Below are 72089 nucleotides of genomic sequence, written 5' to 3' on the forward strand. Positions count from 1 at the left end.
AAAATAATCTTGACGCCCATTGACTTCAATGCGTTTCGCGAATTTCCCGCAAATTTTTCGGACAAACGGGACACATTTGCCCATTACTAGTGATTGAGAAGCCAGAAATTACTGATCGGTACATGTATGTCCACAAGTGCAGTGAGTAAAGTACATTTTCAAGCTCAAACTCCATATTTTTTTGCTATAGCGCAGTCATTTTTCACAGAATTCTGGCATCAGATTTGCCAAATTTGTCCACAGTTGTCAATGTCTGTCGGCACCTTTTCTGCTGTTCACTGGTATCATTTCTGGTGTTCGTCGGTGAGAAGATTTACTGGGAGGGAGAGTGATACTAAATAATGTTCTCTTCTCCCACAATGAGGCTTGAAAAGACATTACAAGAAGCCCATTCACCTGTTTGTACAGTAGAAGGTAGAACATTAAAGGTCGTCAGCATCACAATCAATCCCCAAATGAACTATTTTAACACTAGACCATCACCATATTTAATCCAAGCTCTGTATTTTGCACAAGAGACTTTAAAACAGAACAGACAACATGTTACAGTATAAAGTCACCAACAATCGACTGCCCGTTCTTTCAAATTGTTTTTCTGCCTCCTGAAGCATCATCAGCATCCCGGAACCCCATAAAAGTCTATTCGTCTCTGAAATCAGCTAAATGAAGCATTACCGTTTGCTGAAGGAAAGTTGCATTTGCACAACGAGAGATTTGCAATTAAGAACAGTTACGGAGCTAATCTTCTAAGCAAAGAGAGGGCTCGCGTGCTTTCCTGGAAAGATTTTCATTTCAACAAAGTGATAAAACATGATGGGCAATATGCCCTAATTATCTCTGCCAGGACCTTCATCAAATACTAAATCATTATCTCTTGGGAAATTATGAAAAGAGCCCAAAGTGAGATGTTTCTTGCAATAACATTTGCTTTCTTTTTTTTTTTCAAATGGAGATTTTGCAAGACAATGGGATGCAATGAGGCTAAATATTTATTAGCGCAATATAAAATCAAATAGATGCTAAACAGGAATGCTAATATCTTATGCTGACTTCATAAAAATATAATGAACCGCACTAAATTGACGACTCTTTAATACGCTCTGTTTTTTTTTATTATGGGGCCTCAGTCTATAAAGTTAAAATTGGAGCTGGTGGGGTGAATATTATTTAATCTATTTTATACAGAATAGATTTGTGCAAAACACCTACGAGGGCAATTATAGGTGCAATTGTAAGTTTGGTTGCACTAAAATGGATGGAAATAATCCCATTCATATGCCAATTATTATAGGGTGCTGGAGTTATCAGATTTTGGACTCCTTCCCCTGGTCTCCCTTTTTAGCTTTCCCGCAATTTTTTTTTTGATCTGCAAGCAAAATCCGATGTGCTCAGAAGCTTTCCGTGACATCATCAATTTGGAGCAATGTGAGTGTGGATTCTATAGATTCATGTGCGTGACGTAACTTCTGCTGGATGCACTTCTAGAACAGAAAATGTTTCTGTGTGCTGATTAAGGGGCCCATTTATTAAACCTCAAATTTTTCTGGTTGAGAGAAAAACTCTAATCTTTAGAGGGGGAAAAAACTAAATTTTTTAGAGATTTACTATAACCGAAAGCTGCTTAAACTCCGAATCCGAAACAAATTCATCTCAAACCTGTCGAGGTCATGTAGAAGTCAATGGCAGATGTCCCTTAAGTTGTTTCTTGACATTGTGATCTGCACTGGATGAAAAGCCAAATTTTCACAGTAAAAATTCGATAAAGTTGAGTTTTCGAGGAATCAATCAAGATTTTCCCACAACGTTTTGTCAATCTCGATTTTTTGGGAAAAATCATTGAATGAGTTCAGTTCGTAAGAGGGTGAACAAACTGATGTGACTGATTGATGTTCAAAAGTTAAGGTGCCCATACACTGAGAGATCCGCTCGTTTGGCGATGTCGTCAAACGAGCGGATCTCTCCCCGATATTCCCACCTTGAGGTGGGCAATATTGGGCTGATCCGATCGTGGACCGTAGGGCCCAACGATCGGATCCTAATGAATAGCAATGGGCGGTTGGATCGCGGTACCGCATCAACGAATAGATGTGGCCGCGATCCGACGGGATTTTTTGTCCCATCCGATCGAGATCTGGCCGACTTTCGGCCAGATCTCGATCGGTGAAGCCCATCGGGGGGCACCATACACGGGCCAATAAGCTGCCGACTCGGTCTGTCGGCAGCTTTTATCAGCCAATGTATGGCCACCTTTAGTTAAATGATGTGTGAATGTATGTGATGAAAGAATTGTGAGTGTAATGTGGTCAAATGGCCACCAGGTGGTGCACAAGGGTAGGAAAAGTAGAGATGTAATTTGTTCCCCCACCACTAGGGGTAATAGAGGGTATAAACGGGAGCCACACCCTAGGTTTTGGGTTTTTGACAGGTGGAAGCTGCCGGATGCAGTTGCCCTGCTAGGAGAAAAACCTGAAGGAAGAAGGAGAAAAGTAGTAATTAGTGTAGAAGTTTTAAGTATAGCAGGCACTAGGTGTATGAGGTAGGGTAGTTAGTACGGGTCATTTGTTGCCCCAACGAGGAAATCAGAGGGAACAGTTCCCGTGGACACCCCCTGAGATAAGTACCCAGAAGAAAGGGGTTAGGAAAGGTGGGGTTAAGGGTTTGAAGTCAGTGGGCTGACGGTAACCCGATCGGAATAACAAAGGGGTGCTGGACGAGCACCGGTTTGTTGAGACGGGAAGGCTTGGGAGGAATGATAAAGGGGTGTTAAGGTGAACCAAATTATCAAGTTAAGCAGAGGAAAACCAGAGCCATAAGTAGTAACCCTCCTAAATTTCTGGGTGAGACCCTTTTGTGATTACGGATAGGAACGTGTGTTAACCTGTGGGCAGTGAAAATGTGCTGGACGGCTGTACCCTAACCCTGTGGATGTGCTCGTGTGGAACCGTGTTTGTGAAATAAAACTTGAATGTTTTTATCGAAGTCCTGCACTGCATTTTTCTGTGTGAGGAGTTGGTGGCAGGTGGTAAATACCCTTACAAGTTTGTGGGTGGGGACTTTGTTTTCATAAAAAACTGATATTAATTAGAGTTTTATTAAATAGCCTCCTAAAAGTTGAACGCTCTGCAAGTATCTAAACACATTCCTTGCACACCGTGAACATCAAATTCAAATTCAAATTTTATTTGTCACATACACAACATACAAAGTACGACATGTAGCGAAATGCTTGTTGCTGTGCAAAGCAAAGTCCGACCATAATAATAAGAATTACAGTAGAAAAGAAGAAGGAAAGAGTTACATAGTAGATAAAAATTTCTGACATGTATTAGTGACGTATATTATTGTTAATATTAATGTTATTGTTATTAAAGTGCATGTGCATTGATGTGATATATGAGATATATATATAAGAGCGAGTCCAGTCCTATAGTCCTACTTTTGGTTCAGGGACCGAATAGCTTGAGGGAAGAAGCTCCTCCTCATTCTCTCTGTATTAGCCTTAAAGGAAAACTATACCCCCCAAACAATGTAGGTCTCTATTAAAAGATACTGAGTAAAACAGCTCATGTGTAAAACCCTGCTTCATGTAATAATATACTTTTTTAGTAGTATGTGCCATTGGGTAATCATAAATAGAAAATTGCCATTTTAAAAAATAAGGGCCGCCCCCTGAGATCGTAAGATTCACTGTGCACACATACAAACCACATGTAAGGTCACATGAGCCAATTAACAGACAGAGTTCTGCCTTTTGCTTCGTCACTTCTTCCTGTTACAGTTAGAGCTGCAGTATTTCTGGTCAGGTGATCTCTGAGGCAGCACAGATAGAGTCACGAAATGGTGGCTCAAGGCAAGAGATGTAAAAGGGAAATATTTATGTAAATATATATTCCAGTTTGGTAAGATTCTTTAATATGCCATTCAATTTGATATAAACTATCTGTTGCTTAAGTATTCATTTTGGGGGTATAGTTTTCCTTTAAGGGAGCGGAAGTGCTTTCCTGTCCTTATCAGTGAGAAGAGTCCATTATTGGGATGGTAGAGGTCTTTCATGATCTTCTTGGCTTTTGTTTTGCACTGCTTAGTGTAGATAAACAGCAAGTCAGGAAGCTCAGATCGAATGATGCATTCAGCCGAGCGCACCACTCTTGAAGAGCTCGTGTGTCCTGCTTAGTGCTGTTCCCATACCAGGTACAGATATTTCCCGTCAGGATGCTCTCGATGGTGCATGTATGTATGTATGTATGTATGTATGTATGTATGTAGGGTTGCCACCTTTGCTAATGGGTAAACCTGAACACGGGGGCGGGGCCATGATGTAATAGCAGGCATGATGACATCAGAGGTGGGCACAATGATGGTGGAGTTATGACACCAGGACGCGGCTATTGCATCACTTAGATGCAACTGGTTTGATTTCTATCCAGTTTTCAAAATGTTTTAAAGTGTTGATGCACAGTTCAAAGCCACACAGGTGACAACTATATCTGTAGCTATATTTTGCTTGATGAGTAAGCCCAATCCTTTAGTTACAGGTATGAGTTCTATTATACAGAAATCAGTTATCCAGAAAGCGCTGAAATACAGAAAAAAAACGTATTTTTGATTGATTTGCTTTTTTTTTTTGTATTTGTAATAATAAGAAAAACTGCACTTGATAGTAACTAAGCCACGTTGAGGTGAGTATCTTAGTATTTAAATGTTTTTCATGTATTGGCCATTATTGAGCGGGTTTCATAAGGCTGAAAACTGAACAGAAAGCTGAGCCCTGAACAGGCCTTACAAAAACCGAACTGTTCGGGTCAAAACCGAACAGGTGGCAACCCTATATGTATGTATGTATACAAACATGGCGGAATTCCAGGCGGGTCCCAATAACGACCTGCATTAATAGGATTAATAACTTGCTCCAAAAGAATAGCGTTTTAGCACTGCGTGCCACAAATGACATATTCCCCACTTTGACAATAGTAGCTACAGGTTTCCACGAGATGTTGCAAAAACATGCATGCATAATTGCAACCATTTTAAGCCATCTGATGCAAGCGTGCATGCAACTGCCCACACAACTATAAAAAAAACAAAAAACAAATAGGAACTTGTATTTTTTTTCCATTTTTCCATTTTTCCATGGTTCTGTAGTTGCTGGCAATATCATCAGCAGCCCATTGTTACATTGAGTTTTTACAAAGGTTTGGGCTGGGAAGTCTGATTCTACTAAAGACTCTTTAATAACATCTGCTGTGTGTACAGCCTTCCCAGCCCAAACCTTTGTACCTGCTGAACCTGAAAATACGTTAGGTTAATTGTCTTTTCACCAGCAGGAACGGCTGCAACCGTCATTCTGATGTTTCCCATGCATTGTACTTTGGCAGCAAATTATAATAGAGATACAGATCTACCAGAGCTTTGTATGAAACATTTTTAAAGGGGAACTATCGCCAAAATAAAAATTTAATATAAGCTTCATCATACTAATATATAAATAAGTAACTTTCTAAATACAATCAATTAAATATTTTGCATAATTTCTGAAATAATCACATTTATCTTAACTGTTCCTCTCTTAGCATCTGTTTCTCTTCATTCTGTCTTCATGCAGTAGTTGGATGTCAGATAATCACTGACAGTTAGATCCAATATTATATATCTTATAGGGGGGTTCCTTTTGCCTAAAAGATGTATTAGAGCTCACTCTATTAAAATCATCAGACATCATGTCTCTCTACATGCAGAATTTGTGCAAAAGGCAGTTTTGTTAGATTTTGTTTGTACTGGATTCAGTTATTTGAGTGAGCTCTAATACATCTGCTAGGAAAGGAAGCCCCTTATAAGATATATTGGATCTAACTGTCAATGAATATCTGACACCCAACTCCTGCATGAAGAGAGAAACAGATGCTGAGAGAGGGATAGTGAAGATAAACTTGATTATTTCAGAAACGATACTGAATATTTAATTGATTGTATTTAGAAAGTTTTTTTTATTTCATCATTTACATTTCTGGATGGATTTATTAGAAAAAAAGGCTGCTGTATACCGCCTAACGCGTTTCGGGATTCTATCTATGATTAAGGGATACAATCCCGAAACGCGTTAGGCGGTATACAGCAGCCTTTTTCCTAATAAATCCATCCAGAAGTGCCGTCTGCCTGCGGAGTTTTTGTTATATATAAATATTGTCAGGTTTTTTAACTTGCCTTGCACGTGTTGTACCTTGAGGCTGGAATGTATTTTTGGTTTAGCCACTAGATGGCGCTTTTGTCCCTTCATATCAGTCTCAATTTGTCATTGAGGTTGTGTTAAAAATGTTCATTGTTTAACACTTGATCAGAAATAAAAAGGCTCATTTACAAAGTGACGGGCAGAGTGTAAAGTGCTAAAAGCCTGCGCAAGCCATCCATGTATTTTTTGCATGTTTTTTTTGTGTCCTGCCATGCCAGGGTCGGACTGGGGCAGTGCTGGGAAATGCCAGCTGGGCACTCCAGGCAACCTGGCCATGTTGTGCTCCGCCCCCCCCCCGCATTTGAGGACGCATGTGCCCATCCGTGCGCTAACTAGAGGTAGACTGCTTATGAGGTACGTGCCTGGCGCCCCCAAGCTTTGCCTCTTCTGCCTACCCTAGTTCTGGCCCTGGACTGGGGGGCTGGGGCCCACCGGGGTTGCTGTCTCAGGGGTCCCCTTTGGCCCTTCTGCCCATACCACAAAGCTCCCTCTGGTACCTTTTAAAATTTTCTTTCCAGACCATTAGGAAGAGGTTCAGGGCAACAGTGAGAGGTGGAAGCAATGGGGCCATGGCTGGCTTTCCCACTGGTCCAACCCGACCCTCTGCCCTGCAGTTTGCAGAATATACACAGATCTTTATGATCCATAGGTGCCCCCCCCCCCAGTTTTCTACCTGTCCCCAAACGTGCCTGTCCAAATTCAGACACTTAAGCTGGGGTGCACTAGTTGTACCTATGGCCAGCTTTTGGCCACTTAGCTCATGTAATGGTTACACATATAGGAAAATATGGGTATTTAGAACGTCCCATTCAACTTTTTCAATATAGTGACATAATTAAATTCTTTGACCACATAGTAGTTGTTTTTTGTTTTTGTTTTGGTTTATAAATTCCTCTTTCTGTTAATTAATTATTTTATTTTACGTACTTTGAAATCTATCATATTTTTATTGATGCATTATTATTCTAAAATTCAATAAAAAGAATTTGAAAAGAAAGGAAGATATAGGTATCAATCATCCAGTCATAAGAAGAGCTAGGAAAGCAAATACACATTCACCTCATATCTTACCCTAACTCACATTCAAGCTGGGGGTTCAGGTGTGTTTAGGGTAGCAAATGGCCTTTTACCCCAATTTTCCCCCTAACTGGCCAGTGCCCCAAGCCCCTCCCCCCTCCATCATCAGGAGGGACAGTCCCACAGCACTGCTTAGAGGGATGAATAATGAACAACATGTTTAAATGTGCTCTGTAATATGTCGGTGCTATATATGAAAAAAAAAGGATGATCATAATTAGGTCGAATTTCAGGTTTGTGAAACCACAACTAAATTCACTTCTCTAAAACCATAAATTTCATGACATTTATTTTAAACAGTTGCAGTTTTTTTCATATTGTCGCACAAAAACATCAAAAATATCCTTAAACCTCTGTTAAGCAACCAGGCAACCAGAATGAGATTAGAACTTGGCAGACACCTGATTTTTACCCCCAACGTTTTGTTTTGTATGGATCATTTCTTCCACTGCGTTCTGAGCTCCATCCTTCTCCTACTCCTATTAGTGGCTCTTTGAAGACCCTTCAACCAAGGCTGTTGAATTGCCCCTACGACTGGGTCATACCACACTGGAGCCCTTTAGCGATAATGGTTCATGTGTGGTATGACCCAGTCCTAGGGGCAATTCAACATAGATGCCCACGAACTTTCTCAAGATAAACAATCCAGACCCAGGATATATTAATAATCTATACTCTTTTGATATCACCTTTATACTTCTACTCCATTCGCTCAGGCTTTCATTCTTGCGTGGTGTCCCATGAATAATGATGCTATTAACATTTTGATCATGGCTTAATCATATCTGTGGCTATTGTCAAAGCTCTTCTATATAATAAAACGTAATTTACATTTCTGACAGATGTTCTTCCCAAATGTTCCTGTTGATTCACATAGTCACCTAGTCCTCAATCACAATGTCCCTCCAACATTAAGGGCAGAGACACACAATCAGATTCGGGGAGATTAGTCACCCAGGGACAAATCTTGTCTTCTTTGGGGCGACTTATCTCCCCCAACTGCCTCCCGTCAGCTTGACTTTATATCGCCAGCGGGATGGCAATCGTTGCACTTCATTTTCTAAAGTTGCCTCACGAGGAAACTTCGGGCGACTTCAGAAAACGAAGCACTCCAAGTGCCATCTCACTGGCGATTTAGATTTTAGCTGGCGGGAGGCAGTTCTGGAAGATTAGTCGCCCCGAAGAAGTGACGATTTATCGCTGGGAGACTAGATCTCCCCGAATCTGAGCAACAGAATTTGTTCCATCAAATTAAAACTTGGATCTCTGCAATTCAGGATTTATGAATCGGAAGGGAACAACAACAACACGAGGCTTGAAATAAAGGAGGGAACTGCAGGATATTCAACCAACCATCCAGAAATTCGGCCCCACACATGACTGCTTTAAAAGGGCGGTTCACCTATATGTTCATCTTTAGTATACTATAGAACAACCAATTCTAAACAACTTTTCAATTGGTTTCCATTATTTATTTTTTATAGCTTTTAAATGATTTGCTTTCATCGCATGACTCTTTGTGGCTTTCACTGGCCCCATTTAAAAACACAAATGGTCCGTAAGGCTACTAATGTATTGTTATATCTATTTTTTATTACTCATCTTTCTATTCAGTCCCTCTCCTGTTCATATTCCAGTCTCTTATTCAAATAAATGCACGATTGCTGGATAATTTGGAGCCGGATTGCTGAAATTGCTAACTAGAGAGCTGCTGAATAAAAAGCTAAATATCTAGTGAATAAATAGTGAAGGGGGCGAATCGTATCGCCAAAAAAATTTGCAAATTTCCAGCGAAATGCGCGGAATGGCAAAAAATTAGCAAAATGCTAATTTTGACGCTCACATTTAAGTCAATGGGCGTCCAAATGATGTTGACACACCCCATTTTGACGTGAGTGACTTTTCCGACACACGTCCAAAATTTCTTGACGCCGGCGAATCTTTGTGGCAGTTCTGCGAAGCACAGAAATTTGCAGCAAATTCACGGCTGGAGAATTTATTCGCCCATCACTAATTCGCCAATTTTATATTGTCCCTCTCTACATCTAAAGCTAAAACTTATGTGTTGCCTTGTTTAATGGCTTGAATGTTGTTGGCCAGTTGTTGCTGAACATCGCCTCGTATAATCTCAAGATGTTGGAGGTGGTGGGGTAGTTTCCGAGCTTCATCAGAACTCTTGGAAAAGATTGCTGCAGAATGGACATTGCAGGTTTCTTCCAGCTGAAGGCCCAGGGAGTAATGAATCAATGCACTTGAAGGTTCCTTGAATCTCTCTTATCTGTTTATATAATATGCTGTGCCCTTTATATTGTCTTCACGGAAAGCTTAACTGATAGAGACAATGGAAAAAAACAGGCAAACAAAATCTTTTAGCAATTTCTGTTGAGTCCCATCTATACACGAGCAATGATGAATTCTTCTGTTGCAGCAAATGAGGAGCCACTACAACACATGGTAACCATCATTATTGTGCCTGTTGCCTAAAGTAAACATTGCAAGAAGAAAGGAATTGTTTCATGGTTCTTAGTACATGACGTTATACAGAGTATTGTCTCAAAGTCTTACCGCTGAGGAATACAGGCATGTGAAATGTTTGCTTCATTACAGACGTGGGAGATGCCTGCAAGTTGGGGTTTAAAAGGAAAGGATTCAGCAAAAGGATATTTTAGTATGTTTTAGCAAGTTATACTTGTAATGTTTGTTAATTTGTTCTTGAATAGTGATGGACAAATTTCTGCACTTCGACGACTGCAAATGTTTTTCGCGAAATTTCTGAGAAAATTCACTGTGGAAAAATTTGCTGCGTCTCAATTGTCGCACTTCAAAATTCTTGTGACACCCATTGACTTTAATGCATTCGGACAAAGGAGTGGTGGGTGTAAAAAAATTGTCGCTCGTCAAAATTATTCAGACACCCATTGGCTTTAATGATTTTGGACAAAAGAGTTGCGAATATATAAAAATTGTCGCTAGCGTCAAAATTGTTGCGCGTCAAAAATATTTTGACGCCCATTGACCTCAGGGCGGCTCACTAATTTTTTCATGGTTTCGCAGATTTGCTCATCACTATTATTGAATCCCTTTTTTGTTCTATATCCCTAAGAGGTTAGAATTGACAGCGATATCTGGCACTAGGGTTCCATGGATGGAATGGACACAGTTGAAGTCCCGAAATATATCATAGAAAATTATGCCATTCAATCCACATGGTTCTAAGGGGCACGTTTATAAAAAAAAAAATCATGCAGTTGTGGTAATGAAATTGGGTAATCTCTACTGCGGTTATTACAATTACGCTGCAATTTTGATTATCCGTGAGTCTGAACATACTTAAAGGAGAAAAGGGTCAGGTACTGAGAGTCAGAGTCTATAGGGACCTTACACTGCCTGTCCCACTTACAAGTAGGTCTTGTTTGCAGTTCTCTATGTGCACCCAATAAAAGGAGAAGGAAAGCTACAGGGGCATTTTATTGCCAATAGATTAGCTGCAATAGTACAAGCTAGATTGCTATATTTATTCTGTAGAATGCTTTACCATACCTGAGTAAAAAGCTCTAGAAACTCTCTGTTTGTTTAGGATAGGAGCTGCAGTATTAATGTGGTGTGACATCACTTCCTGCCTGAGTCTCTCCCTGCTCTGGGCTCAGATTACAGTAGAGAAGGCAGGGGGGTGGGGAAGAGGAGCAAACTGAGCATGCTCTTGCCCAGGGCAATGAGGTTTAAGCTGAAGGCAGGAAGTCTGATACAGAAGTCCATGAGTACACAATAGAAGGAAAGAAATGCAGTGTTTCTTTTGGCAGGGGACTCAGAGCAGCATTACTTTGAGGGTTTACTGGTATATTTAGGTGGACCTTTCTGATAAGGCTTACTTAGTTTTAACCTTTCCTTCTCCTTTAAAAGGGAAGAGTGGCATTTCACTGTTTTTTAAATTTATACTATGGGGAGGGGGCTCTCTTCTTAATGCTCGCTCTTCCAACCCCCGCCTAATGGTGTCTTTGGAAGAGATCATGCTAAATAAAGAGAAAAGCAGGTATGGTCTTTCTTCCCCCAGAGGTAACACTTTCTCTTTTTTTCACTCATTTAGGACTGACGCATGGATACTGACTTGACGGGGCGCGTCCGCTTATGCATGCTTTGTACAAACTTTATAACTAAAAGTGTCTTTTTTTACTAGAGTTGCAGTTCAGTTGTGCAAAGATAGGTTTTCCCAGGGGGCTGTATGTTGGAGTGCTGGGGTTAAATTTTGTAACTTGTTTGCAGTTCTCATCAGCTGGAAAAAATGGAAGATGTCTGTGCCTTCCACTGTGAAATGAATGGCCATCTAGGAAGAGGAGGCAGACAGAGATAAGCAATGTTGGTAAAAAAAAAGAAAATAATGTTGTGGCATTCTGCTTAGGCTTTCAATGCATCCTTTTCTGCAGTGATCCTACTGGCAGGTCTGGGGTTAATGGAGTACTCATTGGTCATTTCTGCAGTGATCTTACTGGAAAGTCTTGGGTAATTGGGAAGCTCATTGGTCATTTCTGCAATGATCTTACTGGAAAGTCTGGGGTTAATGAAGTGCTCATTGGTCATTTCTGCAGTGATCTCACTGGCATGCCCTGCAGGTGCTGCAGTGTGTTGTTGAATGCTTAGGGCCAATATATGTCATGTAATTGGGGGGGGGCACTGTCTGTCTTCAGGTGCACTTTGTGCTTCTGATGCTGTCCTTCCAAACATAGAAAGGGGTGTGTTTTTGTAAAATGGGCAAGGTATTTTGGGCATGGCCACACACACAGCAGATCAATATTTCTTTTGCGTTGGGAGGGCGAACTCTAGTCTGGTCCCCATTAGCTCCTCATCTTCTTTTCTGCAGTTTTATCAGTAATATGAGCTATATACTGTATATAAAGAATATAAAAGGCATAATACACTGATTAGCAATTCATTCTGATTCTCATTACATAACAGCTCAGAAACAAGTGCCGTTTGAATCAGAAATGAATCACCAGCTTCTGCTTCGTCATTTTTTGCTTGATGATTTGCAACAACCCCTAAGCTGCCGAGACCACACTGAGCATGTGCAGTGCCCACGAGATGGTAAGCTCTTGTGACATCTTAGTAAGCTGGATCAATATAACAGACTAAGTAACCTGCCTATATTCTTTTCTACATATTCAAGTTTTTGCAATAGTAAACTAATAGAGATCTAAAATAATAGGAAAAATGGTCCAAAGTTTAAAGGTCTGGTTCACCTTTAAGTTAAGGTTCAGTATGGTGTAGAATGGCCAATTCTAAGCAACTTTTCAATTGGTCTTCATTGGTTATTTTTTTTTTAGTTTTTGAATTATTTGCCTTCGTCTTCTGACTCTTTCCAAATGGGGGTCACTGACCCTATGGTCGCAGACATGCTCCCAATGGTCCCAGCAACTGTGGGTGCTTGACACACACCCCCTGACCTCCATGGGAACGCAGTGAAAAGATACACGGGTCAGAAGAGGGTTGTGACCGCTGGACAAGTCAAGCCCTAATGGGCTGTGGGGGCCCCTGAGTTGGCCACTGACCTCCCTGAAAATGTACCTTTATTCTACCTTAAAAAAATAAAATAAAATAAAATAAAAATACTAAAATAGTAGAAATTTTGAAAATCTACTTCCCATTCTTTCTATAGAATTTTTTTCATTTTAATTTTCAAGATATTATGATTAATAAATCTCCAAAAAATTGAATATAAAAATGTTTTGCCGAGATCCATGAACTGTGGAAAAACTTGAATCTGAATCGATTTCTGCTGGTAGGGTGAATATTTATTTGCTGCCTGGAAAACTCCTGAAGGCTCACACTGAAGTTCAGTTCGGGTGAGATTCCTTGTAAACAAAACAATTTGATGTTCTAGATATTCTTGGAACGATAGCAAGATGAAGAGCAAAACCACGTTTCTGTATATCAGTAACTGGGTAGAGAGGCGAGGGGTGGGAGTCCTGAATAAATACAGTTCCACCAAGGGAAGCTCAGACCAAACAGACTGAAATCCACTTCTCAATGGACCAGGGTGTTAATTGTGGGGAAAATTTAAATTAAACTTGATTAAGATGTATATTTATTTTTCTATTACTAACAGGAGTAGGATCTAATTAATCTAATTAAAACGTAATATCCAGAAAACTCTGAAATACGGGAATGCCATTTCACACAGTGGTATATTGATGACAAAACTCTCCTGTTATTTAACAGATTTACATTTGAATAGAGGTCGGTAGAGACCTATGTGGGTCCAGTTGGGAAGACCCATGGCCAACCCAGATATTTAGCTTTTTATTCAGCAGCTCTCCAGTTTGCAGTTGCAGCAGTCTGGTTGCTGGGGTCCAAATTACTGTAGCAACCATGCACTGCTTTGAATAAGAGACTGGTATATGAATAGGAGAGGCCTGAATAGAAAGATGAGTAATAAAAAGTAGCAATAACCCAAAATTGGTTGCTTGTCAGAGCATTTGTTTCAGTTGGGTGGTGACCCCTGTTTGGAAGCTGGAAAGAATCAGAAGAAGAAGGCAAATTATTCAAAAACGATTAAAAAAAAATAATGAAGACCAACTGAAAAGTTGCTTAGGATTGGTCATCATTGTACAAAATATTAAAAGTCAATGCAAAGGTGAACTACCTCTTTAACAGCTATTTCTATGTATTTATTGATCTTTGAGATCTTGCAATGAAACTGCCATTTCGCTAATGGTTTAACCCATATGACTGGCTGAGCCGTCGCTTTGAGAATGTTCTCATCCTTTTAATAGGCACTTGAGGTTTAATGAAACTTCTAAATACAGTTTTCCTGCCTGGTGTTCTATGAAATAATGTTCCATCAGACACAAGGTATCTCTGAAGCCTCCATTATTATTATATTTCTTTCAATTACCTGCTTTTAATTTCCGCTGCTTGGCTAATTCTGGGGCGCATTAGTGCATTTATACAAAGCCTTAAAGTACAATAAACACACAAGAAATGTCCTAATTGTCCATGTGTAATAGCCGTGCGCCTGTATCTAGACTAAGCTTTTTATGGCTAATTGTTTAATGGTATGTAATTTAACGAGATGTTCCTTTAATTGTTTTATGATTGCATTTTAGCATAATAATGAAAAAATAAAATAAAACGAAAGCATCTTAGCTAAAAGCGTCTTTACATATTCGAGACGTGCCTCCTGCTGGCTAACAACAGAAATTAATATTCATTTGTGTATGGGGGATGAGTAGATTAAAGGGTAAATAAGGTGGAATGAAAGGGTAGCTGAAGGGTCTGCTTTAAAACCTTTCAAGTTAACAAGTTAGGCCAAAGCAATGTTACATGTATGGGATCTGTTATCCGGAAACCTGTTATCTATAAAGCTCAAAATGACTGAATGGTTATTTCCCATAGATTCCATTATAATCAGGTAATTAATATTTTTAAAAATGATTTCCTTTTTCTCTGTAATAATTTAACAGTAGATTGTACTTGATCCCAGTTAAGATATAATGGATCCTTGTTAGAGGCTAAACAGTCCTGTTGGGTTTATTTGATGTTTAAAGGGATACTGTCATAGGGAAAAAAATGTCCCCCCCCCCCAAACACATCAGTTAATAGTGCTGCTCCAGCAGAATTTTGCACAGTAATCCATTTCTCAAAAGAGTAAACTGTTTTTTTTTATAATTATTTTTGAAATCTGACATGGGGCTAGACATATTGTCAGTTTCCCAGCTGCCCCCAGTCTTGTGACTTGTGCACTGATAAACTTCAGTCACTCTTTACTGCTGTACTGCAAGCTGGATTGATATCACACCCCCAGCAGCCTAAAGGTGGCCATACATGGGCAGATAAAGCTGCCGATATCGGTCGTTTAGACCAATTTGACACTCTTATCTGCCCGTGTATGGAGGCTTCCAACGGGTCTTCCCGATCGATATCTGGCCACGATATCGATCGGGAAGGTTTGATTTTTACCCGACCGACCTGTCGGAGCCCCTTGGCGTATCGTAATCCAATCGTTCGACCATACGGCCGAACATTCGGATTACCCCCGATATAGCCATGCTGTTATTGGCATATCGTGAAAAGATCTACTCGTTTGGCGATGTTGCCAAACAAACAGATCTTTGAGTCTATGGCAATTTTTAGACAATTTTTGGGGCAAAAATCCACCAGCGGTTGACGCATTTTACCAATTATTATGGGGCCCCTATACCTTCTGGGCCCCCTTCTGAACTTACCTTACCCCCTTAATAATGGTTGAATCTGTATCATTTTGCTTCACGGAAAAATTTGTGAAACAGTGAAAATTTTTACATTTATTCACTTTTTTACTGCACATATTGTGCTGTTTTTGGGCTACTTTTGAAATGCCTCTCGGCTAGTTTTGGGCTGGTTTTGTAGCTGACTTTGGCTGTTTTTGAAAATTAGACCTGGTAACCCTGAGCATGACCCCCCAGGTAGCTTACCGGAGATTTTTTTGCATTCCCTTACAGGATACAGAAACATAATATTTGGACAATATGAATCAAGCTTTCCTTAAGCCTAAAAGGAACATACTGAGTCTGAAAAAAACCTCCTAGGTGACCAATGTTTCCAAAATGTTTTCCCACAGTGTCTTAACAAATGTAAATTGTGCCTTTATATGCTAAACACTTAGCAGCAGCTGAATATTTGTATATAGTTGTTCCTTTATGAAAGCCACCAGAGGGCAGTGCATACCTACCGAGGCAATTCCTCCAAACTCGTGCATAACGGGCAGTTTAACATCCCAACCAGCAGCTGCATTTTCATCTGTGACTTACTGTATACTCAGCCTTTTCTTTTAAGGGGAAAACAATGCTAAGGATGTTTGTATCTGATTTACTTTTGTTCATTTATATGAACTGTTTAAGTGCGGTGAATTTACAATTGCAATCATGCTAAAATGAACAAAATCTTCACACTATTCATTATATGCGCCATCTAAGTCTTTCTGATTAATTGTGCACAGGGTCGGACTGGGCCGACGGGATCCCAGAAAAAAAAAGGTGGGTCCTGGTCTCCGTGGACCACGTTGTCCAAGACCCAATACCCACTTGCCCACCGCCGTCGCTCAACCACTGTCCTCCTTCCCACGATCACAGCAAAAAATATAAGGCTTGGGGGCTGGATGTGTTTCAGATGGCAGCCGGTGAGGACCCAGAGGGGGTGAGGGGGCCCCTGGGTAGCAGCCCCAGTGGGCCTTGCACAACTAGGGTTGCTACCTGTCCGGATTTGACCCTGGTTTCAGGGGGGCTGCCCGGCTCAAAACTGCCTGCCTGGTTTAATTTGGAAAACCAGGCAGGATTCCCTAAGGCTGACGTGTCGATTGGCCAATCTCCAAGTCATAGCTCTGCCCACTGACCTACCTGTGTGATGTCACCACCCCACCTACGACATCACTGCCCTGCCCCATGATGTCATTGGTCCGCCCCAGCAGGAGTTCATACAAAGTCTGTTCAGGGGATGAATTTATATGGCACTGGCATAGCCACACGCCAATGGTAAATCCAAATAAAGGAGAATGCCAATACCTGTAGTTGCAGCAAACGGGGTGATCCAAAATTTATTCAATGGTGCTGTACAACACTTTTCAAACGATCAAACGTTTCGGGACCGCATGGGACGTTTCGGGACCCCCCAGCAAGAGTTCCCAGCAGAGAAAGGTGGCAACCCTACCCTGCCGCTCGTGACTCTTCAAATGCCGGTGTCCATTAAGATGCCGGTGACAATTAAAAGCTCCCATTGACTTTAATGGCCGTCAGAATTTTCGCTGACGTCAGAGTTGTTGCCGGTATCAGAAAAGTTACGAGCGTCAAATATATTTTGACACCGGCGTCAAAATTCGCATTTTGCAAATTTTTCGGCGAAACGGGAGAAATTCGCCTATCACTACTGTTTGTATATTCTCACCAAGGACACAAAGGATTCCACCCAGAACATATCGGCAGGTCAGTTGACTCTCTGCTGGGTCAGGGACTGATGTGGATACTAAAATCCGAATTCCTTGCTATTACTTTGAATGAATTGCAGTTAGATGAGAACTATCCACTTCTGCTATGCGCTAATGCCAGTTCCACTTTTGCATTTCGCCTCTGTGTTTTAACTGCACAAATTATTTCCGATATCCACTCTGCGTCCATTTGTTTTCTATCTTTAGTATGAAGTTTGTTGTCTAGTGCCTGGGTTACGTAGAAAATTGAAAACATTTCTTATTACTTGGCAATCTGAGTGCGCGTGACCCCGAGGCCTTGTGTTCCTGGTTGAAATAGATTTGGAGAGGGATCCACAGAAAAAAAACACAGTTGTGCCTTTCTTTCTTTTTTAAATTATTTTTATTGAATTTTACAGTTGTGCCTTATTACAGGTACAAATGGAATCCATGGTGTCCATTGAAAACAAACACAATAAATCAATACAACAATACTTATGGAGGATCAGAACAGTGATAGACATTGAAGTATTAGAGTATACTTGTATCACATGAAGGGGTCTTTTAAAGTGGACCTGTCACCTGCACATAAAAAGCTGCATAATGAAAGTCCAATAGGCTGGTTTTGCCTCCAATAAGAATTAATTATATCTGAGCTGGGATCAAGTACAAGTTACTATTACAGAGAAAAAGGAAATCATTTTTAAAAATATGGATTATTTGGAGAAAATGGAGTCTATGGGAGACAGACATTCCGTTATTTGGAACTTTCTGGATAACGGGTTTCCGGACGGGGGATAACCTGTACCATGATGCGCAATATGTTGGCGTAGAAAAAAATACATGTCAATAATAATATTAATAATAATAATCATGTATGTTATCCCAACTAAGATATAGTGAATCCTTATTGAAGGCAAAACAAGGCTGTTGGGTTTAATTAATGTTTAAATTAGGATACACTGAATCCAGGATTCGGTTCAGGATACGGCCAGGATTTGGCCTTTTTCGGCAGGATTCGGGTTTGTTCGAATCATTTTGCCCAGGCCGAACCGAATCCAAATTCTAAGGGGCGAGGAGGAAAATCGATTGACTTTTTGTTGCAAAACCAGGAAGTAAAAAATGTTTTCCTCTTCCTTCCCATAATTTGCATAAGCAAATTAGGATTTGGTTCGGTATTCGGCTGAATTTTTCGCGAACGATTTTGGGGGTTCGGCTGAATCCAAAATAGTGGATTCGGTGCATCCCTAGTTTAAATTATATTTCAATAGATGTAAGGGATGAAGATCCAAATTATGCAAAGATCCGTTATCCGGAAAACCCCAGGTCCCAAGCATTATAGATAACAGGTCCCGTTTAAATAAAAAAAAAAAGAAGCAATACCTGTAATGGAATAATAATTCCAGAATAAATGATTTCTCAACAAATTGTTGGCAAATGTTTTCCTATACAGTGAGTATATTCATATTTGACTTCATCCAAAGTCAAAGGGTTTCAGGGCTGGAATTTGAATCCAATGTTTCTGTTGGGGCTCACGGCCTGGTTCCTGCCCACACTCAAACCCACGCACATTGTTTTGTGGCTGCTGGAACCTCTTTTCAGAAATCCCTGGAATGGTTTGGCCCTCCAGTGATGTGAAATAAAAGTTAATAATTGGAGAATGGAGATGAATATTTTATATCCAGATAGCCCAGTGAACAATACGGGCTTTGATTGCCCAGAGAATTGACCATTTGTTGCACACAAGAGTTTTTAATATGATTTCACAAGGATGCCAAGTTGCCCTTTCCTATATTTCAGCTTATTGTGCAATCAGTTTGCTTCCTATTGTTTGGAGTCAATTTTAATGTGACATGGCATGGAAATAAAAACTGACAAAATAACATTATCAGAGAAAGCCTGCATCTGTTTTACACGGATACTGCAACAGCCTTGAGCGAAAGTAAAAAGCAGGTATTTTTTTTTTTGTTGGTGTATGAAACCACCGTGAGAACAATATAAAACATCGCTTTCTTATTGTAAAAGCCTGGACGTCTTTCAATAAAATGCCTTTGATTGTAGGGAAGTTCACAATTTTATTCTGCTTTGTAGGTAAAACAAGACAAAAAAATATATATAAAAAACAACATTCAATAAATAAACAATGAAAGCCCACGATATAACTAATAGATCAAAGACATATTTAAATAGCTCAATGTTTAATGTTTTACATTTCAAAAGGTGGAGGATCGGTTTGGACGTTCCAGCATGAATCCAGTTTTGAGTTTAACGAGCAGGGGTCACCTCCCACGCACCCCGCTTATCACCATTATACGGATGGTTCACCTTTAAAGGGATACTGTCATGGGAAATATTGTTTTCATTTAATAGTGCTGCTCCAGCAGACTTCTGCGCTGGAATCCATTTCTCAAAAGAGCAAACTGATTTTTGTATATTTAATTTTGAAATCTGACATGGGGCTAGACTCAGGGGCAAATTCATCAAGGGTCGAATATCGAGGGTTAATTAACCCTCGATATTCGACTGGGAATGAAAATCCTTCGACTTAGAATATCGAAGTCGAAGGATTTGTGCGCAAATACTTTGATCGAACGATCAAAGGAATAATCGTTTGATCGAATGATTGATTTTAATCCAACGATCAAAGGATTATCCTTCGACCAAATAAACTTAGCCAAGCCTATGGGGACCTTCCCCATAGGCTAACATTGGGTTGGGTAGCTTTTAGGTGTGGCGAACTAGGGGGTCGAAGTTATTTCTTAAAGAGACAGTACTTCGACTATCGAATGGTCGAATAGTCGAACTATTTCTAGTTCGAATCTTTCGATTCGAAGTCATAGTCGAAGGTCGAAGTAGCCCATTCGATGGTCGAAGTAGCCAAAAAAACACTTAGAAATTCTAAGTTTTTTTTCTTCTATTCCTTCGCTTGAAGTTAATGAATTGGCCCCATATTGTCAGTTTCCCAGCTGCCTCCGGTCATGTAACTTGTGCTCTGAAAAACAGTCGCTCTTTACTGCTATACTGCAAGTTGGAGTGATATTGACCCTCTCCCTCCCCCCACCCCCCAGCAGCCTAACAACAGAACAATGGGAAGGTAACCAGACAACAGCTCCCTAACACAAGATAACAGCTACCTGGTAGATCTAAGAACAGCACTCAATAGTAAAATCCAGGTCCCACTGAGACACATTCAGTTACATTGAGTAGGAGAAACAACAGCCTGCCAGAAAGCAGTTCCAAAGTGCTGGCTCTTTCTGAAAGCACATGACCAGACAAAATGACCTGAAATGCGCCTACCTACTGTAGGTGATCACACATGTCATAGAGCAGGAAGTACATCTATAACTGATTCCTGTCCAATATTTTAAAAGTACAAAATAAAGTCTTTTTTGATTTTAACACCTATTTGCGGGATCATTTTCTCACCCACCAAACCCTGTGCATGTAATATTGACTGGAATGGAGACCAGTAAAAGGAAAAGCCTGCATAGGAGCAAGCACAATGGAAAGGCGATCGCTTGGACTAGGACATGTACGGTTTTTTTTTTTTTTATAATTCTTTATTTTGAAATTTTTCAAATCAAAGGATACAGAAAAAAAAGAGGGTAGATAAAAGAACAAAATGGGGAAAATAATCGGGTTTGGCCACACAGATTTCGCTTACACTTTAAGGTACATCTTTACATATATTGTTTATCTCTTGACCCTTAAATTACAACCCTTAGTGTTATTTGTTTAACTTATCTTTATATTCGATCCATGGGGACCAAATCTTCCAAAATAACTTGCTCTCATTATGATATATAGAAGTTAATTCCTCCATCTCTCTTACAACCTCCACCGCTCTTAACCAATCATTTACTGTGGGGGCTTCTTTAGTCTTCCATTTCTTTGGTATAAGGGACTTTGCTGCTTGTACCAAATGGAAAGTGAGAATATCCTCTACCATTTTCGAATGTTCTAAGTAGACATTTAGCAGTATAACCGCATAATCCTCTACCTTAATTTTTGAAGTAGTTATTTTATTTATGTTTTCTAGGACCTGAGTCCAGAAGTTTTTGAGAACTGGGCATGACACCCAAATATGAGTGTGTGAACCCTCTATCCCATTACATCTCCAACATAAGTTTGATATCTGTGGGTTCATTTTATTGAGCTTATCCGGTGTATAGTGCCACCTAGTTATCATTTTGTATATTGCTTCTCTTATTTTCATGCTCTTTGTCATCTTGTCCCCATATTTAAATATTTTTTTCCACGTCCACTCTGATATAGTCATGCCCAGTTCTCTCTCCCAGGATTTACAAAATGTATAACTTTTATTACTCTCTCTATTTAATATCGTCGTGTACATTTTTGATAGGGGTTTATCTAGTTCCTGGTCTTCCTCTATTATTTTTTCCCACTGTGTTAGGGTTCTGTCCCACTCCTTATCTTTATTTATTTGTATAAAGTAATGTAGTTGGTAATATCCCCATAAATCCCTGGGGTGTTTCCCCCACCTCCTTTGTATCACTTCCAATGGAACCAACTTTTTCCCTTTAACTAGGTCTTGTATTCTAGTTGGTCTCTCCTCATATTTCTCCCATCTTGAGAATGCTCTCTTTTCCACCCCTGGCGGGAAATTTGGGTTACGACATAATGGTTGTAGTACATAAGGGGTGTTAGTTAGCTGGAATGCGATTTTGTTACTATGCCATGTTTTCAGGGTCGCCTTAATTAGGGGGTGCTGAGAGAGTTCGTCGTTTGTTGCCCACTTATCATCCCACAGTAAGTTTTCTAACGGGTATTTGGACCATGCCTGTTCCATCTCACACCAATCTTTTTTCCCTTTTCTTGTAGTCCAATTCCATATTCTTACTAAATGCACCGACAGGGAGTATAGGTAAGGATCTGGTAGTCCGCTCCCTCCTTCCTCCTTTGTTTCTGCCAGTGTCTTATAACTTATTCGCACATTCTTCCCTCCCCATATAAAGTTAGTAATCATTGCTCTCAACAATTTGAAGAAGCTTCGCGGTAGATCAATTGGTAGAGTTTGAAAAAGATATAATGCTTTAGGCAGCACTATCATTTTGATGGCTTGGATTCTCCCAAACCATAATTATCCTGATAATATCTTTCATGGTCCGCACTTAAATTGACCCCTAAATATTTAATATTACAATCCGACCACTTAAAAGGAAAGTTACTTTTCAATTGAGTAACTTTATCCTTTGCAATGTTAATATTTAGGATCTCTGATTTTGAATAATTAATTCTAAAGTTCGAGGCCTCTCCAAATCGTCCAAACAAGTTGATCACGTTTGGTATTGTTACTAATGGTTTTGTTATATACATCAACAGATCATCTGCGAATGCTGCACTCTTATATTCTTGCCTCTTAATCTGGAGACCCGAAATATCTCTGTTATTTCGAATGTGTGCTAGTAAAACCTCCATCACTAGGAGAAACAAAAGAGGTGATAAAGGGCAACCCTGACGTGTACCATTATAAATCTGAACCCTCTGTGAGAGGATGCCATTAACTTTTATTTTAGCCGATGGTTTATCATATAATGCCATTATTCTATTTCTAAATTGATCCCGAAATCCAAAATTTATCAAAGTTTTTTCTAGAAATACCCAAGAAATTCTATCAAACGCTTTTTCTGCATCTGTCGTTAGCAAGCATAATGGGGTATGTGTTTTTTTTGCATAGTAAATTGCCGAGATTGTTTTTGTTATGTTGTCTTTTGCTTCCCTTTTAGGTACAAAACCTGTTTGATCTGGATGTATCAGGGAGGGTAAGTATTGTTTCATTCTCTTTCCTAGTATTTGAGCATATAATTTCATATCGATGTTAATTAAGGATATAGGCCTGTAGCTTGTACATAGCTGCGGGTCTTTATCCTGTTTGGGTATTATAGTTATTAATGCTTCTTGAGCCTGTGAATGAAATTTATTCTTATCTGATATTGAGTTAAAGTATGATATATCTTCCTTGAATGTTTTATAAAAGGAAGCTATATAGCCATCTGGTCCTGGACTTTTCCCATTTGATAGGCTTTCTATACCTTCTTCTATTTCTTTATAGGAGAATGGTAATTCTAAATCTATAGCTTGTTCATACGATAGGGGTTTTAAATTAGCTTCTTTGATAAATCTTTCTATTATTTCCAAATTTTTTAGTGGAGCTTTGTTGTTTTGTATTTTATATAATGCTTGATGCTTGACATGTACGTTTTTTAATTTTATTATACGATATATATGCTTTATGCATTGTGCAAAAAGAATCAAAGGTTACTTTATACAGGTATGGCATCTGTTATCTGGAATCCCAAATTACGGGAAGACCATCTCCCACATCTCCCCATTTTTATCAAATAATTCAGATTTTAAAAATTGGTTTTCTTTTTCTCTGTAATACTAAAACAGTAGCTTGTACTTGATCCCAACTAAGATATAATTAATCCTCATTGTAAGCAAAACAATCCTAAATTAGTTTTAAGTAGACTTAAGCTGGCCATAGACGTACAGATATAATCGTATGAATCCTCTATTCGTACTATTTTCAGACTGTGTGTGGAAAGTCCCGACATTTTTTGTGCCACAGCAATCGGTCGTTCAGTTGATCGGACACGTTACAAAATTTCTGTCGGCTGCCAATAATATCTCTGCCTGTTTTGCGGATCTGATGATTTTCAGTGGGAGACTGTCACCATGTTTTGTCGGACATGAGCTTTCGTACGATTGCTGTCAGGAGCAGAACATCGGCTGATCTGTTCTATTACTACTTTATTTAAACTGAAGGCTGATTGGGAGATGGGGACGTCCTTTTGTTCGTCCGATATTGCAGGTAAACCTGCACGTCTATGACCACCTTTAGGGGCAGATTTATTAAGGTTCCAGTTGTGTTTTCCACTAAAAATTTGAGTATTCGAGGTTATTTTGGTGTCAAAAATCGTTTAAAAAAAAAAAAATTAAAGATTTATTTTACCCCGACCCTAGAAATAGCTTGGATCCAAAAAACACCACCTAAAACTTATCAAGGTCATGTAGAAGTCAATGTCAGAAGTCCCTTGAACCAACCACTCGATAGCCTTCATGATGTTTGAGGTTTTTTTTAGAGGGATTCACTCGAAAACTCAATCAATAAGAACAATTCCAGGTTTTTTTTGCAGAAAACTCCATCAATTTGAGTTTTTGGGTTGTTAACCCCGAACTCGCTGATTCACGGTTTTTCCATTCAAGTTTTTTTCTTAAATTAGAAACCGTTTGATTTGTGAGTTAATTCGAGTTCTAAAAAAAACTCTAGAATTCGACCTTTGATAATTAACCACCTTAATGTATGGAGATCCATATTATGGAAAGATCCCTTATCTGGAAAACCCCATTTCCCGAGCATTCTGGATATTAGATCCTATACCTGTACCAGGAATTTGCCAATAACTTAAAACCTCAAAAAAATATCACTTCCACTACTTCAACTGCTTTTTATACAGTGAAGGCACAATTGTGGGGAAATGTTTGTACCCCTTATGTTTATCTGTTTTTTGAATGGAACCAATGTATTAATTCTGCTCACAGGCCCAGGAATCACAGCCGGTTAGGACTTAATCTGCATATCAAATATATCAAAGGAAACTGAGTAGAACATTTTGTACCACTGGGTGGGGGTTGTCATTCTAATAGTGTAAATAGTCTTCAGCACAACAATACAGGTCAGCTTATACACACTTTCATCTTTCCTTATAATTTCATGTCACCATAGAATGATATGGGGCCTCAGAACTTACACTATTTGTACAGTTTTAACTTAATTTAAATTTCACATACTGTTTGTATAAAAACTCGAAAAATACAGAAAAAGCATAAAATCCCAGTAGCGTTGCAGCTCCAAGGTCTTGGGTTCAATTCCAGCAAGGACATTGTTTGCAGTGAGTTTTATTCAGAAACGCGTTTCCTCCCAACTACAAAAACATATAGGGGGTTATTTATTAAACTCCAAATGCAAAAATCATGAAAAATTCTTGATTTTGTTTTTATAAAATAGGACTTTTAAAAAATCACAACTTTTTCGGAATTTATTAAACCCAGAGGATGCAAAAGTCTGAATCTGAAAATCCGGCATCTCAGACCTGTCGAGGTTGCATATATGTCAATGGGAGAAGTCCCAATGATTTTTTGATGTGCGCTGGGTTTCGTGCCATACCCCAAAGTTTTAGAAGTTTTCAGGGGGAAAATTCCGAAGAAATAGTGAAAATCGCGAAAATCGAAAAGTTTTCGGGAAAATTTAATAATAAGTAAACATAAAAAAACCCGAGCGGATTTGATCTGAGTTTGTAGCAGAAAATATTGAGATAAATTCGGACTTTGATGATAAATAACCCCATAGAGTAGGTTCATTTGCTCCAAATAAAATTGCCCATAGTGTCTATAATAGGGACCTTAGACTGTAAGCTCCACTAGGACAGGGACTGATGTGAATGCTTTAGACCACTGCAACATATAAATAAGGGAAACTAATAATAATAATAATAATGATAGCTATGACAATTAAACAGGAGATTTTTATCTAGTTTCCATTAGGATGCACACTCATTAGAAGCTATTTTCCACTCATACCACAATCTTTGCATTATACATTATCAGCAAACAATTTCCCGGATAAAAAATAAATAAATAAAATCATCCCGCTTACCTTCTTGAGCAGAACTATTTATACCACTTACAGCAGAGATACTCTGAATGCATTAGCTTAACTTCCTGAAACCCACCCTAGCAACTAGGATTTTACTAAACAAATAAATTCTGCTTGTCTTAATAGAAAAATATCTTTTTTGCCTTGACATGCACTTGTATTGGTTACATGTACAATAAAAAATAGAATAATTATAAAAGTGCCTGGCTTGAAGGGGAACTGGTATGTATGTAAATACATTTCATGAACAGTTTTTATTATTTTGTTCCTTGCAGTTGTTTAGATATTTAACAATATATTTGTATGTTTCTCAACCAAACCTTTTTTTTTTCTGGCTGCAACAGTGAGTCACTGACAGATTTCACCTACTCTGATTGGCTCGTCGCAGCCTGAGTCAGCAATTTCAATGCACTGACACACAGCATGCTGAGTTGTTTCAATAAGGAAAAAAGTTAGGATGAGGGAGCACGCTAATAAACCATGCATCTGTCAAAATCTATAAGAACACATTTTCTTTGCCTTACTCGTAGTTCCTGTAGACTTTAATGGTAAAGCAACTCAAGAGTTTTCAAGAACTCTTGAGAATTTTCAAGCACGTGGAGCACTTTTAAAGCCAGTGCCCATTGGTTTGATTGGATGTCGCCATGCTTTCAGCTCCTGAATTCTTTTGAAGATTTGAGAAAAATAGAAAAACCATCATGATCAAATTAAGTTTTCAATTAAACTTTAAATAAATAAGACCTTAAAACGGTCTTTCTAGTCTGCTTCTTCTGACCCAAAACGAATCGGGACTGATTTACTATCATTTGGATTTTCTTTTTTTCATGCATCATATTTTTTCTCAAAAAAATTGTGTTTACTTATCAACAGTCTTATTTCAGTGGTTTTTGAAACCACAACTTAACTCACTTGTCCTGGCATTTATTAAAAGAGCCAAATTAAAAAAGCACAAATGTAAAAATGCTCTGAGCAAAAAAATTATGAATACCTCTAAAAAATCAAGTTTTTCACACAATTTCTAGCAAAAAAAGAACCTCTAAAAACACCAATTCATTAACAATGGTACAATAGGATCAGATACGAATCGAAGTAATAGCGCATTCAATCGAATTTGAATCAAAGTTTTTTGAAAAGTCCTCCAATTGACTTTAAATAGGTTCTAGGAGGTTGCCCATAGGCTAAAACAGCAATTCAGCAGGATTTAGAATTATTAAAGAGACAGTACACGATAAATTTTGATATTTGAATTTTTGAATTTTTGTCAAATTCGAATCGAATTTGGACTATTCCCTAATCAAAGTACACAAAAAATAGCTCGAAATTCTATTTTTTTTTTTCATTCTAATTTTCACTTCGACCCTTGATAAATCTGCCCACTAATAAATCTAAATTTTTTTACAGAAATGTTGAAGAACCACAAATATTTAGAATTCAAATGCTAGTAAATTAGGCCCATAACTGTAAAAACCACAAAAAAACTCTAATTCAAAAATTCACCAACTAGTGGTTTTAGAGAAACAGAGTTTCAAAGCTCTAATACCACTACAATTTGACTTTTAATAAATGAGCCTCTAATTAGAATACGTTGATGATGGCGTCAGCAATGACAACCAACCAGAAAACGGAGTCTAGATTTCTATTATCACGATTATCTTATGTTACTTACAGGGGAAGCAGATTTACACCATGGTGGAACCCATTAGTATGGACACTGATCAAGTTACCATAAAGCAACATTGGGATACACTTTTGGAGACGATGCCCAGTCATGAAAACAAATCACTACTTCTTTAAAGGGATCCTGTCATCGGAAAACATGTTTTTTTCAAAACGTATCAGTTAATAGTGCTATTCCAGCAGAATTCTGCACTGAAATCCATTTCTCAAAAGAGCAAACAGATTTTTTTATATTCAATTTTGAAATCTGACATGGGGCTAGGCATTTTGTTAATTTCCCAGCTGCCCCTGGTCATGTGACTTGTGCCTGCACTTTAGGAGAGAAATGCTTTCTGGCAGGCTGCTGTTTTTCCTTCTCAATGTAACTGAATGTGTCTCAGTGGGACATGAGTTTTTACTATTGAGTGTTGTTCTTAGATCTACCAGGCAGCTGTTATCTTGTTTTAGGGAGCTGTTATCTGGTTACCTTCCCATTGTTCTTTTGTTTGGCTGCTGGGGGGGAGGGAAAGGGAGGGGGGCGATATCACTCCAACTTGCAGTACAGCAGTAAAGAGTGATTGAAGTTTATCAGAGCACAAATCACATGACTTGGGGCAGCTGGGAAATTGACAATATGTCTAGCCCCATGTCAGATTTCAAAATTGAATATAAAAATCTGTTTGCTCTTTTGAGAAATGGATTTCAGTGCAGAATTCTGCTGGAGCAGCACTATTAACTGATTCATTTTGAAAATTTTTTTTTTTCCCATGACAGTATCTCTTTAAAAAAAGAGCAAAAGGGGCAAAACCTCTGCAAATGATAAATCTGCTGAAAGGTGTTCATTTCTGTTTTTATGATGTGGCAGAGAAGCTCCATCTGCATGTGATTTTAATCTCGATTATGTGAGCTCCCATTGTAACCGCCTTGGTTTCTCCGACATCGAGCGCCGATGACTGTGCATTCTACGTCCCATAAACACCTTCAGCAGAGCCGCGCACATAAATATCCACTTGATTCGCAATAATAGAAGAAGCATGGCAGAATTAAGTGGAAACAGGCAGCTTTGGTCGATCAGCTTCAAGTAATTGAATTCCTGCAAAGCACCTTGTTAGTTCCCACATACCGAGAATATTTTATATATCTAGCGCAACTGTCGCATTAAAGTCTTTTTTTTTCTACTTTTTAAGCATTTGACTGATTTTGTTTTTTTTTTCCTGACGGGTTGCTTTGCTAACGTTTATTAATTGAAGGTAAGGTAAGATAAAAAAAACCCTTTAATTTGCATTACCTTTTTTTGAATGACTTTTTCCAAATTATTCTTTATACAGGTACAGTATAAGATACGTTTTCCGGAAACCCATTATGCAGAAAGCTCTGAATTAGACGAAAAGTATAATTAGGGGGTTATTTATAAAAGTCCAAATGCCCAAAAATTCAAGGTTTTTTTTAACTATGAAATCCAAATTTTTTGTGAAAAAAAACCTCAAATTTTTCGTAATTTATTATACCCCGAGCATGGAAAAAAATCAGAATCCGAAAATCCGGCAACTCAGACCTGCCAAGGTTGTGTATAAAGGTGTGTATAAAGGTGGCCATACACGGGCCGATAAAAGGCATGGTGATCCAAATTATGGAAATACCCCTTATCTGTGGGTCTGATTCAATCCCTTCATATATCACTAAACTGGGACACAGAGGCACCAGGAGGGTTGCACTATATCAAGTTTTACTTACAAAAGCCATTACCTACCTATTTATTTCAATTAAATCTGCCCATTTTCTGTAGATCTACAGGGATCCTCACATGGGGGAAATTTCACTAACATCTGAAAATTCGCTAGCAACGGCTTCGCTGACATTGCAACACTTCGCCAGGCGTAGATTTGCCAAGACAACACTAATTCACTAAAATCCGAAGTTGCCTCCATGGCACCGAGCGCTGGCAATGTTGCGCTAGCGTTATAGCACCAAGCGAAGTTGCGCTAGCGTTGGCTAATTTGCATACGGCAGGAAGTTAAAGTTGAATGGACGTATATGTTGCAGCAAATACATTACATTACACAAGCCTGGGAAACCTTAATAAAATAAAATAAAGTTGTTATATTGCCCTACACATGAGCCCAGTGTATAGTTTATGTGCCATATGTTAGGAAATGTAGGGGGGAAGCCGGTTACCCCCCAAAAAATGGACGATCTTTTGCAGCCTATCACCCTGAAAATATGAAAAGACGCCAGAGTTTTTTGGGACTTTTTCAACAATTTTTTGAGGAACTCCTATCTACTCTATTGCACTGCGCCTGGTCTGAGGTGGCGAAGGCAAGTCTGGCGCAAGAAAAAAAAATAAAATCCGCATCTTAGTGAATTTGCGGAGTTACGCCCATTCGCCAGAGAGCAAATTCGCCAGGCGTTAGAGAGTGAAGTACCACTAGAGTCTATCTCCTTCGCTAGCGAAGTTACACCAGCGACCGTTAGTAAATCGGCAAAGTTCCTAAATGACGTCAGCCAGCGTTAGTCACTTCGCCCTTTAGTAACTTTGCCCCATGGATTGTTAAGGAGCCACAACAAGACAATAAGAAGACACCCCCCCCCAGCAGAGGTGCTTGGATTAATAATCAGGGATATCCTCCAGTGTTCCAGTTGTTGTTGAACTACAGCTCAGTTGTAAGTGGCAGGTTCAGCACAAGCGCTGCAGGTTGCACAGTACTGATACTGTATGTATGTTGTATTTTGCATATTCCTATGTGCCCTACCCAAAAACTAAACCAAAACCCTGGAACCTATGGAGCGATTGTACCCAAACTGTGTGCCTAGTCCCCCTAGAAGGGTCCAAACTAGTTGTAGGGTGGGACTGACTCACAGACAGTAAATCACTGACACACTGTGTGATTTCGGAAATTCGATTGCGTCAAAACCGTCGCACGTCAACACTATTCGGACGCCCATTGACTTTAACGCTGAGCATCAAAATTGACGCGAATTTTTCAGCGAAGCAAAACAGGAGAAATTCGCCCATCACTACTCCTAACATTTAGGAGTTAATTTTACTATGCTTTAGAGAGTTATATTTTAAGACTATTTGCAATTTTCATTTTTTTATTATTTGTGGTTTTTGAGTTATTTAGCTTTTTATTCAGCGGATCTCCAGTTTGCAGTTTCAGCAGTCTGGTTGCTAGGGTCCAAATGACCTAAGCAACCATGCATTGATTTGAATAAGAGACTGGAATATGAATAGGAAGGGGTCTGAATAGAAAGATCAGTAATAAAAATTATCAATAACAATAAAACCAACATGTGTATATATATATATATATATATATATATATATATATATATATATATATATATATATATATATATATATATATATATATATAATGTGTAGCCTTACAGAGCATTATTTTTTTTTAGATGGGGTCACTGACCCCCATTTGAAAGCTGTAAAGAGTCAGAAGAAGGCAAATAAACTATAAAAAATAATGAAGACCAATTGAAAAGTTGCTTAGAATTGGCTAGTCTAATACTAACCTATAACTAGTGGCTGTAACTATTCCATGGGATTACAGAGCATTTATTTGGTGAGATAACAACATCACTGAGTTTGTCGGAGGTGCCGGTGAGACTGTGTGATCGATACATCAGATTGAGCTGAACTTTCCGCAGTCTCAGCGCAGCGACAACCAGTTGCTCGGCCTCGGACAGACTGCGACTTGCTGCAACTCTTCGGCATTCAGTCTCCCCCCAGAGGGCGGCTCAGAGGAGGGAAACAAGCGTTATTATTCCTCCCCCCGGGGCGGGCTATTGAGTGAATGTGTCAGGTCTCAGGCTCCACTAGCACACGGGCTGCCCATTGGTCGGACATGTCTCTATTGTGTTCATGCTAATGTAGCGCCGATATCACATCGCGCAGCCAGTCCCCCCGGGATGTATAAGTAGCGCCGGGAGCAGGAGAATGCAGCGCTCGGAGGTGCCACTAGACAGCAGTTCTGCGCAGTCACACGACTCTCTACTACTGGGACACTTGCAATGAGTTGTCTGGATCTTATGTACCATCACCAAGTGTATGGAATGCGCCACTATCTGCCCAGCCCGGGGGCACCTTGTAGCTCTGCCTGTTACCATCATCATCATCACAACCAACAGGTGAGAAGCAACATCCCTACTGTCTGACTCTGCCCATTCCTTTCTCTCTTGTCTTAAACTTCCAATTCCATTTGTTTCTTATAAAAAAGTATTGATAAAAAAAAGTTGCTCCAGAACCTCTTGGAAGGAACATGTCTTCACTGTCAGTCTTCATTGGAGATTCGACCTCCCTTATATCCTGATATTTTATATGTTATACAAACACCTCTTATCCTTGCCTGCTTCGATATTCTCTCTCTCTCTCTCTCTGTCTCCATGTCTCTCTCTATCTGTCTCTCCCTTTCTTTCTTTCTTTCTTTCTTTCTTTCTTTCTTTCTTTCTTTCTTTCTTTCTTTCTTTCTTTCTTTCTTTCTTTCTTCTTTCTTTCTTTCTTTCTTTCTTTCGTTCTTTCTCTCTCTCTCTCTCTCTCTCTCTCTCTTTCTTTCTTTCTTTCTTTCTTTCTCTATTTCTCTCTCTATTTCTCTCTCTCTTGCTCCCTCTCCCTCTCTCTCTTTGCATCTGTCTCTCTCTCTCTCTCTCTCTCTCCCTCCCTCTCTCTCTCTCTCTCTCTCTCTTTGCATCTGTCTCTTTCCCTCACTCTCTCTCTCTCTCTCTCTATTAGGGATTCAGCCAGTGTTTGGCCTTTTCCAGCAGGATTCAGTTTTGGCCGAATCATTGTGCCTGGCCGAACTGAATCCGAATTATAATTTGCATATGGAAATTAGGGTCAGGAAGGGAAATCACATAACCTTTTGTCACAAAATAAAGTTAAAAAGTTAAAGAAATGAAACCTTCTGATTATCTTCAGTCAGAGCAGTGACGTAGCAGCAGGTGAATGAAGTGATCCCACACTGATCTGCGGAATTCCTGCCATCAAATATCCCTGCACAACTTAGTGTAACAATAATAGCAAATTCATTGATTACAATGACAACTAGAAATAGTTAATTGTGACCAGTAGTGATCCCCCCCCCCCCCCCCCGTATTCAGGAAAGGAACAAGTATCGACTGTTGGGTTAATATCAACCCAAAAAATAAATTTAGCCTAATAAAAGAAACCATAATTCTAACACAACTTTGCAATATACATTCATTTCACATTTCCTATGTTTATTTGTAAATTTATTGAAAGCAGCGTCTGTCTGTCCCTTTCTGTTCTCTGTCCTGATGACTCAGACTATTAATACAATGTAAGACAAGGCAGCTGATTAAAGGGGTTGTTCACCTTTAAATTACCTTTTAGTATGATGTAGAGAGTGATATTCCAAGACAATTTGCAATTGTTTATCATTTATTATTATTTGTGGTTCACGAGTTATTTAGCTTTTTATTCAGCAGTTTGCAGTTTCAGCAATCTGGTTGCTAGGGAGCAAATTACCCCAGCAACCATGTATTGATTTGCATACGAGAATGGAATAGGAATAGGAGAGGGCCTGAGTGATAAAAAAAAATGCAATAACAAGAGCACTTGTTTTTTTAGATGGGGGTCAGTGACCCTCATTTGAAAGTTGTAAAGAAAAAGTCAGTGAAACCTGATTTTACATTTTCCTGGATTTTACACCATTTTTTTTCTGGTCCTCAGACAAACGTAAAATGGGGGTTCTACTGTGACTCAAAAACTATAAAATATAAATAACGACCAATTGCAAAGTTGCTAGGAATTGGACATTCTATAACATACTAAAGGTAACTTTAAAGGTGAACCACCTCTTTAACAGACCTGTCTTTGCTGGGGGAACACAGACTTTTGTTTAAAAAGTAACAACTAGGAGTTAAGCTAATGCTGCTTTCAATATCAAGTGTTTTTACAAATAACTTTGAAAGCGCTGAAAATGTTTAATAACTGTATATTGTAAATTTGCTTAGAAGGATGTTTTCTTTGATTAAACAATTGTTTCTTTTGAGGTGGACTTTGCCCTTTAAAATGAGGAGCAGCAGTAATAGTAATAATATTTCCACCTATTATGTTTAACATCCAATTTCCATAAATTAACGTTAGCATAGATGATTTTTGGATCCTCCACTGAACTGAAAATCCAATCAAAAAATAATCCCACTTTATTGCAGAATTTGTATGCGTCCAGTGGAACTGGTTGTGTCCAGATGTGAACAATTAACTGACTTGATTTTACTTTTCTGTATATTTTGCTATGCAATCCAGATATATATATATATATAAATATTAGTTGTCTCTTTATTTAATAGAAGCACGAATAGAGTGAAGATAAGTTCTAGAATATTTTTAGGATACAATAGTGTTTCATGGGAAGTTATTGAAACAGCCCCTAAAGAATACACCCAATGTACTGTGTATCCGATGGGAGGGCAGTGCCGGCAGGGAAAGGGTTAAACGGTTTCCTTATCTGCCCCTAATGAGATCCATCCCATGAAGTGAAGTCAACCCGGTGCTGCCCAAGCAAATGTGAATAATAAAAATGTGTGTTTTCTTATCAGACTGACAGGAGCTTGTGAGCATGCACAGAGCGTGGGTGTGGGGTGGGGCTTATACTGACTTGGCCCAGAGCGGGTCACTGGAGAATACAGCTTGTGTTGTTGCAGCATTCCATGAAGTTTTATCATTATTATCCGTGTAGATCATACTTTACATGGGAAGTGTCCCTCTCAGCCTCGTGCCAGCCATACACAAAGCTGCGGAGCATTTCCAAACTTGTTTAGTACCATCTCAGTGGGATTATCTGGGTGACTCTATTGCTTTATGTAATCACTTTGAGATATATATGTATATATATATACCATAGTAATGGAGGGCACACACAAAATAAATCCAGCAACTGCCTGGGTGCCAAGTGGTAGTTCAGCAAGCACATCCACAGCAATGACTCACAGGACTTGCTTAAAAAATGTAAAACTAATTTTTATTGTACAACATCAATGTTTCGATCACATATTCAGTCCTTTATCAATATATATAAATATATATATATATAACTCCCTTTGGGGGTAATATTACATTTAAATGCTGGTGTCATCTGTGAAACTATATATAAATATTAGGGTTACCACCTGCCCGGTTTTGAGCCCAGTTTTATGAAGGGTTACCCAGGTCAAAACTGCCTACCCGGTTTTCCAAATTAGGAAAAACCGTGCAGGATTTCCTATAACTGACGTGGCGACCGGCCAATCGGCGATCTCTGCATCATAGCCCCGCCTCTACCATCACGGCCACACCCCTCCATGTCACCCTCCCTCCGCATCACAGCCCCACCCTCTGCCCGGATTCCATGGTGCAAAAAGGTGCAACCCTAATATAGATATATATATATATATATATACATATATATATATATATATATATATATATATATATATATATATATATATATATATATATATATATATATATATGCATAGATGGACAGCACTTCTTCTCCAAAAAAACTACCTTTAGCTGCCCTTGTGCCCAGAATAGGATTCATATAGAAAGAGAATATATATATATATATATATATATATATATATATATATATATATATATATATATATATATATATATATATATATATATATATATATATATATATATATATATATATAGGTATGAGATTCATTATCCAGAAACCCATAATACAGAAAGCTCAGACTAACGGAAAGGCTGTCTCCCATAGACTCCATTTTACCCAAATAATCCACATTTTTAAAAATGATTTCCTTTTTCTCTGTAATAATAAAACAGTAGCTTGTACTTGATCCCAACTAAGATATAATGAATCCTTATTGGAAGCAAAACCAGCTAATGTTTACATGATTTTCTAGTAGACTTAAGGTTTGAAGATTCAAATTACGGAAAGATCCATTATCTGGAAAACCCCAGGTCCCGAGCATTCTGCAAAGCTGTAGGTCCCATACCTGTAGCTGAAAAGTGTACTAAATGTATAACCCGGGCAGGTAAAACTTGTGTAGCTCCAGATGTTTTTGAACTACAGCTTCCATTGGTGTGTGTCAGAGTGTATGAAGTAGAGAGCAATCATATGTTATGCATATTCATTTAGATACACAGGTATAGGATTCGTTATTCGGAGACCCGTTACTCCACATCCTGAGCATTGTGGATAACAGCTCCCATACCTGTCCTAAATCTCCCTCTCTATCTTGCATCTGCCCTATGAAATCACAAAGAGGCCCAATGTTGACTTCAGGGCTAGTAACTCAAAGCAATACATACTAAATGGTACCTGCTTATTGGTTGCTATGGGTGACAAGACCTAGAGCATATTTGCCCCTCTATAACTTCCCCAGACTATGAGATCACAGGATACCCCTTTACTGCAGTGATAGTTCCCTGACTGAATACTCACACACTACAGTGAATGGGAAAAAAAATCTGCTTTTACTTCTATAACCAAGAATGGAAAAATAAATTTCCTGAAATGAATTATTCATCTAAAAAAAAGGGACGATTGTAATACCTCAAACTAGTAGAATAATACATCCCAAACCACAAATATTTCTCCAAAGGGAAATGAATGCTTTTCAGATCAGAAGAATAATTACCATTTATGAGTTTGTGGTCATTATGGAACGTTACGGGTCAGGGGGGGATTGTAGTCAAGAGAGAACATTGATAACAGTTCTAAATAGTTCTGATAGGCCATTGTTAGAAAATACCAATTCTATTGAATTATGCTGAGTCGTGTCAATCTTTTGTACATTGTATTATAGCTTAGCTTCTGCCTAAATTATAAAAGGTAAATATTGAATGGAGATTGCCACTAGTGATGGGCGAATTTGTCCCGTTTTGCTTCGTCGAAAAATTTGCGAATTTCCCAGAAAATTAACGAAACTGCCGGCGGCAATTCGCGGGCATCAAAATCGACATAAGGATTCATTATATCTTAGTTGGGATCAAGTACAAGGTACGGGTATGGGATCTCTTATTTGGAAACCCCTTATCCAGAAAGCTTTAAATTACAGAAAGGCCATCTCCCTTGTACTTGATCCCAACTAAGATATAATTAATCCTTATTGGGAGCAAAACCAGCCTATTGGGTTTATTTAATGTTTACATGATTTTCTAGAAGACTTAAGGTATGAAGATCTAAATTTCGTAAATATCCATTATCTGGAAAACTCCAGGTCCCGAGCATTCTGGATAACAGGTCCCACACCGGTCCTGTTTTATAACTACAGAGAAAAAGGAAATCATTTTTAAAAATCTGAATTATTTAGATAAAATGGAGTCTATGGGAGATGGACTTTCCATAATTTAGAGCTTTCTGGATAACTCATCCCATACCTGCGTTCTAATACAACATTTCTAGTGCCTTTAATGTTGTGAATGATGCCATTTCAGAATCTCCTGTGTTTTTTTGACACCAGGCTCTCTAAATATGCCTTTTCCTATCCAGTCAATGATACAAACACAGTTTTAATTTATAGCTTAACTTTGTCCCGTTCTTGATTGACTAATACTGTACTCTGACTGTTCTCATCTACACTGACTCCTATCTCTGCTGTTCATTTGCATTTCAACCTGCAGACACTCAAACTTGACAGGTCTTTTATTTTGCTAAAAAACTCCTTTAAAATATACCTAGCCTGTAATAGCTCCTGCCAGCTTCTGTCAATCGTCTTCATCATGAGCCCTTTCAAGTGCAAGTTAGAGGAAGTCCCCTGCTGGGTTGTGCAAATGAGAGTCAAGTGGGAAGACACAAAGACCAAGCAGTTAACAGTACTCTACAAAAAAACAAAAACATGGGGCTATGGGGCTTACACTTTCATCTGTGGGTTCAGCTAGAATTATAGTACCATCATGAGAGCCAATTGCTTATGCTATTGACTTATTATGTGATCAATGAAAGGAAGTGAAGATATCGGTGAGATCTAATACTTTCTTGTGGGGAGGGGTGGTCAGATGTTTTGTGCCTAGGACAGAATATAATACTGGACCAAGGTACACTGACTATTTGGTGGGCCAGACAATGAGCAACTCTATTTATTAAGAAATAGCTTTCAGAAAAGCCATTTTTATCAGATATATAAACCAGATGAAGAGATCCTCCCTAAAAACTTGTGTGGTTTTTCTTGTACACTGCTTAGAAATGGAGCTGGTCTTTTCCTGGCCGACTAAATACTACCTCCATCCAGTGCTGTATTTGGGCCTGGTGCTACCCTAGGCATAGGATATCTGCATTCATATCTTTTAAGACATTGTCTAGCCCACCAATGATTCTGTGTGCTTCTGTTTTGCATTACAGTAGAGAGGCTTGGTGATGAGACACTTTTTCCTCATTTGTCTGGTTATTTTCAGTGATGTCTAAAAGCTTAAAGTGTTCTTTAAAGCCAGTCTAAATGTAGCAAGCGAGGCTAACATACAGCTAAAGAGCTAGAGAGCCTGTAAAGAAATGTATTATTTGGGAGATGGTCTACACACTCAACCTATAAAGCACTTGATTGTCTTTCTCTGGCTGTAAATTCCTATAGAAAATATTAAGTACCGCATAACATTTTAAAATACAAATTCAGGGCATTTAAGGTCATACTCCCAATCCACCCTAGTTCCACCCAGTTCCACCTCCTGTGCACCTGAAAGGATACCCACTTTTGGTAAGTCCCACACTTGCGAATTCATGAACGGTTGTCAGATTTGCCAAGACAAACCATGTTTCACTCCGTGTTTTCATGCAAAGCTTTTTAGGCTGATGTGCCGGAATGGAATTGAAACTATGCTTACAGGGAGCAGTGCCAAACTGCTGTATAATGTCTATTCTTTTAGTCTCTATGAGCATTTCTCCCCTTCTGTCTCAACCTCCTATTTCTCGCTTTTCTTAGTGAGAAGAAAGTTCTTTAGCCCTATCCAAGAAGTTGCCAAACATATAGATACACAAAACGTTGAGCTGTTGGGAGAATTCTCTTAGGCCATCAGTAGCTACGACTTGTAGATGGGTATAATGAGGTATAATCATTGCCTCCTATGATGTAAGTAGACTACTATGTCCTTATAGAAAAAGAAACATATTTTTGACCAACTAAAATGAGCAGCTACTAATCTGCCTTAACTGCATGTTGTAAGCAGACCACCAAGAAGGTGTTACCTTACATCAGGGTTCCCCAAACTTTTTGTATCCGTGAGCCACATTCAAATGTAAAAAGAGTTGGGGAGCAACATCCGCATTAAAGATGTTCTGGGTGGTGCCAAATAAGGACTGTGATTGGTTATTTGGTATCCCCTATGTGAACTAACAGCCAGTAGGAGGCTTTGTTTGGCAGTACACCTAGTTTTTATGCAACCAAATGTGCCTGCAAGCCTGGAATTCAAAAATAAGCACCAGGCTTGGAGGCCATTGAGAGCAACATCCAAGGGGTTGGTGATAAACATGTTGCTGGCAAGCCACTGGTTGGGGACCACTGCCGTACATGATAAATACTGAATGGATTTACCTTGCTTTGCAGAAGAGAATAGCAGCATACAACAAGATGCAAGAAGCATTAGAAATGGCTCACCCAACAAAACAAGAGGAAGAGGAGAAGGAACAGCCTGCGGAGATGGAATATCTGAATTCTCGTTGTGTCCTATTCACCTATTTTCAGGGAGACATTGGAGCAGTGGTGGATGAACATTTCTCCAGGGCTTTGAGCCAAATAAGCACCTTCAATCCTGAAAATACAGCATCAAAGAGCAAACTAGGCGCCAATTCTCTATGGAGGGGTAAGCAAATATGGCTTCTCGTGGACACAAAACAAGTGATCGCTTTCTACCCATTCTGCTTGTTATTTATAGCAGACTATTTATATTTAACTTTTTTCAGTTTCATTTTGTTTTTCATTTTGAAGATCTCTTGCTCAAAGCAAGACAGAGACATCAATTCAACACTAGACATCAAGTTATGTTCCCATAAGAGACTTCCCCTTAAAATAGCCAACATTTACTTATAATTAGAAAAATAAGTGAGCTCCGAGCAGGGCCAAATGCTTCAGCTAGCTAAAATGCAGTAGCCAGCTTTATCTTCTGACTTTACTATAAAAGGCATTCACAGTGTTTCTAAAGTCGGCTGTATATGGTTTGCAACTATATTCAAAGAACTCTGTTTAAAGGAGAACTAAAGCTTAACTAAAGAAGTATCTAGAAATATTGTAAATTATGTTTTGGGCTTCTGTACCAGCCCAAGGCAACCACAGCCCTTTAGCAGTAAAGATCTGTGTCTCCAAAGATGCCCCAGTAGCTCCCCATCTTCTTTTCTGCTGATTCACTGCACATGCTCTGTGCTGCTGTCACTTACTGAGTTTAGGGACCCACTCACAATATACAGTGAATATAGAACATAAATGTCACAATATAAGGCTGATTAGTAATATATAGAGATAATTACTACATGGCAGCACAGAAACCAGTGCAATTAGCATCAGAATTTAATAATCAGCCCTGTAGCATCAGCTTATATTACAGACCAACCTTATTTTCTACTTGATAATTTGCAATGACCCCTAAGCTTAGCTTCTCAACAGCTGCTCAGAGCCCATGTGACACTTTCCAAGATGGTGACCCCCAGTGACGAGTTTGAAGTCCTGGATCATTGCTGCTATTGAGAAGCTGAAACTTTAAGCTGGTGCAAGAATTTCAGTATATAACCAAGTTTGAAGTCATGTAGTAGGTGACATCGCTAAGCACCATTCATTTTTGATGATATATTCCTAGTTGGTTATAAGGATATATTTGGTCTGCATTCTCATGCCCCGATATGGTCAAGGAACTCCGTGGTGTCTTTTATTATATATACTAGTATGAACTACATTACACCATATACATAGATTATGTAGAAAACCTTCATTGTAACTAAATGGCACAGTATAGCTAATGTTTTTACCTTTGTTTCTGATTTCAGAAAGCCCGTCAGTATCATGCCAAAGAAACAGTTTTCCATCATCACTATGGACAAACACTTATCAGCCATCAACTCCGCCATGCCTGAGCGGGGTTCATCAAGACTTTTCAACAGCCCCTAGTACCTTCTCAAGCACGGACCATACCAACTGGCGTGGGGAAACTTTACATCAGACCATACCACCTCCTCCACCAGCTGCTTCTGAATCCTGGCATTATCCATTGGCTTCACAGGCAAGCTCGCCATATACGCATATGCATGACGTTTACATGTATCACCACCATGGCCATCCACACACCCACCATCATCATCACCCAGGTTCACATCTAGACCCAAGATATGGACATCTGTTAATGCCACCAGTAAGAGCCTCAAGGATTTCAGCTCCCCAGTGTGATATTACAAAAACTGATTCCACTCCTACCACCACTGCTACCTCGGCATGGAATGGAGCATTTCATGGTACAGTGGATATTGTCCCAAGTTTTGGCTTTGAGACAGGTATGTGTCACTGAATAAAATAAAAGGACAATGTAGGATAGCTCTCTATCACTTCTGATCAAGCAAGTACTATAATGTAGTATATAATGTATGCCATGATGGTAGTAACGAGAATAAAAAACGTCACCAGTAAGGGGCTCCTTCTGCTCCTCACTTGGCCATCTCCGTTGGTGTTCAAATTAATGTTTTTTTTTGAAAATTCAAAATGGACAACACGTGACTATGTTTCCGTCTGACATAAAGAGGGAGGAAGGTTAATAAAAACTCAGCATTTATATTTCATACTGTACACACTGTAATATATGTTTGATTTTATAGACTATATTTTATGTGAACACTAGTAAACAACTGCTGAACAATCTTTTTACATTCGTGATTTTCTTTTTTAATTTAATCTTTTATGTGTAAAATGACTTGCGTGTGGTCTGTATTCTCACTGCCTTTGACCTCTGATGACCTAATTAAAACCATATTATTCTAGTGGAACCTCATCTGTGAGCTGCTCTTCTTTATGAGCATTTAGATACAGTTTCTTTTTAACTTCTTCTGCCAAAAATTGCATTTTCTACTTAATATCTAGTGCATGCAATATGTACCATATAATTATATAGAGACGTGTGTTGCTACAAATAGAGTTTTATAGTAAACATTATTTGCAGGAGAGGCAATATTCCATAAATTCATGTTCCATATCTTTTACGTTCCCATTGTCTGGAGAAGTCGATGAAATGAGATGCCTCATAAAATACAAATAGACCCCATAATGTAACTGGTTTACAAGTCACAGTTGGAGTTATAATGTAAGCCTTTTAACGGGTGAAAAGTTCACTAAGAGATCAATTAAAATAATGTGGGAGAATGGAATTATTTTAGTGTGTTTGTGTATGAAGCTGAAACATTTTATTTTACAGAAGGGCCCAAAAGAGAAAACTCAGGGCTGGAGGGGGTTTTAAGGTAATATAAGAAGGCTAATAATCTCCAACCTGAAACCCCCCCCCATTAATTTAAGACTATTAAAACCACTGCATACACTACTATATAATTCCATTTAACGTCTCTGTGTTATTTATGCTTAATAACATGGTTCCAAATTAAAAGGCCTCTGGATTCTACATTATGGCAAGGCTCTACAGATATGGCTGGTGCATTAAGTCCAGGAAATTTGAACGGCCTTCGTGATGCCTTTCCTATGAATGTTTTTGATGTCATCTTGACTTCAGGCACTTTAAGCATTAAGTCATGAGTATTAAGATGTTAAAGGGATACTGTCATGGGAAAAAAATTTTTTTCCAAAATGAATCAGTTAATAGTGCTGCTCCAGCAGAATTCTGCACTCAAATCCATTTCTCAAAAGAGCAAACAGATTTTTTTTATATTCAATTTTGAAATCTGACATGGGGCTACACATATTGTCAATTTCCCAGCTGCCCCAAGTCATGTGACTTGTGCTCTGATAAACTTCAATACTGCTGTACTGCAAGTTGGCGTGATATCACCCCCTCCCTTTTCCCCCCAGCAGCCAAACAAAAGAACAATGGGAAGGTAACCAGAAAACAGCTCCCTAACACAAGATAACAGCTGCCTGGTAGATTTAAGAACAACACTCAATAGTAAAAACCCATGTCCCACTGAGACACATTCAGTTACATTAAGAAGGAAAAACAGCAGCCTGCCAGAAAGCATTTCTCTCCTAAAGTGCAGGCACAAGTCACATGACCAGGGGCAGCTGGGAAATTGACAAAATGTCTAGCCCCATGTCAGATTTCAAAATTAAATATAAAAAAAATCTGTTTGCTCTTTTGAGAAATGGATTTCAGTGCAGAATTCTGCTGGAGTAGCACTATTAACTGATGCGTTTTGAAAAAAACAAGTTTTCCGATGACAGGATCCCTTTAACTGGTCAAGTCTTTGCAATGATCTCTTGATAAGGACGTCTCCTGCTAACTGTCACTGCAGGACCTGTAAGCTAAAAAAGCATAGGAGTGTGTGATAGGAATGTATGGGTAGTCTGTGCTTGGATTTTAATTTTTTAAATCATCTAAAAAGTCTCTTGCATGTTAAAAATTGGACTGCAATTGGTCTGTAATTTACTAAAGGGCGAAGTGGCCACCGCTAGTGAAAACTTGCCAGAAATCCCATCGGCAGGGCAATTTACTAACAGGCGTAGTGGACAATTCGCTAGCGAAACAGACCGTCACTAGCAAAGTTTTATGCCCTATCACCAGGTGAATTTTTGCTCAGACGAACGATCGTTACTCCCAGTGGCGTAACTAGCTGTTCTTGGGCCCCACTGCAAATTAATTTTAGGGTCCCCAATTGTTTTATCCATATATTTTGAAAATTGAATAAGGCCTCTATACCTCTTGGGCCTCCTGCAGTCACAGGGTCTGCTTCCTCTGTAGGTATGACCCTGGTTACTAATTCATTAAAGTGTGAATTTTACAGAACGTTAGTTTTGTTCGCCACCTAAGACCTGACGAACTGATAAGATGAAGCTTCACCCTCTTCAAACTTATGTCATATCCTGTATGCCAGAAAGTCATAAAAGTTCTAAAAAACGCTGGTGTCTTTTCATATTTTAAAGTGGGATTGCCTTCAAAAGTTCTAACTATTAAAGATTTTTGTGTTGACATTTTTTTTCGAACTATTTGAGGGGCATGCCATATTTGTTTTAGGGTGGGCTCGTGTCTAAGACATTTAGGGTTGCCACCTTTTAATAAGATGCTCACCGGCTGGTGGTGGGGACGGAGCAAATGGATGGACCGTGGTGTAAAGGGGGGCGGGTCGTAATGTGAAAAGAGGTGGGGCGTGCCATAAAGGGGTGGAGTCAGAATGCTCGATTGGCCAGAAGGCAGCAAAAAAGGTAAATTTTGAGCGGTTTGGGGGCAGCCGAGGGCTTTTGTTAGGAGTATTACACATTTACCCACAGCTACATTGCCGGTAAATTTGTAATACCGGCCCCGGCCTTGGCAGGTGGCAACCCTAAGGACATTTGAGGATCTCTTTTGTCCTCAAATGTCTTTTTCCACCGGCCGTTATTTTACCGGCATTTTACTTTATCTTGATTCCTTGGACATTTGTAATAATAAGTGGCAACTTCAAGCATTTGCACCAACATCACTAATAAAGACATATATATATATATATATATATATATATATATATATATATATATATATATATATATATATATATATATATATATATATATATATATATATATATATATATGACCTATATGAACCTGCCCTTTTTAAATTGACTTTATCGTAAGAATACTAAAGAAGCTTCACTAGCGAAACTTTGTCAGCTTTTGGCTACAGAGAAGCAACTCTGCATTTTAGTGAATTAGTGTAGTGGTAACAAATTCATGCCTATGGTTGAAGTGGGAAGGATCCTTAGCTGGCGGAAATTTGCCCCTTTGGTGAATATGCCCCATCAGGCCCAAACTGGCAATCTGTGGGTTATTGCAAATGCCAGAGGGGCTGCTATAAGATCCCATAGAAAGTCAGTATTTAGTGGGCTGGTGGGAGCTGATTGGGCCTCTGTGTACCTAAAATACCTGGGCCTATTTTGATTCTCAGTCCAGACCTGTGCCCCATGATCTGTGGGGAATGGATAGGTCTGATTTCTCAAGTGAGACCTTCAAATTCCACAGGGTTGGAAGGAGTGATGCTTATTCTCTCTGACCAAGAAATTAGAAAGCCAGCTGCCTCTCTTTAAAGGACAAGGAAAGTCCAAACACAATACTGTGTCCATGGAAAGACATACCTCAATCTCATTGTCCTTTTTATTCTTTTAGCTTTGAAGCCATTTAGTAGATGTAAATGATATCTTTCTGGAACACCTCTGGGTAGAGAAAATAAATACCCATAATACATCGCTCCCTGTCCAAGACCTAGCGCATGGACAATGAATGGGATTTGTAGTAGGTTCATACGCAGAAAATCCCTCCCCATGACCAAGCTTTATCTATTGCGATCAGGATCGCTTGGCGCCATGTGTATGACGTAGGTTTGAGGAAAATGGCGGCCGTGACAGGGGAGCAAGGAGGGAAATTGGAAGAAACAATGTTATCAATGAGGTAGAGGCAAGGGGGGGGGTATGATACACTGTGAAATGTAGTGGAAGTTTGGATGGGAATTGCTCTGCAACTGGGGAGCTGTTAAACAATAGGAAATTAGGGCCTATTGACATAATTGGTTAGTAATGTGTGTGTGTTAGGCTGTTGAGCAGGCAGAGAATATATTCTGTACTAGTAGAAAAAGATAACTTTCTTGGTAAGTCTGTGGCTTGTTCTGCTCTCCTAGGGGATCTCCGGAGTGTCAGTACCTTAGGCCCTGACAGTCTTTGCAGTTGTTCTATATAATCCATTTACACAGAGTTGTGTGTTTTAAGAATAATCAGCAAGACATTTGGAGAGTGCAGTGATAATAGCCTAAAAACCAAACACTAATTACTAGTAAGTCCTGGACATATTTATGTTTATGTTTATATTTTGGGTTATGTGGTACTACTTGTATGTCTGCCAGTGAATCCTCTTGCAGTACATTTATAATAAATATGTGGGTGGATGATGTACAGACACAAATGTCAAATGAGCTCTTTTTATATGGCCAATGTCAACCAAGATTTCCTATTAAGACCCACAGGCCCTTCATTCAGCTATAGAAATCTGATTGATGACTTCCTCCCAATTGTGTGTCGGTCATTTGTCAGTCTGTGTAGGATGAGTTTTCATCTATTGTGAAAGTGTCCTACTGTGACTGTAGGATAGACAGTATAGAAGGGTGGTTTGTGCCTATAGTAGCAGTGGGGATAATAGTCTCTGGGAAGGGAGTGTGACTGTGGGATAGCAGGTATAGTAGGGAGAGATTGTTCCTATAGTAACAGTGGGATAATAGTCTCTGGGAAGGGAGTGTGACTGTGGGATAGCAGGTATAGTAGGGAGAGATTGTTCCTATAGTAACAGTGGGATAATAGTCTCTGGGAAGGGAGTGTGACTGTGGGATAGCAGGTATAGTAGGGAGAGATGGTGTCTATAGTAACAGTGGGATAATAGTCTCTGGGAAGGGAGTGTGACTGTGGGATAGCAGGTATAGTAGGGAGAGATGGTGTCTATAGTAACAGTGGGATAATAGTCTCTGGGAAGGGAGTGTGGCTGTGGGATAGCAGGTATAGTAGGGAGAGATGGTGTCTATAGTAACAGTGGGATAATAGTCTCTGGGAAGGGAGTGTGACTGTGGGATAGCAGGTATAGTAGGGAGAGATGGTGCCTATAGTAACAGTGGGATAATAGTCTCTGGGAAGGGAGTGTGACTGTGGGATAGCAGGTATAGTAGGGAGAGATGGTGCCTATAGTAACAGTGGATAATAGTCTCTGGGAAGTGAGTGTGGCTGTGGGATAGCAGGTATAGTAGGGAGAGATGGTGTCTATAGTAACAGTGGATAATAGTCTCTGAGAAGGGAGTGTGGCTGTGGGATAGCAGGTATAGTAGGGAGAGATGGTGTCTATAGTACAAGTGGATAATAGTCTCTGGGAAGGGAGTGTGACTGTGGGATAGCAGGTATAGTAGGGAGAGATGGTGTCTATAGTAACAGTGGGATAATAGTCTCTGGGAAGGGAGTGTGACTGTGGGATAGCAGGTATAGTAGGGAGAGATTGTTCCTATAGTAACAGTGGGATAATAGTCTCTGGGAAGGGAGTGTGACTGTGGGATAGCAGGTATAGTAGGGAGAGATGGTGTCTATAGTAACAGTGGATAATAGTCTCTGAGAAGGGAGTGTGGCTGTGGGATAGCAGGTATAGTAGGGAGAGATGGTGTCTATAGTACAAGTGGATAATAGTCTCTGGGAAGGGAGTGTGACTGTGGGATAGCAGGTATAGTAGGGAGAGATGGTGTCTATAGTAACAGTGGGATAATAGTCTCTGGGAAGGGAGTGTGACTGTGGGATAGCAGGTATAGTAGGGAGAGATTGTTCCTATAGTAACAGTGGGATAATAGTCTCTGGGAAGGGAGTGTGACTGTGGGATAGCAGGTATAGTAGGGAGAGATGGTGCCTATAGTAACAGTGGATAATAGTCTCTGGGAAGGGAGTGTGGCTGTGGGATAGCAGGTATAGTAGGGAGAGATGGTGTCTATAGTAACAGTGGGATAATAGTCTCTGGGAAGGGAGTGTGACTGTGGGATAGCAGGTATAGTAGGGAGAGATTGTTCCTATAGTAACAGTGGGATAATAGTCTCTGGGAAGGGAGTGTGACTGTGGGATAGCAGGTATAGTAGGGAGAGATGGTGCCTATAGTAACAGTGGGATAATAGTCTCTGGGAAGGGAGTGTGACTGTGGGATAGCAGGTATAGTAGGGAGAGATGGTGTCTATAGTAACAGTGGATAATAGTCTCTGGGAAGGGAGTGTGGCTGTGGGATAGCAGGTATAGTAGGGAGAGATGGTGTCTATAGTACAAGTGGATAATAGTGTCTGGGAAGGGAGTGTGACTGTGGGATAGCAGGTATAGTAGGGAGAGATGGTTCCTATAGTAACAGTGGATAATAGTCTCTGGGAAGGGAGTGTAACTGTGGGATAGCAGGTATAGTAGGGAGAGATGGTGTCTATAGTAACAGTGGGATAATAGTCTCTGGGAAGGGAGTGTGACTGTGGGATAGCAGGTATAGTAGGGAGAGATTGTTCCTATAGTAACAGTGGGATAATAGTCTCTGGGAAGGGAGTGTGACTGTGGGATAGCAGGTATAGTAGGGAGAGATGGTGCCTATAGTAACAGTGGATAATAGTCTCTGGGAAGGGAGTGTGGCTGTGGGATAGCAGGTATAGTAGGGAGAGATGGTGTCTATAGTAACAGTGGGATAATAGTCTCTGGGAAGGGAGTGTGACTGTGGGATAGCAGGTATAGTAGGGAGAGATTGTTCCTATAGTAACAGTGGGATAATAGTCTCTGGGAAGGGAGTGTGACTGTGGGATAGCAGGTATAGTAGGGAGAGATGGTGCCTATAGTAACAGTGGGATAATAGTCTCTGGGAAGGGAGTGTGACTGTGGGATAGCAGGTATAGTAGGGAGAGATTGTTCCTATAGTAACAGTGGGATAATAGTCTCTGGGAAGGGAGTGTGACTGTGGGATAGCAGGTATAGTAGGGAGAGATGGTGTCTATAGTAACAGTGGATAATAGTCTCTGGGAAGGGAGTGTGGCTGTGGGATAGCAGGTATAGTAGGGAGAGATGGTGTCTATAGTACAAGTGGATAATAGTCTCTGGGAAGGGAGTGTGACTGTGGGATAGCAGGTATAGTAGGGAGAGATTGTTCCTATAGTAACAGTGGATAATAGTCTCTGGGAAGGGAGTGTAACTGTGGGATAGCAGGTATAGTAGGGAGAGATTGTTCCTATAGTAACAGTGGGATAATAGTCTCTGGGAAGGGAGTGTAACTGTGGGATAGCAGGTATAGTAGGGAGAGATGGTGCCTATAGTAACAGTGGATAATAGTCTCTGGGAAGGGAGTATGACTGTGGGATAGCAGGTATAGTAGGGAGAGATGGTGCCTATAGTAACAGTGGATAATAGTCTCTGGGAAGGGAGTGTGACTGTGGGATAGCAGGTATAGTAGGGAGAGATGGTGCCTATAGTAACAGTGGGATAATAGTCTCTGGGAAGGGAGTGTGACTGTGGGATAGCAGGTATAGTAGGGAGAGATGGTGCCTATAGTAACAGTGGGATAATTGCTTAAGGGTTTTAACAGAATGTGTCAGCATTGTGCAGTTCTACTTTCATAATTAGCTGTTTAAGATGTTTTTTTTACTTTAAATTTAAGTGCAAGAATTTGACACTTTCTGGCTTTTTTTCTGATGTGCAAATGCTTTTGTCTCGTCTTTGCTCGGATGTGAGTGTATCATCCCTTATGCATTCTATCTCTAGTTATGGTAATTAACAACAGTATTGGCATTTAGCTTGTAATTCTACAACACTGGAAATTCTGAGTCATCAACATCACTAGTTTATTTTTCTGGGAAAAAATGTTGTAACCTACTGAATGCCAGAGACAACCAAGGGAGTTATGATTTTTTTTCTTTTTAATATGGCTTAATAAGAAAATGCCGTAATCTTAACCTTTGTCCTCCAAGTGATTAACGACACCACCAGAATGGCACAAAACTTGATTGATTGGATTTAGTCTTTAAAACATAAATTACGTTATCTTTAAATTATAATGCAGATGTATCCATCCAGATTGACCCCCAGTCATATTATTATAGCAATGGGGTCTTGGGAAACGACAGGGAGTTTAAAGTACTGGTTCACCATTAAGTTAACTTTTAGTATGTTATAGAATGATTCATTCTAAGCAACCTTTCAATTGGCCTTCATTTTTTCTTTTTTTTTTATAGTTTTGATTATTTGCCTTATGACTCATTCCAGCTTTCAAATGGGGGTCACTGACCCCATCTAAAAACAAATGCTCTGTAAAACTAAACATTTATAGTTATAGCTACTTTTTATTGTTCATCTTTCTATTCGGGCCCTCTCTTATTCATATCACGGTCTCTTATTCAAATCAGTGCATGGTTGCTAGTAGTGATGGGCGAATAATTTCGCTGGCATAAACTTGCAGAGAATTTCCGAGTTTCGCAGTGGCGAATAAATGTGAGAATCTCCCGCAAAAATTCGCAACCAAAAATTTACCGGCGTCAGAATTATTTTGGACATGCGTCAACATTATTCGGACGCCCATTGACTTTAACGCCAGCGTCAACTTTGACGCGGGCGTAAATTTCCAATGTTCACGATTTTTCAGGGAAAATGTTTGATTTTCAATTTTTTTTGTGAAAATGTTAGAATTTCACTACTTTTTCCTGAAACTTTTCAATTTCACGATTTTCCTGCAAATTCTTCCCCGCTTTGCGAGAAACGGGAGAAAATCGCCCATCACTAGTTGCTAGGGTAATTTGGACCCTAGCAAGGAGATTGCTGAAATTGCAAACTGGAGAGCTGCTGAATAAAAAGCTAAAAAACTAAAATACAAATACTATAAAATAAAAACCAATTGCAAATTGTCTCAGAATATCACTCTCTACATCATACTAAGGGGCAGATTCACTAAGGGTCGAATTTCGAAGTAAAAAATACTTCGAAATTCGACCCTCGAATTGAAATCCTTCGACTTCGAATATCGAAGTCGAAGGATTTAACGCAAATCCTGCGATCGAACGATCGAAGGATTTTTCGTTCGATCGAACGATTAAATCCTTCGAATCGAACGATTCGAAGGATTTTAATCCAACGATCGAAGGAAAATCCTTCGATCAAAAAAAGTTAGCCAAGCCTATGGGGACCTTCCCCATAGGCTAACATTGACTTCGGTAGCTTTTAGCTGCCGAAGTAGGGGGTCGAAGTTTTTTTTAAAGGGAAAGTACTTCGACTATCGAATGGTCGAATAGTCGAACGATTTTTACTTCGAATCGTTCGAATCGAAGTCGAAGGTCGTAGTCGAAGGTCGAAGTAGCCCATTCGATGGTCGAAGTACCCCAAAAATACTTCGAAATTCGAAGTATTTTTCATTCGAATCCTTCACTCGAGCTTAGTGAATCGGCCCCTAAAAGTCAACTCAAGAGTGAACAACCCTTTTAAACCACATGGTTAGTGATGGGCGAATCTGTCCCGTTTCGCTTCGCCAAATAATTTGGCAAACGTCAAAAAAAATCTTGAAAATTCGCGAAAAGCATTGAAGTCAATGGGCGTCAAAATAATTTTGACAATTTTTGACGCGAGCGGCAATTTATATGCGCACGACTATTTTGTCCAAATGCATTAAATTCAATGGCTGTCCGAATAATTTTGACGCGCATCACTTTTTTTGCGCGTGCCAATTGTGACGCAACTAATTTTTTTGTTGCAGCGGATTTTTCGCTGGCCATTTTTTTATTTTATGTGTGTAAAATACACACAGATTATTACTTCTCCTATAAAATGTGATGGATGAAAAAGGTTATTGGATGGAAACTCTCATACTCTGTACTCCATTGACATATGTGCATGTGATTGATGATGATGATGATATCATGTCTCCACTCTCACCCTTCTAAACGGTATATATAGTTCTTTTTCTTCATGATTTGCCGTATTTAGACAAGAAACTATCTTAGATGCCCTTCTTTGGAACGTTTGAGGTCAACTTAAAGTAACAGTAAAAAATGTAAATATTTTAAAGGAATGACAATATAATGTAGTGTTGCCCTGCACTGGTAAAACTGGTGTGTTTGCTTCAGAAATACAACTATAGTTTAATTAAACAAGCTGCTGTTTAGCTATGGTGGCAGCCATTCAGAGCTGAAAAAGGAGAAAAGGCACAGGATACACAGCAGATAAATAAACTCTTGGTGGTCTAGCGGGGACGCCCACAGCCCTAGTCCTCTCTCCTCAAGCGCCGGGTTCTCTTTGGCGCGCACGGCCGCTCACTTCTGGGTTTACATGCCGAACGCATGACGTCATCATTCTGAGTGGCGCGGAATTCAAATATTTAAAGGGACTTCTTGCTCAAACTCATTGCCCATTGTAGGTTCTACTTGCTAGTATCCTGGATGTGATTTTCTCGTGTTTGATTCCTGGTTTTGATCCCTGCCTGTCTGATTATTTTGAACTCTGCCAATATTGACCCTTGCCTGCCTGACTATCCTGAAATCTGCTAATCCTGACTCCTGCCTGCCTGACGATTCTACCGATATTGACCCTTGCCTGTCTGACCTTGCCTGAACTCTGCCCGCCCCGACCCCGGCCCACCTGACTATGCTTTGTCGATTCCTAGAGCTGTACCTTCCATCTAAAACCTTGATAAAGACTGTCCCTTTGTTTGCCCAGAACTCTTGCTTTGCTCTTCTCTTATTAAGACCTGGCTGGGGGCTCCTCCCGAAGTGAAAGGCGATTGCTGCAGGCAGAAGCAGAGCCGAGACCAGGTAGCCTAGCACCTCTTCTGGATTTAGGGAACCAGTCGTGACACTCTGTAGTGTACAATGGGATTCTTCAGACCTTATCTGTTATCTACTTTGACTAGGGAATAGTCCAAATTCGAAAAGAATTCAAAAGTTTGAATATAGAAATTTATTATGTAGGGGCATATTTATCAAGGGTCGAATTTCGAATTGAAAAAACATTGAAATTCGAATTCAAAAAGACCAACCGAAATGAAGGCGAAGTTTTTTTTGGTCGAATATGTCAGTTTTCGATCGAATAGGTCCATATTCGGACGAATTTGAATCATTTAAATCGAAGGAATAGCTCGATTAAGAAGTTTTACTCCATGAAATGTAGATTTTTCAAAGTCCACCAATTAACTCCAAATGGGTTCTAGGAGGTCCCCCTTAGGCTAAAACAGCAGTTCGGCAGGTTTTAGATGGCGAATGGTCGAAGTCAAATTTTTAAAAAGACAGTACATGATAAATTTCGATATTCAAATTTTTTTCAAATTCAAATCGAATTTGGACTATTCCCTAATCGAAGTACACAAACAATAGCTCGAAATTAGAATTTTTATCTTTCGAAAATTCACCTTTGATAAATCTGCCCCCCACTGTCTCATTAAAAATTCGACTTTGAATCAAATTTGATCAAATGCGCTATTCATTCGATTCGTGCGATTCGATTTCGGACGAATACAGACCTATTGGATCGAAAACTGACCTATTCGACCAAAATATAAACTTAATTATCTTAATTTCGGTTGGTCTTTTTGAATTCGAATTTTGACGTTTTTTCAATTTAAAATCGACCCCTGATAAATATGTCCCAAATCGTGTGATTAATTATTAGCACATAAATATTAACTACACATATTTTTAAAACAGGAGGTTTAGGAAGCGCTGGTAACACCAGTCCTCAACAGACAAATGTATGTTCCTTACAGTCTGCTGTTACATTTGTGTTCACTAACTTAAATTTTTAACACTCAGGCTAAGAGGGTCCCTTCATATTTAAATAAATATTATATAAAAAAAAGTTAAAAAGTGAATAGGTATTCCATAAGACTGAAAACATGAAAGGACTGCCAAAGTAAGCATTTAATCTGTAAATGAACAGAAAGTCTGCGTTGTTGTGGGGTAGTCACGTTACCCAGTCACCGCACAGATTTGCTGAGCACGATATTTAGGCTTTCGCACCTCATGAAACTCACATTCTGCAATAATTACAGTCTGGGAGATGTCTCTCAACAGGAAAACCAATAGAATATTTAGCAGAATTTATGGATGGATCAAGAAGTTAAACAGTCTCACTGGCAGATGGTTTAACCTGACAACGGAAAAGAGCTTGCATTTCTAGCAGGATAAGCTCCTAATAGAACTCTTCAAACAATTCCGTTCTTTTAATGCCAAAATCATAAAAATGCCACGAGACATAACATAATTACATGACGGAGAGAGAGCGAACTAGAGGCAGTACAGAAATGACAATACAGCATGTACAGTAACAAGGAGCATTAATAGTATTTTGGTTCAGTATTTTGCAGTCCAGTAATGTTGTTGCTTATATAACAGATTTTTGTTCACAGTTTTAAATTATCAGAACACCCTCTTTTCAACAGTTAATTGAATAGGGCCTGTGCCGTGTTGTTTTAATTAAGAAATATCTTGAAATTAAAAGCTGTTTTACTTTCGAACTCCCTGGTCCTTGTAAACAACCGCGGAAGGTAATTTGAGAAATTACAAATCCACCTATAAGATCTCTGTATGGTGAACGTCTCCTTATCTGAAAGCCCAGTACAGGCTACAGCTGGGGGAAGGAAGGGGTTTGTTTATTCAGAACTTATTATCTCCATTTAAACAAATTATACTGATTACAGGGGAGGTAGTAAAGGTAAAAAAAAAAGCTTTATACAGGAGTAGGAAACATTTTTAGTTTATTTTACTAGAAATGTGTGCTTCTCTACTAAAAGAATAGTGAACGTGAAATTCTCCTTAGCTGAAAGCCCAACACAAGCTACAGCTGGGGAAAGGGAGGAGTTTATTTACCCATATCTTATTATCTCCATTTAAACACATTATACTGATTACAGGGGAGGTAGTAAAGGTAAAAAAAAAAAGCTTTATACAGCAGTAGGAATGTTTTTTGTTTATTTTACTAGGAATGTGTACTTTTTTACTAAAAAGAATAATGGACAATGAACTTCTTATTATCTGGAAGCCCAATACAGGCTGCAGCTGGGGGAAGGAAGGGGTTTGTTTATCCAGGACTTATTATCTTCATTTAAACAAATTATACTGATTACAGGGGGCGTAGTAAAGGTAAAAAAAAAAGCTTTAAACAAGCGTATGAAACGTTTTTTGTTTTTCTTACAAGGAATGTGTGCTTCTTTACTAAAAGAATAGTGAACGATGAACGTCTCCTTATCTGAAAGTCCACTACAGGTTGCAGCTGGGAAGAAGGGAGGGATTTGTTTATCCAGAGCTTATCTCCGTTTGAACAAACTATACCGATTACAGAGGAGGTAGTAAAAGTAAAAAAAACACAAAAATGCTTTATATAGGAGTAGATTTTTTTTTTACTAGGAATGTTTACTTCTTTACTAAAAGAATATACAAATTATAACACTTTGAATGAAGGTGTATATAACCCTAACCCTAATATATATATATATATATATATATATATATATATATATATATATATATATATATATATATATATATATATATATATATATAGTTACCGTAATAATATTCAAAACTTTTGAGTGTTGGACTTGGGCTTTGACCTTAAAACATTATGAAGTAATTTAAAGAGTGAAGTGATAACATTGCAAAGTTTTATTTAGGTCTAGTAACCAATAGCAACAGCAGATAGTTAGGGGTAGATTTATCAAAGGTTGAATTTTGAAGTTATATGATTTTTTCTTAACTCCAATAAATTCAAATTTACTCACAACTTAAATGGGAGGTTATTTATGAAAAAAAACTGAAGTCTAATATTCGATTGACTATGAACAACCTGAAAATTCAAATTGAGTTTTCCTCTGAAAAAAAAAAACCTTGAGTAACATATTCAAATGGTTCAACGGACCTCTGCCTTTGACTTGTAAATTAACTTGGCAGGTTTTAGGTAGCGAATATCCAAATTCAAATATTATAAATTATAATTTTTTCCAGAGTCGAGTTGAGATAAATCTCACATTTGCATTGGTGCTTTAAAATTCAAATTTGTGAGTTTTGACTCCAAAAAAAAAAAAAAAAAATCAAATTTTCCATTTGATCCTTGATAAATCTGCCCCAAAATTCTGAATGGTAGATGTGGGTTGGTAAAACTGGAGGAAAAATTGCAATTGTTAAATACATTAGCGGTTGGGTCATCTACTGGGTTGTATACCTTAGCTTTTCCTTCTCTAGAAATAGATGAGCTAAAGAGTTGTGCTTCTTGCTATTACAGGTGAGTAGTGATGGGCGAATTTATTCGCCAGGCGCGAATTCGCGGTGAATTTGCGCGATTCGCCGCCAGCGAATAAATTTGCGAAACGCCCGCGAAAATTCGCGGCGTCAAAAAAAAATTTTCCCGGAAAAACGGACGCCGGCGTCAAAAACGGGCGCCGGCGTCAAAAACAAGACGCCGGCGCCGTTTCGTGAATTTTTCCCCGTTTCGCGAATTTCACGCGAAATTCTCAAATTTTTCGGCCAAGCGAAACGGCGCAAATTTGCCCATCACTACAGGTGAGCCACCATAAAAAGAAATAAATGTTGCTCTTCCTCTATGCCTACACTGATTCTATTCACCTGGGCATGGGTGAAAAAAAGACTGAACTGGTGTGGATACTTGATGCCTGCAATTAAAACCACTGCCCTTTCTGCAAATAATAGGAAGTGTTTTAGCTGAGTGGATAGTTAGAACGTAAGGTCATTATACCTCCGTGGAAATAAAGCAGAGCATTCGGAGTAAATGAGTCCAATCATGCTATTAAACATTTGGAAATAGAGGCCCTTGATGTTTTCCAGATCTCACGTTTGACCCTCTAAATTGATTCTTCCACCCGAACTCCATCATAGTCAGATATTACTTGTTGTTTACGAGCACAATAACTGATGCTGCTTTGACGAGGTGCAGGATTAGAAGGTTCATTAGAAAACTACTCTCCAAGAAACATTTATATCTAGCATAATCCAGCTGGTTCTTCTTCTGCCATGATTTACTATTGTCCATACAATATACTCTGTTATAGTTATTTACAGATGTGTAACATCAGGATACACATTTGTTTGGATAATGTACTCAGTCTCCAACTAAACTATATGATTACCTTTGTGTGTAGGACCCATGTAAGCTACAGCAATCAGTGTATATTCATTGTATGTACAGATATGGGACCTGTTATCCAGAAACCTCAGGACCTGGGTTTCATCTTTCCATAATTTGGAGTCAACTAGAAAATCATGTAAACGTTAAACCCATTAGGCTGGTTTTGCTTCCAATAAGGATTAATTAGTAGTGATGGGCGAATAAATTTGTGAAACTGCGGCGAAAATTCACCAGTAGTGATGGGTGAATACATTAGCCTGGCACGAATTTGCAGCGAATTTCCTTGTTTCGCCTCCGTCTAATAAATTCGAGAATCTCCTGCAAAAATTCGCCAGTGAAAATTTGCTGCCGTCAATTTCCGATGTTCATGTTTTTTTCGTGAAAACGTTCGGATTGCTAGATTTTAGTGAAACCGTTCGAATTGCTTGATTTTATCGTGAAAACGTTTCAGTTTCACGATTTTTTCATGAATTTTACGATTTCATGATTGTTTGCGAATTTTTCGCCATTTTGTGAATTTTGCGGGAAATTCACAAACTTTTCGGCGAAGCAAAATGGGAGAAATTCGCCCATCACTATTCATCAGTGGCAAAAAATTTTGGACGTGCGTCGGAAAAGGCGCTTGTGTCAAAACCGTCACACGTCAACATTATTCGCCCATTGACTTTAACGCCAGCATCAAAATTGACGTGGGCGTCAAAATTCATGTTTCGCAAATTCTTCGGGACAAATTCGCCATCACTATTAATTATCTTATTATCTAATTATATCTTAGTTGGGATTAAGTACAAGGTACTGTTTTTATTATTACAGCGAAAAAGGAAATTTTAAAAAATTTGGATTGTTTGGATAAAACAGAGTCTATAGAAGACAGCCATTCCATAATTCAGAGCTTTCTGAATCATGGGTTTCCAGATAACGAATCCAATACATATATTTCTCATTATTAAAGTTATAGGATAAAAAATAGTTAAATGGGACCTGTCACCTTAATAAATAATTCTAGATCCTATTTTATGATGTCAGTCAAGCAAAATAAACTTACACTATATTTACGTTTATGTAAAAATTATTTAAATATTGTTTTTTTTTTAGTCTTAGAATTCGCAATCACATCAAGCAGACAGCTCCCATTATGTAAGATACTGTTATTAAATGAGTAATTCACCTTTAGGAGAGAGACAGACCAGATGATTCAGGGAGATTTAGTCGCCCAAGGAAAAATTGCCTCTTCTTCAGGTGACTGCTTCCCGCCAGCTAGAATCGAACTCACCGGTGAGATGGCACTCAGAGCTGAAGTTGCATCACGAAGAAACTTCGGGCGACTTTTGAAAACAAAGTGCTTCGAGTGACTGACCCCATCTAAGAACAAATGCTCTGTAAGGCTACAGACTTATAGTTATTGCAACATTTTATTACTCATCTTTCCATTGCTCTCCTATTCATATTCCAGACTCTTTTTCAAATCAATGCATGGTTGCTAGGGTCATGTGGACCTTAGCAACCAGATTGCTGAAATTGGAAACTGGAGAGCTGCTGAATAAAAAGCTAAATAACTAAAAAAAAACACAAATAATAAAAAATGAAAACCAATTACAAATTGTCTCAGAATATCACTCTCTACATTATACTAAAAGTTCATTTAAAGATGAACAACCCCTTTATAGCAAGCTTTGCATCATGCCAAAATCTCATGCTCATGCATGATGCCCATACACTGGCTACACAATTACATGGTGAGGACTGAGGAGGTAAGGGGAATGCAGGGAACACAGTGATATCTAATAAGTTCAGAATGGAAAGTGAAAGTAATTGCCTGCCCCGCCTCTATGCCTAAGGTATATAGCAGAGGTCCCCAACCTTTCTTACCCGTGAGTAGTGATGGGCGAATTTGCGCCGTTCTGCTTCGCTGAAAAATTAGCGAATTTCCCGCGAAATTTGTGAAATGGCGCGCTTTTGACGCCGACGCCTGGTTTTTGACGCCGACACCCGTTTTTACGCCGACACCCGTTTTTTACGCTGGCGTCCGTTTTTTGACGCCGGCGACAATTTTTTTTTGACACCGGCGAACTATCGCCAGTGCATTTTTTTGTGCCCGTTTTGCGAATTTATCACGCTTGGCGAATAAATTCACCCATCACTACCCGTGAGCCACATTCAAATGTAAAAAAAGTTGGGGAGCAACACAAGCATGAAAAGTCCCTTGGGGTGCCAAATAAGGGCTGTGATTGGCCATTTGGTAGCCCCTATGTGGACTGGCAGCCTACAGGAGACTCTACTGGCACTATACTTAATTTTTATGCAATTAAAACTTTCTTCCAAGCCTGGAATTCAGAAATAAGCACCTGCTTTGAGGACACTGAGAGCAACATCCAAGGCTTTGGAGAGCAACATGTTGCTCACGAGCTACTGGTTGGGGATCACTGGTATATAGAAAGGGCAGGCATTATATGATTGACAGCTGAGACTTTTTAAGAAGTCTATAACAGGTATGGATGTTTTAATTTAAAAAAAAAAAGGGTTTCATTTTGAATTTGAAAAGGACTTTTATTATACAACGTTTTATGTTTGGGTGACAGGTTCCCTTTAAAAAAAAAAAAGCTTCTTTAATAGTGAAACTTCAGTTGGTTTCTGGTTTTATTAACAGTTGTCTTTTTTTTGCTTCCTAGGTATTCAACATCAGGATAAAAGCAAGGAATCTCTATGGTTCTGAAAAAAATATAGAAATCAGCTGCAAACAGAATGATCTAATCGAACATGGACTATAAAAAAACTACTTTTTTTTTACAAGAAAGAAGGGAAAGTATAAGGAATGAAATGCCTTAGACATCTGTTGCAGATAATATTTAGGCATATTGGTATAGTATTTCCTGAGCCTACTGCAAACATGCAGCCATGTTTCTTTTGCTGTTCTTCAACCCCAGGAAAGTTCTCCTTCTATCAAGACTGTGAAAGGACCTTGTGGAACCAGTGGAACCCCCCGCCTATTTTTATAGAGATGTAGAACGTTAAAAAATATACTGAGGGACATATTTTTATAATAATAAAAAAAAAAATATAAAGACAAATAAATGGTCAGGTTCTGTTTAAAGAACTGTTTCTCAGCAAAAGCACTGGCAAAAACCCAAATTTGGTTTAAGAAAAACGATTATTTTCGGATGTCTGTGAAGTGACTTGTGTCCTAAAGAGTCTTATTTTTTTATTGATACTTCAGTAGTGTTCTCGGAAAGAAGTGACCGCCATATTTTTTAGAAGCTATTGTTTATTTTTCTTAGGTAGTAAGTCAACAAAACAAGTATAGTGATAGCGTAGCAAGAAATGCTTTAAAGGAGAAGGAAAGGTATATTTAATTGGGGGTGCCAAAAGTTAGGCACCCCCTAGTGATTGTATTTACTTACTTGCTCCTATAAGGAGAAAACTGCCCCGGTCTAGGGGTTCTTCCAGCGAGCATCATTGAGCAATCCGCTTTCTTCTTCTTCTTCTTTCTTCAAATTTCCCAGGGCAGACGCATGTGCAGTAGAACAAAATAGCTGACTTCTTCTTTAAAGTTCGACTTTTCGCTCTATTACACATGCGCAGCCGCGAGAAGAAAGAAGAAGCCAAAAGCCGATTTTTCCGTGGTGCTCGCTGGAATAACCTCAGGCCAGTGCAGTTTTCTGCTGATAGGGGCACCGGTCAGGGGCGTCAGATAAGTAAATACATTCACTTGGGGGTGCCTAACTATTGCACCATCAAGTACATAGTGCTTTTCCTTCTCCTTTAAGAAGAGGAATCACTTCTTACTAACGACAGAGTTTAGGAATAGTCTCCAGGTTAAGGTTTGTAAGCAATTTTTGAAATTCTGAAACGGTAATAAAATCTGTTAAAATATGTGTCACTTTTCTGTTGAAATGGACAGAAAATCAATAATTTACGACGATGGTCAACTTTCAAATGGTGACACCGGCATTGTGTTAATGTTCATAAAGTCGACTTCCTGATAATTACCCGCAGGGTGGAGCGATGCTTAAATCCAAGTATACAGATGCTACTATGCTTCAATGTGGGCCTGATCAGCGTAGAACTTATAAATATCTTCCTTGTACGGTTACAGAGTTCCTTCACCTTTCTTTCTCTTCTGTCACGGAGTAATGTTGACCTCTACATTAATCAACAACTTGAGTAAATGAAGTGAAAATCACTGATCCAGGCAGTATGTGAGGTCAACTTGTCCCTCCCTGGAATTTGAACATCTGCAATGTTCCACTGGGAGATGTTCCACCACAGGACTGTAAATACAGTCCCAATCCAAGTACTGGCTCTACTTTATATTGAAGCTTTTTTTTTTTGCCAATATGTCCTGACCTATAATGCAAAATTGTATACATTGCAAATCATTAGTCTATTATTCTAGAGAATAAGAGCATTATGGGTAAAAAAAAAACCTAGCTGTTAAAGGAGACCTCTCATCAATATGGGCCTCATATGCAAATGTCCATCTTGGGCATTCTCATCATACAATAAAAATGTGTATCACTATCAGTCTCAATGGGAGCACAGACAGCAGCAATCATGAAATGGGTAACTTTTACACTCAGACAGTGCTTGGGATCTATCGGGGGAATGTAATAAAAGTCGGTAACGGAAAAACCGTTTGCGTATGTTATAGTTTGCTCTATTGCGCAGTAAATGCAATAAAACTTCTTACTGAAAAAGTCGTTATATTTGCTCCAAAAGGTTATGACTAGTGATAGACGAATTTATTCGCCAGGTGCGAATTTGCGGTGAATTTGCGCGATTCTCCGCCATCGAATAAATTCACGAAACGCCCGCGAAAATTCACGGCAAAAATACGCCGGCGTCAAAAAAAGATTTTTAAGAATTTTTCGCTGTTTTTTCACAAATTCGCCCATCACTAGTTACGACACCTTCAAGCACTTCTTAAGAGTGCCCAATTAAAATTCGCAATGCAATAACAGTTTAAGGAACCATATTGCATTGCGAGATGTGGATTTTTGTTCTTATTGGTGCGAATTGGTTTTCACTTTGTGACTTGAATTACATTCCCCCCCTATTTGTGCAGTCTTCAACTTTTTTTATGTCTATAGATTCTTTTCAATTTAAAGATGGTGAAGTAACTTTTAAAAAAGAGATTGCATCTCCAGACAGATGAACTAAAGATATGTTGATTTATACCTGCTTCTCTAGGTGAAGCATTTCAACCGATATTTTTCAAGCACTATGGCACTACATTATTAAAATAAATTATTGGCTGAGCATACATAAAATTAAATGTAACCTCTTTTAAAGGACATGTAAGGCTATATTTTCCTATCGTCTATATAAATTGGGCACCTCTTCCCCACCCAAATGGCGTTGTTTGTACTGCATATATTCACAATTCATCACATTTTCCTAAAACAAACAGCATCATCCGGCGGCCATTTTCCCCTCTGAACATCATCAATGACATTTACATCTGTACATTTGTACTGTAGGCTTCATGCAATGCAGAATGCAGGCTTACACAGCCACAGCACACTTTGATGAACAGTACTGCTGGGAATGGGCCCTGTAATGGTCAAGCTGAGCTCAGGAGAGGTGGTTAGGAGAAACAATAGCAGCAGGCAGCTAGAGTTTCTATGGGAACCAGCAATGTCAACTCTTCATTGGCTGCTAGACTGAAGGGTGTGTTTAGTAGTATGAGCCGAGAATAACCGAGCATTCTCAAAAGCCAACAGCCAAAGCAAATTTCTGAGGGAGGGACCACATGGGTTAGTGAAAGAGAAGGAATCCTAAGTGATTAAGTGGATGCTGCATCCTTACTAATATCCTTTTAACAACCAGAGTGGAAGATATATATATATATATAATTCAAAAAAGCTGTTATCTGATAAAATCTTTGTGTGGGGGTTTACATGTCCTTTAACAATGTTCTCCTGAAGGTGACCACTCTGGAGCACAGTATGATGTGACCCTGCTGACTCCATCCCACAATAGTCAAGTGAAAAGGGTTGCTAGTTCTTCTTCCTTTGTGCATCCATGCCAGGTGTCCTCAGAAGTTGTCCCTCTGGACAACTGAATCAATAATCTGCAATAATTCTTCATTTTTTTAAAAAAAAGTTTTTAAATTCTCTGCCTTCTTCTTCAGGCTCTTTTCAGCTTTCAAATGGGGGTCTCACTGACCCCATCTGAAAAACAAATGCTCTGTAAGTCTTCAAATCAATTGTTATTGATATTTTTTGATTCCTCATCTTTCTATTCAGGCCTCTCCTATTCATATCCCAGGCTCTTATTCAAATCAATGCATGGTTGCTAGGGTACTTTGGACCCTAGCAACCAGATTGCTGAAATTGCTGACTGGAGAGCTGCTGAATAAAAAGCTAAATAACTCAAAAACAACAAATAGTAAAAAATGAAAACCTAATTGCAGATTGTCTCAGAATATAACTCTTTACATCATTAATGATGGGCGAATTTGCCCATTCGCGAAACGGCACCGACGTCTCGTTTTTGACGCCGGCGTCCGTTTTTTGACGCCGACGCCCGTTTTGTTTTTACGCTGGCGACAATTTTTTTTTTGACGCCGGTGAATTTTCGCGGCTGTTTCGCGAATTTATTCGCCGGCGGCGAATCGCGCAAATTCGCCCCGAATTCGCGCCTGGCGGATAAATTTGCCCATCACTATACATCATATTAAAAGTGAACTCAAAGGTGAATACTATTTAAGCATTCCCGTGGGGGGACTTATTACAGTTCCATTATTTTATTTATGTAATTTATTCTTGCAGACCCAAAACACACACGCACACGCGTGTTCTGAACTCTGACTAAACTCAGACGAGACCTCTTTATTACTTTCAGACCTTAGAAATGCAAAATATCAGCCTAGTACAAAACATATTTTTCAGCGAATGAAATGCTGATACATTACGACTTAACTACATTAATCTATTTGACTGTTACAAAGAAAGGAGAGATATTCTGGGTGTAACTGTGTTGCTTACAAGACAGGGACAAGAGCATGTTTTGGCTGAAATCAAATCAATAAAGCGATGCAATTTTAACATCCCTGCACATGTATTTTATAAAGAATAGACATGTAATCTAAATATCATTAATGTGAGATATTTACTGTATACATAAATATTGTAATAGCATCATCTGCAAGATATTATGCCTAGTGATTTGGCTTGTTCCGATACCCCCCCCCCAACCCCACACTCCAAAAATATGCAGAAGGCAATATTGAATTTTCTGGTGTCAACAAAGTGAGCCCAAGCTACAGAGAAGCTCAAGTACAATGGGAACATTGGGCACTAGTCACTGAATCTGTTTAAGTATTGTCCCCTCCCCTTCTCTTATTCATTTTGGATCATTTGCAGAGACCCTGGCAGGAGCGCTATGGATGACATAGAGAGTAATATTCGGAGACAATTTTGCATTTGGTTTTCATTTTTTATTATCTGTGGTTTTTGAGTTATTTAGCTTTTGATTCAGCAGCTCTCTGGTTTGCAATTTCAGTAGTCTGGTTGCTAGGGTGCTAATTCCCCTGCAACGATGCATTGATTTGAATAAAAAACTGGCATATGGATAGGACGGCCCTTAAGAGAAATATGGGTAATAAAAAGTAGCATTAACAATACATTTGTAGCCTTACAGAGCATTTGATTTTTTAGATGGGGGTCAGTGACCCCATTTGATAGCTGGAAAAAGACAGAAGGGGAAATAATAAAAAACTATAAATAATGAAGGCCAATTGAAAAGTAGCTTAGAATTAGTAATTACATAAAATAATAATAATATGTAACTTAAAGGTGAATCAATACTTTAAAGGAGAAGGAAAGCTACGGAGGCATTTTATTGCCAATAGATTAGCGTCAATAGTGCAAGCTAGAATGCTATATTTATTCTGTAGAATGTTTTACCATACATGAGTAAAAATCAATGGCTTTGATTACAAACCAGATAGTTGTGTGAACTAGGTTCATCCTTTTTGTTACCAGTTGTAAATACACTTTTATTGAGAATGACAGTTGCTTTAATACGACACTGAGTAGAAATATATCAGTATGTGTTTACTACAGAGCCAATGACCACATTTGTTCTTTCACCTGAGTCTGCTAACAATTAGTGATGGGCGTATTTGCGGCGGTTTCCGAATGTATTCGCAGGCGGACTAATCGCAGGAATTCGCCCATCACTACCAACTATGGATGCACCGAATCCAGGATTCGGTTCGGGATTCGGCCTTTTTCAGCAGGATTCGGATTCGGCCGAATCCATCTGCCCGGCAGAACCGAATCCGAATCCTAATTTGCATTTGCAAATTAGGGGTGGGGAAGGAAATTGCATGACTTTTTGTCAGAAAACAAGGAAGTAAAAATGTTTTTCCCACCACGAATTTGCATATGCAAATTAGGGTTCGGATTCAGTTCGGTATTCGCCCAAATCTTTCGTGAAGGATTCGGGGGTTCGGCCGAATCCAAAAAAGTGGATTCGGTGCATCCCTACTACCAACGATCACTAGTGTGTGTGTGATAATACTGTATCCGGAAAAGAATTTGCCTATTAAAAATCAGTCGCACACTGGAAAGATGCTATTGATTTACAACAGTGCAAAACATTGGTGGTTATGGATTATGACAGAGTTCTGGGTGGAGAACAGGACATCTGGAGACAATAATTCACAGCTGAAGTGTGTTTCCTCTCGGGCAATATCTATCACTTAATTGGGGGTCCTATTTTTTTCTGGCACATACATTTATGGAAAATTCAAGATATACAGAGTTAATTAGCTTAGAGCTATTTATATATTTAGGACACGGTTGGAAGGATTTAACAGAATGGTAAAATGTCATCTTATTTGACTTGCTGAAGTTTAGAGAACTGAATGAGATGACAGTTTTACTATTGTGTTCCAGTTGAAGAAATTCTCAGCAGATGTTTGTCGTTTGGTATAATGAGCAAAATGCAACATTACGAGGACATCATTGTAGCACCTTAACCTTGAGGTCACTGTCTTCCAAGGGTCTGGTTTGGGTTAGGAAGTTGCTACCAGGCTGCATGGCCTTCGATTTTATGCTGGTTACATATGACTACCTGGCCTGTCATTTGGATATTATATTTTATTAAATAACTATAGGCTGTAAACATAATCTAATACTGAACACAGTCTAAGACTGAACTTCAAGTATGGCACCTGTTATCCAGAATGCCTCAGGCCTGGGGTTTTCTGGATAAGGGATCTTTCTATAATATGGATCGCCATACCCTAAGGGGCAGATGTATTAAGGGTCGAATATCGAGGGTTAATTATCCCTCGATATTCGACTGGCAAATTAAAATCCTTCGACTTCGAATATCGAAGGTGGCGAACTAGGGGGTCGAAGTTTTTTCTTAAAGAGACAGTACTTCGACTATCGAATGGTCGAATAGTCAAACGATTTTTATTTTGAATCGTTCGATTCGAAGTCGTAGTCGAAAGGTCGAAGTAGCCCATTCGAAGTTTTTTTTCCTCTATTCCTTCACTCGAACTTAGTGAATGGGCCCCATAGTCTCCTTAAAAAGTATTTATACATTTATTAAAACCAATAGGTTGGTTTTGCTTCCAGTAAGGATTAATTATGTTTTCATGCGGCTCAAGTACAAGGTATTGTTTCATTATTACAGAGAAAAGGGAAATCATTTTTAAAAATTTGAATGATTTGATTAAAATAGAGGTTATAGGAGATGGCCTTCTTGTACTTCTGAACTTTCTGGATAATGGGCTTCCAGATAACAGATCATATACATGTAATTGTAAAGCCTTGAGCTCACCTGGTGGCCCATAATTGTAACCACTGGCAGCAAATATCATAGTAAAATAAGTCATACACTATAGGAGAATTATGTTGCCTCTGGGACGCAGGACCTACAAGGTGCCCTATTACAGGTATGGAACCTTTTATCCAGAATGCTTGAGACTTGGGTTTTTCCGGACAAAGCATCTTTCCATAATTTGGATCTCTGTACCTTTTAGTCTAGTAAAAATAATTTAAACAGTAATTAAACCCAACAGGACTGTGTTGTCTCCAATAAAGCCTAATTATATTAGTTGGGATCAAGTTCTAGGTATTGTTTTCATATTACAGAGAAGAAGAAAATCCTTTTGAAAAATGTGAATTATTTAGAGTCTCTAATGGATGTTTCCCACAGACTATAATGGGAAGTATTATAAGTTTGTCTGGTGTTCCACTGTATTTCCATTATTTGAAGCCTGGAATATAATAATAATAATAATAACAACAATAATATCATCTAGACAATTGACAGCAGCTGAATTGTAATGCAATATTTTTAATCTGTTTAAACTCCGTTTTATTTATGTTTCAGTGTGCCATTTAAGTGATTGCCTGGTTGCTATGGAAAGTGGGTTTTCCATAATGAAGAACCACAGGAGAAAAAGTTTAATCGTTCCTAAGCCACAAAGATTACAAAATTAAAGACCAGTTGCAATTTGTCTTGACATAATGAACTACAAAACATTTAAAAGCTGTGTATAAATAATTGGGGCAATCTGCTTTGGAATGGTGACTCATTTGTTAGCACTGATGCCTCACAGCCATGGGGCCCACATTTTGATTATGACCTGAACTCTACTTGTATTCTTGTTGTCTTCCTAGCTTTCTTTCTACTAAAACAGATTCCTTCCCCAACCACATGAACCCAACCTCAAGTGGGAAGAGTTTCCATATATCTGCTGAGCAAATGCTGTGCAGCGAGATTTATGGTCACCATCACTAGCTGGCCAGTCCCTTGATCAATAAAACCAGGACCAGAATGGCTGAGTCCCAGTTCTTATTCTCTTGCTTAGTGGTCTTTGCTGAGGCAGCAATGCTCAGCTCTGCATTTACATGGCCAATATAGAGCAAGCTTTCACACTTAAACAGATGAGGGCTTGATAAAGGGCAGGTGCCGAAAATGTTGACAACTTTTAACAGAGTGCTGCACTTTTCTGGATTTCTAGATTACCCTTGCAGTGGGGAACCCGACATGCACCCGACCCGGACCCGCCCTCCCACAACCCGAGCCCGCCTGCATCCGACTTCCGGGTTCCTTTTATAGACCCACGTTGACCCGCCCCATGATGATGTCACAAATGGGGCAGGGCGAGCAGGTACGTGGCTATAAAGCCGGAAGTCGGCATTTGAAGGTAGCAGACGGGGAGAGCAGGAGAAGAGCTCAACCCGCACCCGCTTGCCACCCGCAAAGAGGAGTGCGAGGTCGGCCCAAACCCACCCAACCCGAAGGTCCCCCGGGTATCAGGCCAACCCACACATCACTAATACTGACCTCATATTACCCCTCTTACGCGTTTTGTACCCTCCATTACTTAATCATAGGTGTTTGTCAAACACCTATTTTTAAAATGTCATGATGTAAAATTTTATAAAAGTTTAGTATTTTTACCAACTATGGGTTTTAATTGAATTATGGTGCCTTGGGAATTGGGACAAGTTCCTATCGCCCTGCTGCCTTTTTTGGACTGACAGCATAGACTCCCCCATCACTTTAATAACATTAATTTGTTTGAAAATGGTAATTTAAATTGAAACCTCCACTGCTCCTCAAGGAACCAATCTAAATGATAACAAGTCTCTCTCTAGCACTGCGCAAATGGGTTGGTGCAATATAAAAAAAAGAATAATTATTCATTGGAAACAGTTCTTTGAGCTCTTCTTTATTCAGACTTATTAAACAACTCTGGGATTTGCAGAAACATCTATTATATAACATAGCTGGAAATATACAACAAAAGCTCTTAGTCTATTGATAAAATTGTACTAGTCAGCAAAGAGGCTGCTGCATGTTCTCCAACGTATCCATCAAGTGACAGTGTGAATAACAAGCCTACCATTTCTCCCCCTAAAATGCAACTGCTGTCATTTCCTTTACAATAGAGTCGTGTTCCCACTGGGTCATATTTAAAGCATCTGCAAACAGATGGAAGAGAAAAGGGAAATTATTGTTTTAAGGAAAACATTTGCAGCTGTCGGGGTGTGCTTGAAATAGGCTGACGACTGAAGTGAAAGGCGAATACCAATGTCAGAGAACATGGGAAGGACGAGCCTTGGCTGGGCTAGAACCAAAGGGCATATGATCGATGTACCCATTCATTTATACAATGGATTCTTCCCCATTATTTCCTATTTTTATCACGTCAGTAAACAGGATATGGAAACAGCTTAAGCATATTTGTTTGCTAAATTATCTCAGTAATAATAAACATTGCAACAGAAAATCAGCTGCATTTACTTTGGAAATACCTTCAGAGAAGACCTATTGGGAAATAAACAATGTATAGCGCAAAATGTGTAATAGTAAAGCGTATGGTATAGATCCTATGTATTCTTGGAATTCTGTACTAAATCAACTCATGAAGTAATTATAGCAATGCTTGAGAGCACAGTTCATTATCCAATAAGAACACTCAATATATTTACATTTATGTAAATGCATGGGAACTACCATATGTCTTCTCTTACATACCAAATGGAAAAGTTACCCTACACAAACGGAATATCATATTGTAATCTTTAGAATCAGGTAGAACTGTGTTCAAAAAATAACTGAATGAGCCCATGCCAAACAGGGGGGTATATTTTTCAAGTTAAATAAAAAAACCTCACATCCTTCAACACTGAAACCCTCTTAATTGATGGAGGATGGGAAAAAATCTGGAGCCTCTCTAAATTTGTATTAAGTGTAAGATCCCATTATAAAAAGTATGAATGGAAAAGAATGCTGAATGGTGAGCTAAAATATATGAAAACCCCCAAAAAGTTTTTCAGCCAATTACTAGCAAAAACAATCCAAAAACCTCTAAAAATCTGAAATGCTAAAAAAGGGTCCAATAAGATCAGGGCAGCTTCCATTGACTTCAGTAGGACCTCAACTACTTTTACTTGGCAACGTGTATTTGGGGCCCTTTTATTAAACCTTGATTTATTTATGGTTGAGGTTTTTAGGGGGGGAGGACTCAAATTTTTCATGAAAAAATAAATAAATTTTTTAATTAATCAAATTTTTAGAGATTTATCATACCCTAAAGATGCTACAAATCCGAAACCGAAAATACTCCATCTCAAACCAGTCAAGGTCACGTAGAAGTGAAAGGTAGATGTCCCTGAAGTTGTTTCTTGACATTGTGATCTGCGCTGGATAATCCAATAATGTCTGGATTTTTGTCCGATTAATCCAGAAAAGTTGAGCTTTGCAGCGAAAATTCAATAAAATCGAGTTTTCAGAGTGTCAATTTTATGATACAAATTGATGCTCGGTTTTGTTGTGACATTTTTTTGCTCCAATCAATATTTGATAAACGAGTGGAAGGGAGTTTGGTTGAGTTTTCATAAAAAACTGAGATTAATTAGAGTTTTAGTAAATCAGTTTTTCACCGTTTTTACACTTAATAAATCTATAATATTTTAGGTTTCAGAGAAATAAAAAAAAAAGAATTTTTTGAGAAATAATACTATTCGTGAAAAAAATAGAAATCCAAACGTTAGTAAACCAGCTCCTTAATGTCATATTACCCTTTTTATCATTATTTTATCAATCACTGTACAGTATATACCGGTAGGTCTTTTTTTTAATATACAATTTTAGTCACATTAGCAAGAAAATCCAGTTTTTCAATTCACCAAAATGAAAATAGAAATAAATTTACTTAACTTTGGAAAGCAGAGAACAAACTGACCGTGTGAATAATGAATGTGTTTTTTTGTCATACTGATGGAAAACATAGGCCCTGTGTTTTCAACCAGTTGTATTCTCTTGGGTTTCTCTGAGTATCAGCTCTAATTCTACTCACATTACTCACGGCTAGCCAAAACATGCTGCATGACTCTTTTTTTTTTTTTTCGGAGAAGGAAAATCCAAAATCTTAATTGAATAGGATACTTTTTGTAACGTCCTGTTATGCTAATATATTTACAAGTTGTATTAGACATTCCACAAATGCAAAGCAAAAATTTCATACACCATGTGATGAAAGCACTAAAAGGGCATTATTATGATATTAAAATATAATACAAAGTGGGAATCAGATTCAATATCTGGAATACTAGTTCCAAATGTGCTTATTTCAAACTTTACTATCTCGCATAATAAATATATCTTACAAATTTGACCTTTGTTTATATGTATACAGGGGCATCAAAAGCATCTCTGTAAAACTGGAAGACCCATCCATTTTCTTGTACTTACAGCCCTTCATTCTGCTACCTATGCCTGTTAATAGTACATCACATGTGTAGGGAAAGAACAGACTGCTTATAATATTATATTACATTTTCTCTTGTCACCCCTTGGAGGAACTAGGCATAGGTAGACATCAACTTGTAGCATGTGGGATCACCTACCTTTCTTCTTGCTGGTTGCTTTAGTTTTATTATTTTGCAGACAGCACAAACACACTCAATTTCTGGATTTCTCAAGCCATAGGTTTACAAAATTCAGGGCATATTCTTCATCAATGTTCTTCAGGTGAAGAAGCTCCAGAATCTATGGTAACAAACAAAAATACAAATACAAAAATAGTAATGACCAAAATGTAATTAAAAGTTCAAACCGTTTATTAAGACATACAGGTGAAGGCCTGATGCGTTTCGTGCCTGTTGGCCCACTTACTTATAGCCTATGAGTAAGTGCCCCAACAGGCATGAAACGAGTCAGGCTTTCATCTGTGTTGAGTTTGGGAGAGGACCATGCACAAGCTAATGTCAACAGTTGTGTGGGAGTGTGAAATTGAAATAAAGAGTCCTTTTTATTTATTTATTTGTTTATTTTTGCTAGGAAGGAAGGAATTAGGATGCTTCTCTTGCAATAGAATTGTATTTCAGGTCTTCTGGAAGTGTAGAAGAGTGTCCATAAATACTTCTTGTTACGGTATTAAACATCTTAACATTACATTAGGATCCCTCTATTGACCCATTGGTCCTTTGTCCTGATCTCCTCCTATTAGTCCCAGTCTGGTTTCCAGTTTCCTGACTTTTGTTGGATTGTCAATACTATTTTTTTCTAGAAATATTCATACCTGGTGTTTGATACAAAAACATAAGCCAACCTTAGAGAGTATCTTACAATATTTTTCTGCCTTCAAGAAGCAATTAGATTCCTTTATGGTTTTATAAATACAACACAAGATTTCTTTAAAAATTGGCCAAATTCTTTAGAATTATTCCTTCTCTGCTGACAAAGACAGGAAGCTTACTCTCAAAATATGAATGTTGATATGTATTAATCCTTGTTACGTATTTAATATATTTCCTCTTTCCTCTTTTTTGCCCCATTCACAGACATCTATACTCAGCTATCTAAAACTGTCATTCAACAGAAGAGATTACATTTGTTGATTAATTCATTGTTACTATGAATAGATGCACATTTGTATTCCCAGGTACAAATTAGTGTAATGTTTTCCCATTGAAGGTTTTTGTTACCCTAATTCATACCTGCTTTTACTGTACGTTTATTTTAAAATTCAATACAAATAATTTGAATCCAATTAGTCTTCCACAGAGATGGGAAATTAAATTACATGAAAATGACCAGTAAACATTAAAAATGATTGTATAAAAGAAACGCAGTACTTCTCCTCTAAACAAATTCTGATATATTAGTGACTCTAACCTATTCCTGTTAATAAACAATAACACAATTGCTGGTTCGATAACCGCAGGAAGCAAACATCTCAGCTTTATTCAGCATATCACCAATACAGAGATTCCAGTATCAATAATTAAACAAAGACATGGA

At 38.8% G+C, this 72089-nt stretch overlaps 1 protein-coding gene across 2 annotated transcripts; it reads left to right on the plus strand.

Annotated features, from left to right (window-relative positions):
- Positions 1 to 31430: 31430 nt before the first annotated feature.
- vgll3.L (vestigial like family member 3 L homeolog) lies at positions 31431 to 60179 on the plus strand. 2 transcript variants are annotated; one of them, XM_018245990.2, is made up of 4 exons: positions 31431 to 31710; positions 39100 to 39355; positions 40530 to 41030; positions 58979 to 60179. In XM_018245990.2, the coding sequence occupies exons 1-4, from the start codon at positions 31594 to 31596 to the stop codon at positions 59020 to 59022; spliced, it is 918 nt and encodes a 305-aa protein (XP_018101479.1). In that variant the 5' UTR covers positions 31431 to 31593; the 3' UTR covers positions 59023 to 60179. The 2 variants fall into 2 exon arrangements, with proteins under 2 accessions (XP_018101479.1, XP_018101480.1); XM_018245991.2 differs by lacking the exon at positions 58979 to 60179 and having other exon boundaries at positions 31435 to 31710; positions 40530 to 41516.
- Positions 60180 to 72089: the final 11910 nt, after the last annotated feature.

The sequence above is a fragment of the Xenopus laevis genome, chromosome 2L, assembly GCF_017654675.1.
Source record: "Xenopus laevis strain J_2021 chromosome 2L, Xenopus_laevis_v10.1, whole genome shotgun sequence".
Classification (NCBI taxonomy): Eukaryota; Metazoa; Chordata; class Amphibia; order Anura; family Pipidae; genus Xenopus; species Xenopus laevis.

Excerpts from the sequence above, each read along its gene's own strand:
- vgll3.L (XM_018245990.2), top strand. The coding sequence starts at position 31,594 with ATGAGTTGTCTGGATCTTATGTACCATCACCAAGTGTATGGAATGCGC. Across the intron at positions 31,711-39,099 it reads ATCATCATCACAACCAACAG|AAGAGAATAGCAGCATACAA; the intron begins GTGAGAAGCAAC and ends CTTGCTTTGCAG. Across the intron at positions 41,031-58,978 it reads AAGTTTTGGCTTTGAGACAG|GTATTCAACATCAGGATAAA; the intron begins GTATGTGTCACT and ends TTTGCTTCCTAG.